The sequence below is a fragment of the Mesoplodon mirus genome (genome assembly GCF_964341445.2).
Source record: "Mesoplodon mirus genome assembly, chromosome: 3".
In the NCBI taxonomy this organism is placed as follows: Eukaryota; Metazoa; Chordata; class Mammalia; order Artiodactyla; family Ziphiidae; genus Mesoplodon; species Mesoplodon mirus.
The window spans coordinates 117682501-117754589 of NC_138978.1; the positions used below are offsets into that span (position 1 = coordinate 117682501).

The 72089-nt window shown below is 40.4% G+C and overlaps 1 pseudogene across 1 annotated transcript; it reads left to right on the forward strand.

Annotated features, from left to right (window-relative positions):
* The first annotated feature begins 34960 nt into the window (after positions 1–34960).
* Positions 34961–42619, forward strand: LOC309801123 (annotated as a pseudogene). The gene is made up of 2 exons: positions 34961–35268; positions 42470–42619. The product of its transcript is annotated as an uncharacterized misc_RNA (transcript).
* Positions 42620–72089: the final 29470 nt, after the last annotated feature.

Sequence of the window (72089 nt, forward strand, 5' to 3'; positions counted from 1 at the left end):
TATTACTAAATGCATGGGCGATATGTCAAAGTACCATATTGGACGGTTAGGGCGTAGATATTGGCACTGAAGATAATATGGCAGGTTGAGGGTTTTGGAACATGAAGAAGAAGACAGAAAATAAACAGTGGAACTTTTTTTCAAATTACTCTCTTCAAAGACCTAAAACATTGTTGGAATGAGTGGAACAAAGCAAATATGTCAGATGTGCCCTAAGTTCACATTTCATCCCGATTTCAGACCTTTAGTGCTTTGATTATCTCTCCCTTCCCAACGTCACTCTGAATCATTTGTATGTGATGCTGTGTGTCTTAACTGGTATCTTATATCTAGTTTTGATTTCACACAATTGAAACCTGGTGTTTACTTATGGAATACAAGAGATTCTTTTCCCGATTAAGGAATTTTGAGCACACGACAGCGGTCTAGGGAAGAGTTCGTCTCGGGTGAGATGGGATATCCTGTTTCCATTACACACGTTTTCCCACATTAAACCGTATCATGAAGCGAGATTTGCAAATCTATTCCTAAACCAGACAGGGGACTTCATCAACCATGACCCATCACAGGACTCTTCAGTCCCCAAGGGGACAGCACAGAAAAATGTAGTGTTCGTGTCCAGGATAGAAGGGAGGAACTGTAGAAAAACTGTTGACAGCTAAAAAATGAAAAGGCAAAAATGAAATCTTTGGAAGACGTGCTAAGGCATTGGTTCCTGAACTTCAGTTCTTTGCAAAAAGCTCATTATATTTGTCATAATTCCACACCCCATGTGTCATATTACATTAATTTGTTTGTCTTTAACTTCACATGCTAATAACTTTTAAAATGTTTATTTTAAATGGCCATAGTTAATGATGCACATGAGCTGACAGATGGAACATTCAAATTATGTATTACAACATGTATGTAAATATATACATACAGAAATATGTTACAGAAACAGGGACCAGGACAGACACAGAGAAGTTAAAATGTCTGGAACACGCAAAGTCTGCAGAGCAGAACTTCTGCTGGAAGTCCATCTAACAGGGGAATATCCTTTACCTGAGGGAGCGTAGGAATTGTTCTATTCAGGCCGTCAGTGGATTGGATGAGAACTTCGCACTTTATAGAGGGCAATCGACTTAACTCAGGCTACTGATTAAATTAATACTCTCATCCAAAATCATCCTTACAGAAACACAAAGAATAATGTTTTACCAGATAACTGGGGACCTGGACCAGTGAATCTGACCCATAAATTAACCATCAAAGCTTCCCTCCAGCACATTGACAAATTGTGTGAAGAAAGTAGAGCAGGAAATAGGTTTGTTTGACACATGCTCCACCATGACCAAAATGGAAAATGCAAAAAATAGGTTTGAAATATAACAAAATTTTTATTAATGATTAGGAAATTGTATATGAATGGCAATGAACTTCAGTGACTGCATTTTGAATAAAGTGATTTCAACTTTCTCTTGAATTTACCCCTAGATTGGATGTGAAACAACCTGTGTTTAAATAATTCATAAGTATTAAATGCATACAAAATCTGTTGCGTGAATACCATTGCATAATAGACTGGGTTTCCGAATAATTTCAAAGTGACAAGAAGCCAGAAAATTTGAACAATCCTCTGTGATTTCTTCAAAAATTGAAGACATCCAAGGAGGTCAGTTGGGAGAAATTCGATTGGAGCATGTGTTATGTCCCTTTGGGAGGTATGAGCAAAAAGCTTCATTTCTGTTGTAAGACTTGGGTCTGAGATGCCCGCTCATCTGACTAACGTCAGGGGATGCTACATGCCTGGTGAATTCCTTGTGACAGGAAGTAAAACAGATTTATAAAGTTCACAGGAATCTGACTGCTGGATGTTGTTTATTTGAAGGAGCAAACAGTGAAAGGAGGACCATACTGGTCAGCACTTTACTAAACGTTTCCACGTGTCACGATAGGAAATCATAAGAGATGATCTGCAAATTTCCCTCAATCCACTTTTGAAGACGAAAGGAGACTTTGTTTAGCAAACGATGAATCAAGGGGAAATGAATTGTAAGAAAGACTTGAGGTGAGGAGACATGTGTCACCAGGTAGCCAGACTCTTCTCAAACCATTATGTACAACAAAATTGCCACCAGATCAAGTGTAATTAGGCAGGCTGTTTCACAAGTCAAGGATGGTGAAAGATAGAAAATGGTCATGCTCCCCAGTCAAGAAAGGGACCTTCTGACTACAAGTTAGAGAATGCTCCAAGTGCTTCCCCTGCCTTAATCCACTGAAACTGAGAGCTACGGCAGGGACTCTGTGAGTCATGAGAACCTAATCCAGTGAGGAGATCCTGGAACAGGATGTTTCTTTTCTTCAGAGTCACTGCCAAGCCAGTTATGGGTGGTTTTGCATTTGGGTTGGGAAATGATTGGACCAGGCCAATTTTGGTAGTTCCACTTCCCCCTGGGTGGGGCAGTAAGCGCCAATAAATAGCTCCTCTGCTCCACGGCGGCTATCCTCCTGCTACACGAGTTCCGATTGACTTTGGAGAAACTGGTGAGTCTGATTCTTCAGTTCAACTTTGTTCTTGGACACCCGAATGTTGAGATTATGCTGGAGACAGCAAGTTTGATGGGTCCAAAGTTATGATCAGAGGGTATAATGCTACTTAGTGGATGGGACCGTGGAATCTGGGTACAATGTTGTATTGTATTTACTAGATTTCTGATACCTAGTTTGAATTCCTCTATTGAAAAAGAAATTATCAGGAAATTTTTCCATGAAGGGAGAAAGAAAATTGTATTCACCTTTTTCTATGTCTTTCTCTTGGACCTCTGCTGTGATTTCAGAGGCATTTATCTTAGAAGGTGTGCGACCCTTGCATTCATCCTGATTGTCCTTTGTTCTGTCCATGAGTCACACTGTCGGGACCCCATGAGAGAAAATGGTGATAGAAATTTCTTGTTTGCTTGCCCAGGGTTTTGTAACTTGCGGTGACCTTTTCTAAAGATGTCATTTTCATAAGAAAGAACAAAAGAAAGAAAGAATGAAAGAAATAAACCAAAAGAGAAAACATCTCATGTTTCTTTAAAACAAAGATATTTTCTTTAGAAAAGTTGTATGAGAAAAGAAAAGCTTTTCCCTAAGTTGATATAACGATTTTGTGAAGAGCGAGAGAGAAGTCAGAAATTCATTGAAAGGTATAAAAGAGATTAAAGCACATACTTAGAGATTGGTGAGATACTATCTGTTGTTATTCCACAAGATTCTGCTCTCTTCTCTATAGGAATTCCTGGTTGTGAACACAGTCTCATATTTTCTTTCAGATATTAAGACTCCAGAAAGATGTCTTCTCAACATCAGCAGTGCAAGCAGCCCTGCCAGCCACCACCAGTGTGCCCACCTAAGTGTTGTGACCCTTGCCCACCTTGCAAGTGTCCATGCCCTTGCCCACCTTGCAAGTGTCCAGACCCTTGCCCACCTATAAAGTGCCCTGACCCATGCCTGCCTCAGCAGTGCAAGCAGAAATGCCCTCCTGGGGCACCTGCTCATCATTGTTAGCAGAAGTGCCCACCCAAGAGTAGGTAAGAGCTTGACCTTTTATCTGCATCTGGAAAGGATAAGGACAATAGGCTCAACTAGTTCCAGAGCTCCACCTTCATCTTGTCTTCAAAGCCTATCATGGATACTGGAAGAAGCTTCTCCACCCTTCAGCCTCAGTATGCGTGTGGTGCTTCCTGACAGACAGAGCTTTCTTATCTGAGGGTGCTGTACTGCTTCCATCTGGGAGGTGCCCAAGAAAGCATCACAGAGCGTCAGAAGGAAGAGCAGCAGCCTTCCTCCTGGGCGCCCTCTGAGGATTCTCTCTCTGTCTTCTGTGTTGGTCGGTCCCCTGGGCATGGGTATCTACCAGCTGAGCAATTGTTACTTCTCCTCCACTTCCTGAATAAAATACAATCCTTTTGTGTGATGGGAAAACTTCTTCTTTCTTTTAAAACCTGCTTTTAGCAATATCATATCATAATTTTGCCTGATTTCTATCCTTCTTTGATCCTGAGTTTCAGGCCCTCAGAGTCACTGTTATCTGAATTTTGAGTCGTATCAAAAATTATTTCTATACAGTTTCAAATCGAGGTTATTTTCCTAATTATTGCTTGATTGGTTTGAGGAACAAATTGTTTACCTTCTTGGGATTTCGAAACCTTTAATAAACTGTGGGGAAAATCGCATTAATGGCGCCAACTTGCTTAGGCATAAAATTACATGAATGTGTGTCATTCAGGTGGCACAATGCCGAGCACATAATTGGCATTTGAGAGGTGTCCGATCTCCATTGTCCCTGTCACCATCACCGTCACCACAACCACCACCGTCACCACCACTCCCAGGTGCTCCAGCAGGGGTGTGGCTGAGATATAACTAGTAGAGCAAGCAAGGAGTTTCTTAAACTCTATTACCCGTTCATATTCTGTGTTCTCTTTCTTTTCCAATTTAACCGAATTTTTAATCGGACACCACAAAATAACCAGTTTGGGAAATTATTGGGATACTCTGTAGAAAATTATAATAGTTCTGAAAACATGGGTAGTACAAAAGAAAGGGAATTTTAAGGGACCTTACCAGACAAAGCGCTACCTGCTCTCCATGGGTACAACGTGCTCTTCTTACTGCAAAACTCAACAGCCTCAGGGTCTTTTTATATGTTTTTTCACCTCGGAAATAATATTCTTGATTATTTGGACCCCACCTTTGAGATACACTGGGGATTCCAATGTTTATCTTGATTTACTAAATGACTGTTGCTATGCAGCTTGTTTTCCAAGTGCTCAGCTTACTTGCCCAGTAAGCTGTGAAAAGGGATGTGTTCATTAAGCACATCTCTTCTTGTGGTTAAAAGTAAAGGAGTCAAAGATGCTGGAACTGCAGAAGCAAACAGATGCCCATGTGACTGTTCAACGCGCATCAGACTATGACCTGAGTGAAAAATCAACACTGAGATTTGGGAGTTGTCTCTACTGTAGCTACTGTTATTTGACCTGACATAGAAATTAATTCTTTGAGGTGGGATGCTCCCGTAGCAAATCTTAAAATTGTGGCATTGGCTTATGTGTCTGGAGGTGGTTGGAAAGGAATCTGATGTTGGAAGCCGTAACTGAGATTCTGCATGTTATTCAATGGCAAAATGTTTGCAGTAATGGTTGTCCATGGTATCTTTAGAGGCAGACCAACGGTTGGTCATTTGTTGATTTGCCCAGGGTATTTCAGTAGACGTATGTTCAGGAACACTTTCTGGTTGACAGGCCAGAAATGTAAAGATTGAAAAGGAAAATAATACAGCCCAGAAACTCAAAACCTTATTGAATTAGAAAACTCACTGCTTGTAAGGCCTAAAGAGTAAGAAATGAGATAAGAAGTGGTTTTCAACTAGAAGTCCAATTTCATTTGACTGTTACAACAGAGAAAAGAGACAGAAGTTGTCATCTTTCCCCCTGTGTGCCAGGGAGCCTCATGGTAGCTGTATTATGTTAGGGGGAAAGGCAGTCATTTAATCAGGCCAGAAAATTACTTCTACAGAAGACCTTACTGAGATCCGTAGGACATAGAAAGGATTGGAGGGCTGAAATTATATCAGGTGCCTAATAAGTTTTTGAGAGAATTAAGAACAAATAAACTACGTACCAAAACGAAAAAGAATGATTTTCAAGATTACTAATGACTTTCCGCCCACATTTCCCTAGTTTCCACACTACGAAATCAGATATGGTCAGTACAGGTGACTAAATGGTAGTATCCACTCTGAGACGGGTCCAAGGACCCCACAGAATAATCGATAAGGAAGCTCTCTCAGAGAATACTATCAGATCCTTAGAGAGCCAGGGAGGAGAAGGAACACAGAGATGCTCATATATTGTTACTCTGTTGTATGATGGTTATTCCTTCATGCTGTCCCTCCGTGTTTATTGAGGTATAATTGACAAAAGAAATTATACATATATACGGTGTGTAATGTGATGATTTGACATATGTGTACTTTATGCAGTGATTACCAACATCGGTCACTTAGCACATTAATCACTTCATCAGTAACAATGCAATGTGTGTATGTCTCTGTGTGTGTGTGAGTGTGACTATGTGTGTGTGTGTGTGTGATTAGAATGCTTATGGTCTAATTTCTCAGCAAGATTCAAGTACACAACTGAGTGTTATTAGCTAGATCACCATGCTGTACTGTAGACTCTGAGAACTCATTCATTGTGTGATTGTAGGTTTGTACCCTTAGCCCGACATCTCCTCTTTTGCCCGATGCCTCAGATCCTGCTGACCGCCATTCTATTCTCTGTTACTGTGACATCTGTTAGTTTGGCAACACATTCCTAAATAAACAATGGTGCGAAGAAGAAATAAAAAATAAATAGAAAATAACTTTAGATGAACGGAAATGAAAAGGAAACGTACAAGAACTTTCGGGATAAATGTAATGCAGCACAAAGAGTGCAACGTTTGCCTGGAGATATCTATATTAAAATAGATGATCACAGATCAGTAGCCTGATAGACATGTATGCAAGTGTGTGGGTTTATGAAACTTGAAAACTCGTAACGCTAAATACAGCAAAGTATAAGCAGTGATTATTTCTGGCCATTTACTAGACATGCTTATTTTTTAACAGCTTTATGTTTTCCCCATTATACATGAAATGATATACCTTCATTTTTATAACAATGTATCACATTATTTAAAAAATATATAGTAGCCAGTGAAGATGTGGCTGAGCTGCAAAGAAAGTTTACGTCTGGGCCTTCTGGCACATGCTTAGCTGATGACTCTTTCACAGGTTTCAAGTGTCTCCTCTTTCTTTTCCTCTCCTCTTTGTTCTCATCTTCTTCCTGCTGTCCCGTTATAAAACCCCATTCCTAAGAAGCTTCCTGATTATTTGGCCAAGGCATATTACTAGGCCAGTTCTTCCTTCTGACTGCAGGAAGAATTATGAAATATATGAAATGACTATTACTAAATGCATGGGCGATATGTCAAAGTACCATATTGGACGGTTAAGGGGTAGATATTGGCACTGAAGATAATATGGCAGGTTGAGGGTTTTGGAACGTGAAGAAGAGGACAGAAAATAAACAGTGGAACTTTTTTTCAAATTACTCTCTTCAAAGACCTAAAACATTGTTGGAATGAGTGGAACAAAGCAAATATGTCAGATGTGCCCTAAGTTCACATTTCATCCCGATTTCAGACCTTTAGTGCTTTGATTATCTCTCCCTTCCCAACGTCACTCTGAATCATTTGTATGTGATGCTGTGTGTCTTAACTGGTATCTTATATCTAGTTTTGATTTCACACAATTGAAACCTGGTGTTTACTTATGGAATACAAGAGATTCTTTTCCCGATTAAGGAATTTTGAGCACACGACAGCGGTCTAGGGAAGAGTTCGTCTCGGGTGAGATGGGATATCCTGTTTCCATTACACACGTTTTCCCACATTAAACCGTATCATGAAGCGAGATTTGCAAATCTATTCCTAAACCAGACAGGGGACTTCATCAACCATGACCCATCACAGGACTCTTCAGTCCCCAAGGGGACAGCACAGAAAAATGTAGTGTTCGTGTCCAGGATAGAAGGGAGGAACTGTAGAAAAACTGTTGACAGCTAAAAAATGAAAAGGCAAAAATGAAATCTTTGGAAGACGTGCTAAGGCATTGGTTCCTGAACTTCAGTTCTTTGCAAAAAGCTCATTATATTTGTCATAATTCCACACCCCATGTGTCATATTACATTAATTTGTTTGTCTTTAACTTCACATGCTAATAACTTTTAAAATGTTTATTTTAAATGGCCATAGTTAATGATGCACATGAACTGACAGATGGAACATTCAAATTATGTATTACAACATGTATGTAAATATATACATACAGAAATATGTTACAGAAACAGGGACCAGGACAGACACAGAGAAGTTAAAATGTCTGGAACACGCAAAGTCTGCAGAGCAGAACTTCTGCTGGAAGTCCATCTAACAGGGGAATATCCTTTACCTGAGGGAGCGTAGGAATTGTTCTATTCAGGCCGTCAGTGGATTGGATGAGAACTTCCCACTTTATAGAGGGCAATCGACTTAACTCAGGCTACTGATTAAATTAACACTCTCGTCCAAAATCATCCTTACAGAAACACAAAGAATAATGTTTTACCAGATAACTGGGGACCTGGACCAGTGAATCTGACCCATAAATTAACCATCAAAGCTTCCCTCCAGCACATTGACAAATTGTGTGAAGAAAGTAGAGCAGGAAATAGGTTTATTTGACACATGCTCCACCATGACCAAAATGGAAAATGCAAAAAATAGGTTTGAAATATAACAAAATTTTTATTAATGATTAGGAAATTGTATATGAATGGCAATGAACTTCAGTGACTGCATTTTGAATAAAGTGATTTCAACTTTCTCTTGAATTTACCCCTAGATTGGATGTGAAACAACCTGTGTTTAAATAATTCATAAGTATTAAATGCATACAAAATCTGTTGCGTGAATACCATTGCATAATAGACTGGGTTTCCGAATAATTTCAAAGTGACAAGAAGCCAGAAAATTTGAACAATCCTCTGTGATTTCTTCAAAAATTGAAGACATCCAAGGAGGTCAGTTGGGAGAAATTAGATTGGAGCATGTGTTATGTCCCTTTGGGAGGTATGAGCAAAAAGCTTCATTTCTGTTGTAAGACTTGGGTCTGAGATGCCCGCTCATCTGACTAACGTCAGGGGATGCTACATGCCTGGTGAATTCCTTGTGACAGGAAGTAAAACAGATTTATAAAGTTCACAGGAATCTGACTGCTGGATGTTGTTTATTTGAAGGAGCAAACAGTGAAAGGAGGACCATACTGGTCAGCACTTTACTAAACGTTTCCACGTGTCACGATAGGAAATCATAAGAGATGATCTGCAAATTTCCCTCAATCCACTTTTGAAGACGAAAGGAGACTTTGTTTAGCAAACGATGAATCAAGGGGAAATGAATTGTAAGAAAGACTTGAGGTGAGGAGACATGTGTCACCAGGTAGCCAGACTCTTCTCAAACCATTATGTACAACAAAATTGCCACCAGATCAAGTGTAATTAGGCAGGCTGTTTCACAAGTCAAGGATGGTGAAAGATAGAAAATGGTCATGCTCCCCAGTCAAGAAAGGGACCTTCTGACTACAAGTTAGAGAATGCTCCAAGTGCTTCCCCTGCCTTAATCCACTGAAACTGAGAGCTACGGCAGGGACTCTGTGAGTCATGAGAACCTAATCCAGTGAGGAGATCCTGGAACAGGATGTTTCTTTTCTTCAGAGTCACTGCCAAGCCAGTTATGGGTGGTTTTGCATTTGGGTTGGGAAATGATTGGACCAGGCCAATTTTGGTAGTTCCACTTCCCCCTGGGTGGGGCAGTAAGCGCCAATAAATAGCTCCTCTGCTCCACGGCGGCTATCCTCCTGCTACACGAGTTCCGATTGACTTTGGAGAAACTGGTGAGTCTGATTCTTCAGTTCAACTTTGTTCTTGGACACCCGAATGTTGAGATTATGCTGGAGACAGCAAGTTTGATGGGTCCAAAGTTATGATCAGAGGGTATAATGCTACTTAGTGGATGGGACCGTGGAATCTGGGTACAATGTTGTATTGTATTTACTAGATTTCTGATACCTAGTTTGAATTCCTCTATTGAAAAAGAAATTATCAGGAAATTTTTCCATGAAGGGAGAAAGAAAATTGTATTCACCTTTTTCTATGTCTTTCTCTTGGACCTCTGCTGTGATTTCAGAGGCATTTATCTTAGAAGGTGTGCGACCCTTGCATTCATCCTGATTGTCCTTTGTTCTGTCCATGAGTCACACTGTCGGGACCCCATGAGAGAAAATGGTGATAGAAATTTCTTGTTTGCTTGCCCAGGGTTTTGTAACTTGCGGTGACCTTTTCTAAAGATGTCATTTTCATAAGAAAGAACAAAAGAAAGAAAGAATGAAAGAAATAAACCAAAAGAGAAAACATCTCATGTTTCTTTAAAACAAAGATATTTTCTTTAGAAAAGTTGTATGAGAAAAGAAAAGCTTTTCCCTAAGTTGATATAACGATTTTGTGAAGAGCGAGAGAGAAGTCAGAAATTCATTGAAAGGTATAAAAGAGATTAAAGCACATACTTAGAGATTGGTGAGATACTATCTGTTGTTATTCCACAAGATTCTGCTCTCTTCTCTATAGGAATTCCTGGTTGTGAACACAGTCTCATATTTTCTTTCAGATATTAAGACTCCAGAAAGATGTCTTCTCAACATCAGCAGTGCAAGCAGCCCTGCCAGCCACCACCAGTGTGCCCACCTAAGTGTTGTGACCCTTGCCCACCTTGCAAGTGTCCATGCCCTTGCCCACCTTGCAAGTGTCCAGACCCTTGCCCACCTATAAAGTGCCCTGACCCATGCCTGCCTCAGCAGTGCAAGCAGAAATGCCCTCCTGGGGCACCTGCTCATCATTGTTAGCAGAAGTGCCCACCCAAGAGTAGGTAAGAGCTTGACCTTTTATCTGCATCTGGAAAGGATAAGGACAATAGGCTCAACTAGTTCCAGAGCTCCACCTTCATCTTGTCTTCAAAGCCTATCATGGATACTGGAAGAAGCTTCTCCACCCTTCAGCCTCAGTATGCGTGTGGTGCTTCCTGACAGACAGAGCTTTCTTATCTGAGGGTGCTGTACTGCTTCCATCTGGGAGGTGCCCAAGAAAGCATCACAGAGCGTCAGAAGGAAGAGCAGCAGCCTTCCTCCTGGGCGCCCTCTGAGGATTCTCTCTCTGTCTTCTGTGTTGGTCGGTCCCCTGGGCATGGGTATCTACCAGCTGAGCAATTGTTACTTCTCCTCCACTTCCTGAATAAAATACAATCCTTTTGTGTGATGGGAAAACTTCTTCTTTCTTTTAAAACCTGCTTTTAGCAATATCATATCATAATTTTGCCTGATTTCTATCCTTCTTTGATCCTGAGTTTCAGGCCCTCAGAGTCACTGTTATCTGAATTTTGAGTCGTATCAAAAATTATTTCTATACAGTTTCAAATCGAGGTTATTTTCCTAATTATTGCTTGATTGGTTTGAGGAACAAATTGTTTACCTTCTTGGGATTTCGAAACCTTTAATAAACTGTGGGGAAAATCGCATTAATGGCGCCAACTTGCTTAGGCATAAAATTACATGAATGTGTGTCATTCAGGTGGCACAATGCCGAGCACATAATTGGCATTTGAGAGGTGTCCGATCTCCATTGTCCCTGTCACCATCACCGTCACCACAACCACCACCGTCACCACCACTCCCAGGTGCTCCAGCAGGGGTGTGGCTGAGATATAACTAGTAGAGCAAGCAAGGAGTTTCTTAAACTCTATTACCCGTTCATATTCTGTGTTCTCTTTCTTTTCCAATTTAACCGAATTTTTAATCGGACACCACAAAATAACCAGTTTGGGAAATTATTGGGATACTCTGTAGAAAATTATAATAGTTCTGAAAACATGGGTAGTACAAAAGAAAGGGAATTTTAAGGGACCTTACCAGACAAAGCGCTACCTGCTCTCCATGGGTACAACGTGCTCTTCTTACTGCAAAACTCAACAGCCTCAGGGTCTTTTTATATGTTTTTTCACCTCGGAAATAATATTCTTGAATATTTTGACCCCACCTTTGAGATACACTGGGGATTCCAATGTTTATCTTGATTTACTAAATGACTGTTGCTATGCAGCTTGTTTTCCAAGTGCTCAGCTTACTTGCCCAGTAAGCTGTGAAAAGGGATGTGTTCATTAAGCACATCTCTTCTTGTGGTTAAAAGTAAAGGAGTCAAAGATGCTGGAACTGCAGAAGCAAACAGATGCCCATGTGACTGTTCAACGCGCATCAGACTATGACCTGAGTGAAAAATCAACACTGATATTTGGGAGTTGTCTCTACTGTAGCTACTGTTATTTGACCTGACATAGAAATTAATTCTTTGAGGTGGGATGCTCCCGTAGCAAATCTTAAAATTGTGGCATTGGCTTATGTGTCTGGAGGTGGTTGGAAAGGAATCTGATGTTGGAAGCCGTAACTGAGATTCTGCATGTTATTCAATGGCAAAATGTTTGCAGTAATGGTTGTCCATGGTATCTTTAGAGGCAGACCAACGGTTGGTCATTTGTTGATTTGCCCAGGGTATTTCAGTAGACGTATGTTCAGGAACACTTTCTGGTTGACAGGCCAGAAATGTAAAGATTGAAAAGGAAAATAATACAGCCCAGAAACTCAAAACCTTATTGAATTAGAAAACTCACTGCTTGTAAGGCCTAAAGAGTAAGAAATGAGATAAGAAGTGGTTTTCAACTAGAAGTCCAATTTCATTTGACTGTTACAACAGAGAAAAGAGACAGAAGTTGTCATCTTTCCCCCTGTGTGCCAGGGAGCCTCATGGTAGCTGTATTATGTTAGGGGGAAAGGCAGTCATTTAATCAGGCCAGAAAATTACTTCTACAGAAGACCTTACTGAGATCCGTAGGGCATAGAAAGGATTGGAGGGCTGAAATTATATCAGGTGCCTAATAAGTTTTTGAGAGAATTAAGAACAAATAAACTACGTACCAAAACGAAAAAGAATGATTTTCAAGATTACTAATGACTTTCCGCCCACATTTCCCTAGTTTCCACACTACGAAATCAGATATGGTCAGTACAGGTGACTAAATGGTAGTATCCACTCTGAGACGGGTCCAAGGACCCCACAGAATAATCGATAAGGAAGCTCTCTCAGAGAATACTATCAGATCCTTAGAGAGCCAGGGAGGAGAAGGAACACAGAGATGCTCATATATTGTTACTCTGTTGTATGATGGTTATTCCTTCATGCTGTCCCTCCGTGTTTATTGAGGTATAATTGACAAAAGAAATTATACATATATACGGTGTGTAATGTGATGATTTGACATATGTGTACTTTATGCAGTGATTACCAACATCGGTCACTTAGCACATTAATCACTTCATCAGTAACAATGCAATGTGTTTATGTCTCTGTGTGTGTGTGAGTGTGTGTATGTGTGTGTGTGTGTGTGATTAGAATGCTTATGGTCTAATTTCTCAGCAAGATTCAAGTACACAACTGAGTGTTATTAGCTAGATCACCATGCTGTACTGTAGACTCTGAGAACTCATTCATTGTGTGATTGTAGGTTTGTACCCTTCGCCCGACATCTCCTCTTTTGCCCGATGCCTCAGATCCTGCTGACCGCCATTCTATTCTCTGTTACTGTGACATCTGTTAGTTTGGCAACACATTCCTAAATAAACAATGGTGCGAAGAAGAAATAAAAAATAAATAGAAATTAACTTTAGATGAACGGAAATGAAAAGGAAACGTACAAGAACTTTCGGGATAAATGTAATGCAGCACAACGAGTGCAACGTTTGCCTGGAGATATCTATATTAAAATAGATGATCACAGATCAGTAGCCTGATAGACATGTATGCATGTGTGTGGGTTTATGAAACTTGAAAACTCGTAACGCTAAATACAGCAAAGTATAAGCAGTGATTATTTCTGGCCATTTACTAGACATGCTTATTTTTTAACAGCTTTATGTTTTCCCCATTATACATGAAATGATATACCTTCATTTTTATAACAATGTATCACATTATTTAAAAAATATATAGTAGCCAGTGAAGATGTGGCTGAGCTGCAAAGAAAGTTTACGTCTGGGCCTTCTGGCACATGCCTAGCTGATGACTCTTTCACAGGTTTCAAGTGTCTCCTCTTTCTGTTCCTCTCCTCCTCATTCCCTTCTCCTTCCTGCTGTCCCATTATGAAACCCCATTCCTAAGAAGCTTCCTGATCATTTGGCCAAGGCATATTACTAGGCCAGTTCTTCCTTCTGACTGCAGGAAGAATTATGAAATATATGAAATGACTATTACTAAATGCATGGGCGATATGTCAAAGTACCATATTGGACGGTTAAGGGGTAGATATTGGCACTGAAGATAATATGGCAGGTTGAGGGTTTTGGAACGTGAAGAAGAAGACAGAAAATAAACAGTGGAACTTTTTTTCAAATTACTCTCTTCAAAGACCTAAAACATTGTTGGAATGAGTGGAACAAAGCAAATATGTCAGATGTGCCCTAAGTTCACATTTCATCCCGATTTCAGACCTTTAGTGCTTTGATTATCTCTCCCTTCCCAACGTCACTCTGAATCATTTGTATGTGATGCTGTGTGTCTTAACTGGTATCTTATATCTAGTTTTGATTTCACACAATTGAAACCTGGTGTTTACTTATGGAATACAAGAGATTCTTTTCCCGATTAAGGAATTTTGAGCACACGACAGCGGTCTAGGGAAGAGTTCGTCTCGGGTGAGATGGGATATCCTGTTTCCATTACACACGTTTTCCCACATTAAACCGTATCATGAAGCGAGATTTGCAAATCTATTCCTAAACCAGACAGGGGACTTCATCAACCATGACCCATCACAGGACTCTTCAGTCCCCAAGGGGACAGCACAGAAAAATGTAGTGTTCGTGTCCAGGATAGAAGGGAGGAACTGTAGAAAAACTGTTGACAGCTAAAAAATGAAAAGGCAAAAATGAAATCTTTGGAAGACGTGCTAAGGCATTGGTTCCTGAACTTCAGTTCTTTGCAAAAAGCTCATTATATTTGTCATAATTCCACACCCCATGTGTCATATTACATTAATTTGTTTGTCTTTAACTTCACATGCTAATAACTTTTAAAATGTTTATTTTAAATGGCCATAGTTAATGATGCACATGAACTGACAGATGGAACATTCAAATTATGTATTACAACATGTATGTAAATATATACATACAGAAATATGTTACAGAAACAGGGACCAGGACAGACACAGAGAAGTTAAAATGTCTGGAACACGCAAAGTCTGCAGAGCAGAACTTCTGCTGGAAGTCCATCTAACAGGGGAATATCCTTTACCTGAGGGAGCGTAGGAATTGTTCTATTCAGGCCGTCAGTGGATTGGATGAGAACTTCCCACTTTATAGAGGGCAATCGACTTAACTCAGGCTACTGATTAAATTAACACTCTCGTCCAAAATCATCCTTACAGAAACACAAAGAATAATGTTTTACCAGATAACTGGGGACCTGGACCAGTGAATCTGACCCATAAATTAACCATCAAAGCTTCCCTCCAGCACATTGACAAATTGTGTGAAGAAAGTAGAGCAGGAAATAGGTTTATTTGACACATGCTCCACCATGACCAAAATGGAAAATGCAAAAAATAGGTTTGAAATATAACAAAATTTTTATTAATGATTAGGAAATTGTATATGAATGGCAATGAACTTCAGTGACTGCATTTTGAATAAAGTGATTTCAACTTTCTCTTGAATTTACCCCTAGATTGGATGTGAAACAACCTGTGTTTAAATAATTCATAAGTATTAAATGCATACAAAATCTGTTGCGTGAATACCATTGCATAATAGACTGGGTTTCCGAATAATTTCAAAGTGACAAGAAGCCAGAAAATTTGAACAATCCTCTGTGATTTCTTCAAAAATTGAAGACATCCAAGGAGGTCAGTTGGGAGAAATTCGATTGGAGCATGTGTTATGTCCCTTTGGGAGGTATGAGCAAAAAGCTTCATTTCTGTTGTAAGACTTGGGTCTGAGATGCCCGCTCATCTGACTAACGTCAGGGGATGCTACATGCCTGGTGAATTCCTTGTGACAGGAAGTAAAACAGATTTATAAAGTTCACAGGAATCTGACTGCTGGATGTTGTTTATTTGAAGGAGCAAACAGTGAAAGGAGGACCATACTGGTCAGCACTTTACTAAACGTTTCCACGTGTCACGATAGGAAATCATAAGAGATGATCTGCAAATTTCCCTCAATCCACTTTTGAAGACGAAAGGAGACTTTGTTTAGCAAACGATGAATCAAGGGGAAATGAATTGTAAGAAAGACTTGAGGTGAGGAGACATGTGTCACCAGGTAGCCAGACTCTTCTCAAACCATTATGTACAACAAAATTGCCACCAGATCAAGTGTAATTAGGCAGGCTGTTTCACAAGTCAAGGATGGTGAAAGATAGAAAATGGTCATGCTCCCCAGTCAAGAAAGGGACCTTCTGACTACAAGTTAGAGAATGCTCCAAGTGCTTCCCCTGCCTTAATCCACTGAAACTGAGAGCTACGGCAGGGACTCTGTGAGTCATGAGAACCTAATCCAGTGAGGAGATCCTGGAACAGGATGTTTCTTTTCTTCAGAGTCACTGCCAAGCCAGTTATGGGTGGTTTTGCATTTGGGTTGGGAAATGATTGGACCAGGCCAATTTTGGTAGTTCCACTTCCCCCTGGGTGGGGCAGTAAGCGCCAATAAATAGCTCCTCTGCTCCACGGCGGCTATCCTCCTGCTACACGAGTTCCGATTGACTTTGGAGAAACTGGTGAGTCTGATTCTTCAGTTCAACTTTGTTCTTGGACACCCGAATGTTGAGATTATGCTGGAGACAGCAAGTTTGATGGGTCCAAAGTTATGATCAGAGGGTATAATGCTACTTAGTGGATGGGACCGTGGAATCTGGGTACAATGTTGTATTGTATTTACTAGATTTCTGATACCTAGTTTGAATTCCTCTATTGAAAAAGAAATTATCAGGAAATTTTTCCATGAAGGGAGAAAGAAAATTGTATTCACCTTTTTCTATGTCTTTCTCTTGGACCTCTGCTGTGATTTCAGAGGCATTTATCTTAGAAGGTGTGCGACCCTTGCATTCATCCTGATTGTCCTTTGTTCTGTCCATGAGTCACACTGTCGGGACCCCATGAGAGAAAATGGTGATAGAAATTTCTTGTTTGCTTGCCCAGGGTTTTGTAACTTGCGGTGACCTTTTCTAAAGATGTCATTTTCATAAGAAAGAACAAAAGAAAGAAAGAATGAAAGAAATAAACCAAAAGAGAAAACATCTCATGTTTCTTTAAAACAAAGATATTTTCTTTAGAAAAGTTGTATGAGAAAAGAAAAGCTTTTCCCTAAGTTGATATAACGATTTTGTGAAGAGCGAGAGAGAAGTCAGAAATTCATTGAAAGGTATAAAAGAGATTAAAGCACATACTTAGAGATTGGTGAGATACTATCTGTTGTTATTCCACAAGATTCTGCTCTCTTCTCTATAGGAATTCCTGGTTGTGAACACAGTCTCATATTTTCTTTCAGATATTAAGACTCCAGAAAGATGTCTTCTCAACATCAGCAGTGCAAGCAGCCCTGCCAGCCACCACCAGTGTGCCCACCTAAGTGTTGTGACCCTTGCCCACCTTGCAAGTGTCCATGCCCTTGCCCACCTTGCAAGTGTCCAGACCCTTGCCCACCTATAAAGTGCCCTGACCCATGCCTGCCTCAGCAGTGCAAGCAGAAATGCCCTCCTGGGGCACCTGCTCATCATTGTTAGCAGAAGTGCCCACCCAAGAGTAGGTAAGAGCTTGACCTTTTATCTGCATCTGGAAAGGATAAGGACAATAGGCTCAACTAGTTCCAGAGCTCCACCTTCATCTTGTCTTCAAAGCCTATCATGGATAAGGAAGAAGCTTCTCCACCCTTCAGCCTCAGTATGCGTGTGGTGCTTCCTGACAGACAGAGCTTTCTTATCTGAGGGTGCTGTACTGCTTCCCTCTGAGAGGTGCCCAAGAAAGCATCACAGAGCGTCAGAAGGAAGAGCAGCAGCCTTCCTCCTGGGCGCCCTCTGAGGATTCTCTCTCTGTCTTCTGTGTTGGTCGGTCCCCTGGGCATGGGTATCTACCAGCTGAGCAATTGTTACTTCTCCTCCACTTCCTGAATAAAATACAATCCTTTTGTGTGATGGGAAAACTTCTTCTTTCTTTTAAAACCTGCTTTTAGCAATATCATATCATAATTTTGCCTGATTTCTATCCTTCTTTGATCCTGAGTTTCAGGCCCTCAGAGTCACTGTTATCTGAATTTTGAGTCGTATCAAAAATTATTTCTATACAGTTTCAAATCGAGGTTATTTTCCTAATTATTGCTTGATTGGTTTGAGGAACAAATTGTTTACCTTCTTGGGATTTCGAAACCTTTAATAAACTGTGGGGAAAATCGCATTAATGGCGCCAACTTGCTTAGGCATAAAATTACATGAATGTGTGTCATTCAGGTGGCACAATGCCGAGCACATAATTGGCATTTGAGAGGTGTCCGATCTCCATTGTCCCTGTCACCATCACCGTCACCACAACCACCACCGTCACCACCACTCCCAGGTGCTCCAGCAGGGGTGTGGCTGAGATATAACTAGTAGAGCAAGCAAGGAGTTTCTTAAACTCTATTACCCGTTCATATTCTGTGTTCTCTTTCTTTTCCAATTTAACCGAATTTTTAATCGGACACCACAAAATAACCAGTTTGGGAAATTATTGGGATACTCTGTAGAAAATTATAATAGTTCTGAAAACATGGGTAGTACAAAAGAAAGGGAATTTTAAGGGACCTTACCAGACAAAGCGCTACCTGCTCTCCATGGGTACAACGTGCTCTTCTTACTGCAAAACTCAACAGCCTCAGGGTCTTTTTATATGTTTTTTCACCTCGGAAATAATATTCTTGAATATTTTGACCCCACCTTTGAGATACACTGGGGATTCCAATGTTTATCTTGATTTACTAAATGACTGTTGCTATGCAGCTTGTTTTCCAAGTGCTCAGCTTACTTGCCCAGTAAGCTGTGAAAAGGGATGTGTTCATTAAGCACATCTCTTCTTGTGGTTAAAAGTAAAGGAGTCAAAGATGCTGGAACTGCAGAAGCAAACAGATGCCCATGTTACTGTTCAACGCGCATCAGACTATGACCTGAGTGAAAAATCAACACTGATATTTGGGAGTTGTCTCTACTGTAGCTACTGTTATTTGACCTGACATAGAAATTAATTCTTTGAGGTGGGATGCTCCCGTAGCAAATCTTAAAATTGTGGCATTGGCTTATGTGTCTGGAGGTGGTTGGAAAGGAATCTGATGTTGGAAGCCGTAACTGAGATTCTGCATGTTATTCAATGGCAAAATGTTTGCAGTAATGGTTGTCCATGGTATCTTTAGAGGCAGACCAACGGTTGGTCATTTGTTGATTTGCCCAGGGTATTTCAGTAGACGTATGTTCAGGAACACTTTCTGGTTGACAGGCCAGAAATGTAAAGATTGAAAAGGAAAATAATACAGCCCAGAAACTCAAAACCTTATTGAATTAGAAAACTCACTGCTTGTAAGGCCTAAAGAGTAAGAAATGAGATAAGAAGTGGTTTTCAACTAGAAGTCCAATTTCATTTGACTGTTACAACAGAGAAAAGAGACAGAAGTTGTCATCTTTCCCCCTGTGTGCCAGGGAGCCTCATGGTAGCTGTATTATGTTAGGGGGAAAGGCAGTCATTTAATCAGGCCAGAAAATTACTTCTACAGAAGACCTTACTGAGATCCGTAGGACATAGAAAGGATTGGAGGGCTGAAATTATATCAGGTGCCTAATAAGTTTTTGAGAGAATTAAGAACAAATAAACTACGTACCAAAACGAAAAAGAATGATTTTCAAGATTACTAATGACTTTCCGCCCACATTTCCCTAGTTTCCACACTACGAAATCAGATATGGTCAGTACAGGTGACTAAATGGTAGTATCCACTCTGAGACGGGTCCAAGGACCCCACAGAATAATCGATAAGGAAGCTCTCTCAGAGAATACTATCAGATCCTTAGAGAGCCAGGGAGGAGAAGGAACACAGAGATGCTCATATATTGTTACTCTGTTGTATGATGGTTATTCCTTCATGCTGTCCCTCCGTGTTTATTGAGGTATAATTGACAAAAGAAATTATACATATATACGGTGTGTAATGTGATGATTTGACATATGTGTACTTTATGCAGTGATTACCAACATCGGTCACTTAGCACATTAATCACTTCATCAGTAACAATGCAATGTGTGTATGTCTCTGTGTGTGTGTGAGTGTGTGTATGTGTGTGTGTGTGTGATTAGAATGCTTATGGTCTAATTTCTCAGCAAGATTCAAGTACACAACTGAGTGTTATTAGCTAGATCACCATGCTGTACTGTAGACTCTGAGAACTCATTCATTGTGTGATTGTAGGTTTGTACCCTTTGCCCGACATCTCCTCTTTTGCCCGATGCCTCAGATCCTGCTGACCGCCATTCTATTCTCTGTTACTGTGACATCTGTTAGTTTGGCAACACATTCCTAAATAAACAATGGTGCGAAGAAGAAATAAAAAATAAATAGAAAATAACTTTAGATGAACGGAAATGAAAAGGAAACGTACAAGAACTTTCGGGATAAATGTAATGCAGCACAAAGAGTGCAACGTTTGCCTGGAGATATCTATATTAAAATAGATGATCACAGATCAGTAGCCTGATAGACATGTATGCATGTGTGTGGGTTTATGAAACTTGAAAACTCGTAACGCTAAATACAGCAAAGTATAAGCAGTGATTATTTCTGGCCATTTACTAGACATGCTTATTTTTTAACAGCTTTATGTTTTCCCCATTATACATGAAATGATATACCTTCATTTTTATAACAATGTATCACATTATTTAAAAAATATATAGTAGCCAGTGAAGATGTGGCTGAGCTGCAAAGAAAGTTTACGTCTGGGCCTTCTGGCACATGCTTAGCTGATGACTCTTTCACAGGTTTCAAGTGTCTCCTCTTTCTGTTCCTCTCCTCCTCATTCCCTTCTCCTTCCTGCTGTCCCATTATAAAACCCCATTCCTAAGAAACTTCCTTCTTATTTGGCTAAGAGAAATTACTAGGCCAGTTCTTCCTTCTGACTGCAGGAAGAATTATGAAATATATGAAATGACTATTACTAAATGCATGGGCGATATGTCAAAGTACCATATTGGACGGTTAAGGGGTAGATATTGGCACTGAAGATAATATGGCAGGTTGAGGGTTTTGGAACGTGAAGAAGAAGACAGAAAATAAACAGTGGAACTTTTTTTCAAATTACTCTCTTCAAAGACCTAAAACATTGTTGGAATGAGTGGACCAAAGCAAATATGTCAGATGTGCCCTAACTTCACATTTCATCCCGATTTCAGACCTTTAGTGCTTTGATTATCTCTCCCTTCCCAACGTCACTCTGAGTCATTTGTATGTGATGCTGTGTGTCTTAACTGGTATCTTATATCTAGTTTTGATTTCACACAATTGAAACCTGGTGTTTACTTATGGAATACAAGAGATTCTTTTCCCGATTAAGGAATTTTGAGCACACGACAGCGGTCTAGGGAAGAGTTCGTCTCGGGTGAGATGGGATATCCTGTTTCCATTACACACGTTTTCCCACATTAAACCGTATCATGAAGCGAGATTTGCAAATCTATTCCTAAACCAGACAGGGGACTTCATCAACCATGACCCATCACAGGACTCTTCAGTCCCCAAGGGGACAGCACAGAAAAATGTAGTGTTCGTGTCCAGGATAGAAGGGAGGAACTGTAGAAAAACTGTTGACAGCTAAAAAATGAAAAGGCAAAAATGAAATCTTTGGAAGACGTGCTAAGGCATTGGTTCCTGAACTTCAGTTCTTTGCAAAAAGCTCATTATATTTGTCATAATTCCACACCCCATGTGTCATATTACATTAATTTGTTTGTCTTTAACTTCACATGCTAATAACTTTTAAAATGTTTATTTTAAATGGCCATAGTTAATGATGCACATGAACTGACAGATGGAACATTCAAATTATGTATTACAACATGTATGTAAATATATACATACAGAAATATGTTACAGAAACAGGGACCAGGACAGACACAGAGAAGTTAAAATGTCTGGAACACGCAAAGTCTGCAGAGCAGAACTTCTGCTGGAAGTCCATCTAACAGGGGAATATCCTTTACCTGAGGGAGCGTAGGAATTGTTCTATTCAGGCCGTCAGTGGATTGGATGAGAACTTCCCACTTTATAGAGGGCAATCGACTTAACTCAGGCTACTGATTAAATTAACACTCTCGTCCAAAATCATCCTTACAGAAACACAAAGAATAATGTTTTACCAGATAACTGGGGACCTGGACCAGTGAATCTGACCCATAAATTAACCATCAAAGCTTCCCTCCAGCACATTGACAAATTGTGTGAAGAAAGTAGAGCAGGAAATAGGTTTATTTGACACATGCTCCACCATGACCAAAATGGAAAATGCAAAAAATAGGTTTGAAATATAACAAAATTTTTATTAATGATTAGGAAATTGTATATGAATGGCAATGAACTTCAGTGACTGCATTTTGAATAAAGTGATTTCAACTTTCTCTTGAATTTACCCCTAGATTGGATGTGAAACAACCTGTGTTTAAATAATTCATAAGTATTAAATACATACAAAATCGGTTGCGTGAATACCATTGCATAATAGACTGGGTTTCCGAATAATTTCAAAGTGACAAGAAGCCAGAAAATTTGAACAATCCTCTGTGATTTCTTCAAAAATTGAAGACATCCAAGGAGGTCAGTTGGGAGAAATTAGATTGGAGCATGTGTTATGTCCCTTTGGGAGGTATGAGCAAAAAGCTTCATTTCTGTTGTAAGACTTGGGTCTGAGATGCCCGCTCATCTGACTAACGTCAGGGGATGCTACATGCCTAGTGAATTCCTTGTGACAGGAAGTAAAACAGATTTATAAAGTTCACAGGAATCTGACTGCTGGATGTTGTTTATTTGAAGGAGCAAACAGTGAAAGGAGGACCGTAGTGGTCAGCACTTTACTACACGTTTCCAAGTGTCACGATAGGAAATCATAAGAGATGATGTGCAAATTTCCCTCAATCCACATTTGAAGACGAAAGGAGACTTTGTTTAGCAAGCGATGAATCAAGGGGAAATGAATTGTAAGAAAGACTTGAGGTATGGAGACCTGTGTCACCAGGTAGCCAGACTCTTCTCAAACCATTATGTACAAAAACATGGCCACCAGATCAAGTGTAACTAGGCAGGCAGTTTTAGAAGTCAAGGATGGTGAAAGATAGAAAAGGGTCATCCTCCCCAGTCAAGAAAGGGACCTTCTGACTACAAGTTAGAGAATGCTCCAAGTGCTTCCCCTGCCTTAATCCACTGAAACTGAGAGCTACGGCAGGGACTCTGTGAGTCATGAGAACCTAATCCAGTGAGGAGATCCTGGAACAGGATGTTTCATTTTTTCACAGTCACTGCCAAGCCAGTGATGGGTGGATTTGCATTTGGATTGGGAAATGATTGGACCAGGCCAATTTTGGTAGTTCCACTTCCCCCTGGGTGGGGCAGTAAGCGCCAATAAATAGGTCCTCTGCTCCACGACGGCTATCCTCCTGCTACACGAGTTCCGATTGACTTTGGAGAAACTGGTGAGTCTGATTCTTCAGTTCAACTTTGTTCTTGGACACCCGAATGTTGAGATTATGCTGGAGACAGCAAGTTTGATGGGTCCAAAGTTATGATCAGAGGGTATAATGCTACTTAGTGGATGGGACCGTGGAATCTGGGTACAATGTTGTATTGTATTTACTAGATTTCTGATACCTAGTTTGAATTCCTCTATTGAAAAAGAAATTATCAGGAAATTTTTCCATGAAGGGAGAAAGAAAATTGTATTCACCTTTTTCTATGTCTTTCTCTTGGACCTCTGCTGTGATTTCAGAGGCATTTATCTTAGAAGGTGTGCGACCCTTGCATTCATCCTGATTGTCCTTTGTTCTGTCCATGAGTCACACTGTCGGGACCCCATGAGAGAAAATGGTGATAGAAATTTCTTGTTTGCTTGCCCAGGGTTTTGTAACTTGCGGTGACCTTTTCTAAAGATGTCATTTTCATAAGAAAGAACAAAAGAAAGAAAGAATGAAAGAAATAAACCAAAAGAGAAAACATCTCATGTTTCTTTAAAACAAAGATATTTTCTTTAGAAAAGTTGTATGAGAAAAGAAAAGCTTTTCTCTGAGTTGATATAACGATTTTGTGAAGAGAGAGAGAGAAGTCAGAAATTCATTAAAAGGTATAAAAGAGATTAAAGCACATACTTAGAGATTGGTGAGATACTATCTGTTGTTATTCCACAAGATTCTGCTCTCTTCTCTATAGGAATTCCTGGTTGTGAACACAGTCTCATATTTTCTTTCAGATATTAAGACTCCAGAAAGATGTCTTCTCAACATCAGCAGTGCAAGCAGCCCTGCCAGCCACCACCAGTGTGCCCACCTAAGTGTTGTGACCCTTGCCCACCTTGCAAGTGTCCATGCCCTTGCCCACCTTGCAAGTGTCCAGACCCTTGCCCACCTATAAAGTGCCCTGACCCATGCCTGCCTCAGCAGTGCAAGCAGAAATGCCCTCCTGGGGCACCTGCTCATCATTGTTAGCAGAAGTGCCCACCCAAGAGTAGGTAAGAGCTTGACCTTTTATCTGCATCTGGAAAGGATAAGGACAATAGGCTCAACTAGTTCCAGAGCTCCACCTTCATCTTGTCTTCAAAGCCTATCATGGATAAGGAAGAAGCTTCTCCACCCTTCAGCCTCAGTATGCGTGTGGTGCTTCCTGACAGACAGAGCTTTCTTATCTGAGGGTGCTGTACTGCTTCCCTCTGAGAGGTGCCCAAGAAAGCATCACAGAGCGTCAGAAGGAAGAGCAGCAGCCTTCCTCCTGGGCGCCCTCTGAGGATTCTCTCTCTGTCTTCTGTGTTGGTCGGTCCCCTGGGCATGGGTATCTACCAGCTGAGCAATTGTTACTTCTCCTCCACTTCCTGAATAAAATACAATCCTTTTGTGTGATGGGAAAACTTCTTCTTTCTTTTAAAACCTGCTTTTAGCAATATCATATCATAATTTTGCCTGATTTCTATCCTTCTTTGATCCTGAGTTTCAGGCCCTCAGAGTCCCTGTTATCTGAATTTTGAGTCGTATCAAAAATTATTTCTATACAGTTTCAAATCGAGGTTATTTTCCTAATTATTGCTTGATTGGTTTGAGGAACAAATTGTTTACCTTCTTGGGATTTCGAAACCTTTAATAAACTGTGGGGAAAATCACATTAATGGCGCCAACTTGCTTAGGCATAAAAATTACATGAATGTGTGTCATTCAGGTGGCACAATGCCGAGCACATAATTGGCATTTGAGAGGTGTCCGATCTCCATTGTCCCTGTCACCATCACCGTCACCACAACCACCACCGTCACCACCACTCCCAGGTGCTCCAGCAGGGGTGTGGCTGAGATATAACTAGTAGAGCAAGCAAGGAGTTTCTTAAACTCTATTACCCGTTCATATTCTGTGTTCTCTTTCTTTTCCAATTTAACCGAATTTTTAATCGGACACCACAAAATAACCAGTTTGGGAAATTATTGGGATACTCTGTAGAAAATTATAATAGTTCTGAAAACATGGGTAGTACAAAAGAAAGGGAATTTTAAGGGACCTTACCAGACAAAGCGCTACCTGCTCTCCATGGGTACAACGTGCTCTTCTTACTGCAAAACTCAACAGCCTCAGGGTCTTTTTATATGTTTTTTCACCTCAGAAATTATATTCTTGATTATTTGGACCCCACCTTTGAGATACACTGGGGATTCCAATGTTTATCTTGATTTACTAAATGACTGTTGCTATGCAGCTTGTTTTCCAAGTGCTCAGCTTACTTGCCCAGTAAGCTGTGAAAAGGGATGTGTTCATTAAGCACATCTCTTCTTGTGGTTAAAAGTAAAGGAGTCAAAGATGCTGGAACTGCAGAAGCAAACAGATGCCCATGTGACTGTTCAACGCGCATCAGACTATGACCTGAGTGAAAAATCAACACTGAGATTTGGGAGTTGTCTCTACTGTAGCTACTGTTATTTGACCTGACATAGAAATTAATTCTTTGAGGTGGGATGCTCCCGTAGCAAATCTTAAAATTGTGGCATTGGCTTATGTGTCTGGAGGTGGTTGGAAAGGAATCTGATGTTGGAAGCCGTAACTGAGATTCTGCATGTTATTCAATGGCAAAATGTTTGCAGTAATGGTTGTCCATGGTATCTTTAGAGGCAGACCAACGGTTGGTCATTTGTTGATTTGCCCAGGGTATTTCAGTAGACGTATGTTCAGGAACACTTTCTGGTTGACAGGCCAGAAATGTAAAGATTGAAAAGGAAAATAATACAGCCCAGAAACTCAAAACCTTATTGAATTAGAAAACTCACTGCTTGTAAGGCCTAAAGAGTAAGAAATGAGATAAGAAGTGGTTTTCAACTAGAAGTCCAATTTCATTTGACTGTTACAACAGAGAAAAGAGACAGAAGTTGTCATCTTTCCCCCTGTGTGCCAGGGAGCCTCATGGTAGCTGTATTATGTTAGGGGGAAAGGCAGTCATTTAATCAGGCCAGAAAATTACTTCTACAGAAGACCTTACTGAGATCCGTAGGACATAGAAAGGATTGGAGGGCTGAAATTATATCAGGTGCCTAATAAGTTTTTGAGAGAATTAAGAACAAATAAACTACGTACCAAAACGAAAAAGAATGATTTTCAAGATTACTAATGACTTTCCGCCCACATTTCCCTAGTTTCCACACTACGAAATCAGATATGGTCAGTACAGGTGACTAAATGGTAGTATCCACTCTGAGACGGGTCCAAGGACCCCACAGAATAATCGATAAGGAAGCTCTCTCAGAGAATACTATCAGATCCTTAGAGAGCCAGGGAGGAGAAGGAACACAGAGATGCTCATATATTGTTACTCTGTTGTATGATGGTTATTCCTTCATGCTGTCCCTCCGTGTTTATTGAGGTATAATTGACAAAAGAAATTATACATATATACGGTGTGTAATGTGATGATTTGACATATGTGTACTTTATGCAGTGGTTACCAACATCGGTCACTTAGCACATTAATCACTTCATCAGTAACAATGCAATGTGTTTATGTCTCTGTGTGTGTGTGAGTGTGACTATGTGTGTGTGTGTGTGTGTGATTAGAATGCTTATGGTCTAATTTCTCAGCAAAATTCAAGTACACAACTGAGTGTTATTAGCTAGATCACCATGCTGTACTGTAGACTCTGAGAACTCATTCATTGTGTGATTGTAGGTTTGTACCCTTCGCCCGACATCTCCTCTTTTGCCCGATGCCTCAGATCCTGCTGACCACCATTCTATTCTCTGTTACTGTGACATCTGTTAGTTTGGCAACACATTCCTAAATAAACAATGGTGCGAAGAAGAAATAAAAAATAAATAGAAAATAACTTTAGATGAACGGAAATGAAAAGGAAACGTACAAGAACTTTCGGGATAAATGTAATGCAGCACAAAGAGTGCAACGTTTGCCTGGAGATATCTATATTAAAATAGATGATCACAAATCAGTAGCCTGATAGACATGTATGCATGTGTGTGGGTTTATGAAACTTGAAAACTCGTAACACTAAATACAGCAAAGTATAAGCAGTGATTATTTCTGGCCATTTACTAGACATGCTTATTTTTTAACAGCTTTATGTTTTCCCCATTATACATGAAATGATATACCTTCATTTTTATAGCAATGTATCACATTATTTAAAAAATATATAGTAGCCAGTGAAGATGTGGCTGAGCTGCAAAGAAAGTTTACGTCTGGGCCTTCTGGCACATGCCTAGCTGATGACTCTTTCACAGGTTTCAAGTGTCTCCTCTTTCTGTTCCTCTCCTCCTCATTCCCTTCTCCTTCCTGCTGTCCCATTATGAAACCCCATTCCTAAGAAGCTTCCTGATTATTTGGCCAAGGCATATTACTAGGCCAGTTCTTCCTTCTGACTGCAGGAAGAATTATGAAATATATGAAATGACTATTACTAAATGCATGGGCGATATGTCAAAGTACCATATTGGACGGTTAAGGGGTAGATATTGGCACTGAAGATAATATGGCAGGTTGAGGGTTTTGGAACGTGAAGAAGAAGACAGAAAATAAACAGTGGAACTTTTATTCAATTTACTCTCTTCAAAGACCTAAAACATTGTTGGAATGAGTGGAACAAAGCAAATATGTCAGATGTGCCCTAAGTTCACATTTCATCCCGATTTCAGACCTTTAGTGCTTTGATTATCTCTCCCTTCCCAACGTCACTCTGAATCATTTGTATGTGATGCTGTGTGTCTTAACTGGTATCTTATATCTAGTTTTGATTTCACACAATTGAAACCTGGTGTTTACTTATGGAATACAAGAGATTCTTTTCCCGATTAAGGAATTTTGAGCACACGACAGCGGTCTAGGGAAGAGTTCGTCTCGGGTGAGATGGGATATCCTGTTTCCATTACCCACGTTTTCCCACATTAAACCGTATCATGAAGCGAGATTTGCAAATCTATTCCTAAACCAGACAGGGGACTTCATCAACCATGACCCATCAGAGGACTCTTCAGTCCCCAAGGGGACAGCACAGAAAAATGTAGTGTTCGTGTCCAGGATAGAAGGGAGGAACTGTAGAAAAACTGTTGACAGCTAAAAAATGAAAAGGCAAAAATGAAATCTTTGGAAGACGTGCTAAGGCATTGGTTCCTGAACTTCAGTTCTTTGCAAAAAGCTCATTATATTTGTCATAATTCCACACCCCATGTGTCATATTACATTAATTTGTTTGTCTTTAACTTCACATGCTAATAACTTTTAAAATGTTTATTTTAAATGGCCATAGTTAATGATGCACATGAACTGACAGATGGAACATTCAAATTATGTATTACAACATGTATGTAAATATATACATACAGAAATATGTTACAGAAACAGGGACCAGGACAGACACAGAGAAGTTAAAATGTCTGGAACACGCAAAGTCTGCAGAGCAGAACTTCTGCTGGAAGTCCATCTAACAGGGGAATATCCTTTACCTGAGGGAGCGTAGGAATTGTTCTATTCAGGCCGTCAGTGGATTGGATGAGAACTTCCCACTTTATAGAGGGCAATCGACTTAAATCAGGCTACTGATTAAATTAATACTCTCATCCAAAATCATCCTTACAGAAACACAAAGAATAATGTTTTACCAGATAACTGGGGACCTGGACCAGTGAATCTGACCCATAAATTAACCATCAAAGCTTCGCTCCAGCACATTGACAAATTGTGTGAAGAAAGTAGAGCAGGAAATAGGTTTATTTGACACATGCTCCACCGTGACCAAAAGCAGAAAAGCAGTTCTAAGGGGGAAGTTTATAGCAATACAATCCCACCTTAAGAAACAGGAGACATTTCGAGTAAACAACCTGACCCTGCACCTAAAGCAATTAGAGAAAGAAGAACAAAAAACCCCCAAAGCTAGCAGAAGGAAAGAAATCATAAAGATCAGATCAGAAATAAATGAAAAAGAAATGAAGGAAACGATAGCAAAGATCAACCAAACTAAAAGCTGGTTCTTTGAGAAGATAAACAAAATTGACAAACCATTAGCCAGACTCATCAAGAAAAAAAGGGAGAAGACTCAAATCAATAGAATTAGAAATGAAAAAGGAGAAGTAACAACTGACACTGCAGAAATACAAAAGATCATGAGAGATTACTATAAGCAACTCTATGCCAATAAAATGGACAACCTGGAAGAAATGGACAAATTCTTAGAAATGCACAACCTGCCAAGACTGACTCAGGAAGAAATAGAAAATATGAACAGACCAATCACAAGCACTGAAATTGAAACTGTGATAAAAAATCTTCCAACAAACAAAAGCCCAGGACCAGATGGCTTCACAGGCGAATTCTATTAAGCATTTAGAGAAGAGCTAACACCTATCCTTCTGAAACTCTTCCAAAATATAGCAGAGGGAGGAACACTCCCAAACTCATTCTACGAGGCCACCATCACCTTGATACCAAAACCAGGCAAGGATGTCACAAAGAAAGAAAACTACAGGCCAATATCACTGATGAACATAGATGCAAAAATCCTCAACAAAATACTAGCAAACAGAATCCAACAGCACATTAAAAGGATCATACACCATGATCAAGTGGGGTTTATTCCAGGAATGCAAGGATTCTTCAATATACGCAAATCAATCAACGTGATACACCATATTAACAAACTGAAGGAGAAAAACCATATGATCATCTCAATAGATGCAGAGAAAGCTTTCGACAAAATTCAACACCCATTTATGATAAAAACCCTGCAGAAAGTAGGCATAGAGGGAACTTTCCTCAACATAATAAAGGCCATATATGACAAACCCACAGCCAGCATCGTCCTCAATGGTGAAAAACTGAAACCATTTCCACTAAGATCAGGAACTAGACAAGGTTGCCCACTTTCACCACTCTTATTCAACCTAGTTTTGGAAGTTTTAGCCACAGCAATCAGAGAAGAAAAGGAAATAAAAGGAATCCAAATTGGAAAAGAAGAAGTAAAGCTGTCACTGTTTGCAGATGACATGATACTATACATAGAGAATCCTAAAGATGCTACCAGAAAACTACTAGAGTTAATCAATGAATTTGGTAAAGTTGCAGGATACAAAATTAATGCACAGAAATCTCTGGCATTCCTATATACTGATGATGAAAAATCTGAAAGTGAAATCAAGGAAACACTCCCATTTACCATTGCAACAAAAAGAATAAAATATCTTGGAATAAACCTACCTAAGGAGACAAAAGACCTGTATGCAGAAAATTATAAGACACTGATGAAAGAAATTAAAGATGATACAAATAGATGGAGAGATGTACCATGTTCTTGGATTGGAAGAATCAACATTGTGAAAATGACTCTACTACCCAAAGCAATCTACAGATTCAATGCAATCCCTATCAAACTACCACTGGCATTTTTCACAGAACTAGAACAAAAAATTTCACAATTTGTATGGAAACACAAAAGACCCCGAATAGCCAAAACAATCTTGAGAACGAAAAATGGAGCTGGAGGAATCAGGCTCCCTGACTTCAGACTATACTACAAAGCTACAGTAATCAAGACAGTATGGTACTGGCACAAAAACAGAAAGATAGATCAATGGAACAGGATAGAAAGCCCAGAGTTAAACCCACGGACATATGGTCAGCTTATCTTTGATAAAGGAGGCAGGAATGTACAGTGGAGAAAGGACAGTCTCTTCAATAAGTGGTGCTGGGAAAACTGGATAGGGACATGTAAAAGTATGAGATTAGATCATTCCCTAACACCATACACAAAAATAAGCTCAAAATGGATTAAAGACCTAAATGTAAGGCCAGACACTATCAAACTCTTAGAGGAAAACATAGGCAGAACACTCTATGACATAAATCACAGCAAGATCCTTTTTGACCCACCTCCTAGAGAAATGGAAATAAAGACAAAAATAAACACATGGGACCTAATGAAACTTAAAAGCTTTTGCACAGCAAAGGAAACCATAAACAAGACCAAAAGACAACCCTCAGAATGGGAGAAAATATTTGCAAATGAAGCAACTGACAAAGGATTAATCTCCAAAATTTATAAGCAGCTCATGCAGCTCAGTAACAAAAAAACAAACAACCCAATCCAAAAATGGGCAGAAGACCTAAATAGACATTTATCCAAAGAAGATATACAGACTGCCAACAAACACATGAAAGGATGCTCAACATCTTTACTCATTAGAGAAATGCAAATCAAAACTACAATGAGATATCATCTCACACCAGTCAGAATGGCCATCATCAAAAAATCTAGAAACAATAAATGCTGGAGAGGGTGTGGAAAAAAGGGAACACTCTTGCACTGCTGGTGGGAATGTGAATTGGTACAGCCGCTATGGAGAACGGTATGGAGGTTCCTTAAAAAACTACAAATAGAACTACCATATGACCCAGCAATCCCACTACTGGGCATATACCCTGAGAAAACCATAATTCAAAAAGAGACATGTACCAAAATGTTCATAGCAGCCCTATTTACAATAGCCCGGAGATGGAAACAACCTAAGTGTCCATCATCGGATGAATGGATAAAGAAGATGTGGCACATATATACAATGGAATATTACTCAGCCATAAAAAGAAATGAAATTGAGCTATTTGTAATGAGGTGGATAGACCTAGAGTCTGTCATACAGAGTGAAGTAAGTCAGAAAGAGAAAGACAAATACTGTATGCTAACACATATATATGGAATTTAAGAAAAAAATATGTCATGAAGAACCTAGGGGTAAGACAGGAATAAAGACACAGACCTACTAGAGAATGGACTTGAGGATATGGGGAGGGGGAAGGGTAAGCTGTGACAAAGTGAAAGAGCGGCATGGACATATATACACTACCAAACGTGAGGTAGATAGCTAGTGGGAAGCAGCCGTATAGCACAGGGAGATCAGCTCGGTACTTTGTGACCGCCTGGAGGGGTGGGATAGGGAGGGTGGGAGGGAGACGCAAAAGGGAGGGGATATGGAAACATATGTATATGTATAACTGATTAAATTTGTTATAAAGCAAAAAAATAAAAAAAAAAAAAAAGCTCATTATATTTGTCATAATTCCACACCCCATGTGTCATATTACATTAATTTGTTTGTCTTTAACTTCACATGCTAATAACTTTTAAAATGTTTATTTTAAATGGCCATAGTTAATGATGCACATGAACTGACAGATGGAACATTCAAATTATGTATTACAACATGTATGTAAATATATACATACAGAAATATGTTACAGAAACAGGGACCAGGACAGACACAGAGAAGTTAAAATGTCTGGAACACGCAAAGTCTGCAGAGCAGAACTTCTGCTGGAAGTCCATCTAACAGGGGAATATCCTTTACCTGAGGGAGCGTAGGAATTGTTCTATTCAGGCCGTCAGTGGATTGGATGAGAACTTCCCACTTTATAGAGGGCAATCGACTTAACTCAGGCTACTGATTAAATTAACACTCTCGTCCAAAATCATCCTTACAGAAACACAAAGAATAATGTTTTACCAGATAACTGGGGACCTGGACCAGTGAATCTGACCCATAAATTAACCATCAAAGCTTCCCTCCAGCACATTGACAAATTGTGTGAAGAAAGTAGAGCAGGAAATAGGTTTATTTGACACATGCTCCACCATGACCAAAATGGAAAATGCAAAAAAATAGGTTTGAAATAAAACAAAATTTTTATTAATGATTAGGAAATTGTATATGAATGGCAATGAACTTCAGTGACTGCATTTTGAATAAAGTGATTTCAACTTTCTCTTGAACTTACCCCTAGATTGGATGTGAAACAACCTGTGTTTAAATAATTCATAAGTATTAAATACATACAAAATCGGTTGCGTGAATACCATTGCATAATAGACTGGGTTTCCGAATAATTTCAAAGTGACAAGAAGCCAGAAAATTTGAACAATCCTCTGTGATTTCTTCAAAACTTGAAGACATCCAAGGAGGTCAGTTGGGAGAAATTAGATAGGAGCATGTGTTATGTCCCTTTGGGAGGTATGAGCAAAAAGCTTCATTTCTGTTGTAAGACTTGGGTCTGAGATGCCCGCTCATCTGACTAACGTCAGGGGATGCTACATGCCTGGTGAATTCCTTGTGACAGGAAGTAAAACAGATTTATAAAGTTCACAGGATTCTGACTGCTGGATGTTGTTTATTTGAAGGAGCAAACAGTGAAAGGAGGACCATACTGGTCAGCACTTTACTAAACGTTTCCAAGTGTCACGATAGGAAATCATAAGAGATGATCTGCAAATTTCCCTCAATCCACTTTTGAAGACGAAAGGCGACTTTGTTTAGCAAACGATGAATCAAGGGGAAATGAATTGTAAGAAAGACTTGAGGTGAGGAGACATGTGTCACCAGGTAGCCAGACTCTTCTCAAACCATTATGTACAACAAAATTGCCACCAGATCAAGTGTAATTAGGCAGGCTGTTTCACAAGTCAAGGATGGTGAAAGATAGAAAATGGTCATGCTCCCCAGTCAAGAAAGGGACCTTCTGACTACAAGTTAGAGAATGCTCCAAGTGCTTCCCCTGCCTTAATCCACTGAAACTGAGAGCTACAGCAGGGACTCTGTGAGTCATGAGAACCTAATCCAGTGAGGAGATCCTGGAACAGGATATTTCTTTTCTTCAGAGTCACTGCCAAGCCAGTTATGGGTGGTTTTGCATTTGGGTTGGGAAATGATTGGACCAGGCCAATTTTGGTAGTTCCACTTCCCCCTGGGTGGGGCAGTAAGCGCCAATAAATAGGTCCTCTGCTCCACGACGGCTATCCTCCTGCTACACGAGTTCCGATTGACTTTGGAGAAACTGGTGAGTCTGATTCTTCAGTTCAACTTTGTTCTTGGACACCCGAATGTTGAGATTATGCTGGAGACAGCAAGTTTGATGGGTCCAAAGTTATGATCAGAGGGTATAATGCTACTTAGTGGATGGGACCGTGGAATCTGGGTACAATGTTGTATTGTATTTACTAGATTTCTGATACCTAGTTTGAATTCCTCTATTGAAAAAGAAATTATCAGGAAATTTTTCCATGAAGGGAGAAAGAAAATTGTATTCACCTTTTTCTATGTCTTTCTCTTGGACCTCTGCTGTGATTTCAGAGGCATTTATCTTAGAAGGTGTGCGACCCTTGCATTCATCCTGATTGTCCTTTGTTCTGTCCATGAGTCACACTGTCGGGGCCTCATGAGAAAAAATGGTGATAGAAATTTCTTGTGAGCCTGCCCAGGGTTTTGTAACTTGCGGTGACCTTTTCTAAAGATGTCATTTTCATAAGAAAGAACAAAAGAAAGAAAGAATGAAAGAAATAAACCAAAAGAAAAAACATCTCATGTTTCTTTAAAACAAAGATATTTTCTTTAGAAAAGTTGTATGAGAAAAGAAAAGCTTTTCTCTGAGTTGATATAACGATTTTGTGAAGAGCGAGAGAGAAGTCAGAAATTCATTGAAAGGTATAAAAGAGATTAAAGCACATACTTAGAGATTGGTGAGATACTATCTGTTGTTATTCCACAAGATTCTGCTCTCTTCTCTATAGGAATTCCTGGTTGTGAACACAGTCTCATATTTTCTTTCAGATATTAAGACTCCAGAAAGATGTCTTCTCAACATCAGCAGTGCAAGCAGCCCTGCCAGCCACCACCAGTGTGCCCACCTAAGTGTTGTGACCCTTGCCCACCTTGCAAGTGTCCATGCCCTTGCCCACCTTGCAAGTGTCCAGACCCTTGCCCACCTATAAAGTGCCCTGACCCATGCCTGCCTCAGCAGTGCAAGCAGAAATGCCCTCCTGGGGCACCTGCTCATCATTGTTAGCAGAAGTGCCCACCCAAGAGTAGGTAAGAGCTTGACCTTTTATCTGCATCTGGAAAGGATAAGGACAATAGGCTCAACTAGTTCCAGAGCTCCACCTTCATCTTGTCTTCAAAGCCTATCATGGATACTGGAAGAAGCTTCTCCACCCTTCAGCCTCAGTATGCGTGTGGTGCTTCCTGACAGACAGAGCTTTCTTATCTGAGGGTGCTGTACTGCTTCCATCTGGGAGGTGCCCAAGAAAGCATCACAGAGCGTCAGAAGGAAGAGCAGCAGCCTTCCTCCTGGGCGCCCTCTGAGGATTCTCTCTCTGTCTTCTGTGTTGGTCGGTCCCCTGGGCATGGGTATCTACCAGCTGAGCAATTGTTACTTCTCCTCCACTTCCTGAATAAAATACAATCCTTTTGTGTGATGGGAAAACTTCTTCTTTCTTTTAAAACCTGCTTTTAGCAATATCATATCATAATTTTGCCTGATTTCTATCCTTCTTTGATCCTGAGTTTCAGGCCCTCAGAGTCACTGTTATCTGAATTTTGAGTCGTATCAAAAATTATTTCTATACAGTTTCAAATCGAGGTTATTTTCCTAATTATTGCTTGATTGGTTTGAGGAACAAATTGTTTACCTTCTTGGGATTTCGAAACCTTTAATAAACTGTGGGGAAAATCACATTAATGGCGCCAACTTGCTTAGGCATAAAAATTACATGAATGTGTGTCATTCAGGTGGCACAATGCCGAGCATATAATTGGCATTTGAGAGGTGTCCGATCTCCATTGTCCCTGTCACCATCACCGTCACCACAACCACCACCGTCACCACCACCCCCAGGTGCTCCAGCAGGGGTGTGGCTGAGATATAACTAGTAGAGCAAGCAAGGAGTTTCTTAAACTCTATTACCCGTTCATATTCTGTGTTCTTTTTCTTTTCCAATTTAACCAAATTTTTAATCGGGCACCACAAAATAACCAGTTTGGGAAATTTTTGGGATACTCTGTATAAAATTATAATAGTTCTGAAAACATGGGTAGTACAAAAGAAAGGGAATTTTAAGGGACCTTACCAGACAAAGCGCTACCTGCTCTCCATGGGTACAAAGTGCTCTTCTTACTGCAAAACTCAACAGCCTCAGGGTCTTATTATATATTTTTTCACCTCAGAAATTATATTCTTGATTATTTTAACCCCACCTTTGAGATACACTTGGGATTCTAATGTTTATCTTGATTTACTAAGTGACTGTTGCTATGCAGCTTGTTTTCCATGTGCTCAGCTTACTGGTCCAGTAAGCTGTGAAAGGGATGTGTTCATTAAGCATATCTCTTCTTGTGGTTAGAAGTAAAGGAGTCAACGATGCCAGAAATGCAGAAGCAAACGTTTCCCATGATACTGCTCAACGCTCATCAGATTATGACCTGAGTGAAAAATCAACACTGATGTTTGGGTGTTGTCTCTACTGTAGCTATTGTTATTTGACCTGACATGGAAATTAGTTCTTTGAGGTGGGATTCTCCTGTAACTAATCTTAAAATTGTCGCTTTGGCTTATATGTCTGGAGTTGGTTGTAAAGGAATCTGATACTGGAGGCAAAATGTGGTGCTGCATGTTATTCAAAGGCAAAATATTTGTAGTAATGGTTGTCCATGTAATCTTTAGAGGCACACAAAGTTTGGTCATTTGTTGATTTGCCCAGGGTATATCAGGAGAAGTATGTCCAGGAAAAACTTTCTGGATGACAGGCCAAAAATGAAAATAATGAAAAGTAATATAATACAGCTCAGAAATTCAAAACTCTGTTGAATTAGAAACCTCACTACTTGTAAGTGCTAAAGAATGAGAGGTGAGATTAGAAGTGGTTTTCAACTAGAAGTGAAATTTCAGTTGACTGTTACAACAGTGAAAAGATACAGAAGTTGTCATCTTTCCACCTGTGTGTCAAAGAGCCTCATGGTAGCTCTATTATGTTAGGGGGAAGGCAGTAACTTTTTCAGGCCAGAAAATTACTACTACAAAGGACCTTACTGAGATCCGTAGGACGTAGAAATGATAGGAGGACTAATTATATCATGTGCCTAATATGTTTTTGAGGGAATAGAGAACTAAATAAACTATGTGCCAAGACGAAAAAGAATGATTTTCAAGTTTACTAACGACTTTGCAGCCCAACTTTCCCCACTTTCCACCCTACCCAAATCAGATATGATCAGTACAGGTGACTAAACGGGAATATCCACCCTCAGACAGGTACAAGGCCCCCAGAGAATAATGGATAAAGAAAGCTCTCTCAGAGAATAGTATCAGATCCTAAGAGATCCAAAGGGGAGAATGAACACAGAGATGCTCAAACATTGTTACTCTGTTGTATGATGGTTATTCCTTCATGTTTTCCCTCCGGGTTTATTGAGGTATAATTGATGAATTAAATTGTACATATTTACGGTGTATAATGTGATGATTTGACATATGTGTACTTTATGCAGTGATTACCGCCATCGGTCACTTAGTACATTAATCACTTCATCAGTAACAATGTAATGTGTGTATGTCTCTCTGTTTGTGTGTGTGTGTCTGTGTGTGTGTGTGGATATGTGATGTGAATGCTTACGGTCTAATTTCTCAACAAGATTCAAGTATACAACTGAGTGTTATTAGCTAGATCACCATGCTGTACAGTAGACTCTGAGAACTCATTCATTGTATGATTGCAGACTTGTACCCTTGACCCAACATCTTCAGCTTTGCCTGCCCTGTCAGACCCTGGTGACCACCATTCTACTCTCTGTTTTTGTGACATCTGTGAGTTTGGAAACACATTCCTAAAAAAACAATGGTGTGAGGAAGAAATAACAAATAAATAGAAAATGTCTTGAGATGAATTAAAATTAAAATTAAATTACGAAAACTTTCAGGACAAATGTAATTCAGCACAAAGAGAGCCACCTATGCCTAGACATATCTATATTACAAAAGATGACCTCAAATCAGTAACCTGATAGACATGTATGCATGTGTGTGGGTTTATGAAAATTGAAAACTCGTAACACTAAATACAGCAAAATATAAACAATGATTTTTTTTGGTCGTTTAATAGACATGCTCATTTTTTAACAGATTTATGTCTTCCCTGTAATATATTAAATGATATAACTTCAGTTTTATAACAATGTATCATATTATTTTAAAAATATATAGTAGTCACTGAAGATGTGGCTGATCTGCAAGGGAAGTTACATCTTCGCCTTCTGGCACATGCCTAGCTGATGAATCTTTCACAGGTTTCAAGTGTCTCCTATTTCTTTCCCTCTCCTCCTCATTCTCCTCTTCTTCCTGCTGTCCCATTATAATACCCCATTCCTAAGAAGCTTCCTGATTTTTTTGGTAGACAAGTTACTAGGCCTGTTCTTCCTTCTGACTGCAGGAAAAATTATGAAAGATGTGAAAGGACTATTACTATATGCATGGGCAATATGTCAAAGTACCAAATTGGATGGTTAAAGGGTAGATATTGGCTGTGAAGATAATATGGCAGGTTGAGGGTTCTGGAACTTTGAAGCAGAAGACAGAGAATAAACAGTGAATTTTTTTTCAAATTACTGTCTTCAAAGACCTAAAATATTTTTGGAATGAGTAGAACAAAGCAAATATATCAGACATGCCCTAAGTTCACATTTCATCCAGATGTCAAACCTTTTGTGCTTTGCTTCTCTCTTCACTCCCAACGTCACTCTGAATCATTTATATGTAATGCTGTGAGTCTTAAGTGGTATCTTATATGTAGTCTTGGTTTCACACAATTGAAACCTGGTATTCACCTATGGAATACAAGAGTTTTATTTCCTGATAAATGAATTTTAAGTGCACGACATCGGTCTAGGGAAGAGTTCGCATCAGGTGAGATGGGACATCCTGATTCCATTAAACCTGTGTTCCCACATTCTACAGTATCATAAAGTGAGATTTGCAAGTCTATTCCTAAACCAGACCGGGGCCTTCACCAATCATGACCCATCACAAGACTCCAGTGCCCAAGGGGACAGCATATAAAAATGTAGTGTTCATGTGCAGGACAGAAGGGAGGAAGTGTAGAAAAACTGTTGACAGCTAAAAACTGAAAATGCAGAAATGAAATCTTTGGAGGACATGCTAAGGCTCTGGTTCCTGAACTTCAGTTATTTGTTAAAAGCTCATTATATTTGTCATAATTCCACACCCCATGTGTCATGTTACATTAATATGTTTGGCTTTAACTTCACTTCCTAATAACTTTGAAAATTTTTATTTTTATTGGCCATAGGTAATCATGTACATGAAATGACAGATGAAATATTCAAATTTTGTATTACCATATGTATGTACATATATACATACAGAAATATGTTACAGAAAGTGGAACAAGAACAGAGAGAGAGAGAGAGTGAGAGATTAAAATGTTGGGAACACGCAAAGTCTGCAGAGTTGAAACTCTGATGGAAGTCCATCTGACAGGGGAATACTCTTTTACCTGCGGGAGCATCAGTCTTGTTCTATTCCAGCTGTCAGTGGATTGGATGAGAACGTCCCATCTTATAGAGGGCAACAGCCTTAACTCAGGCCACTGATTTAAACAATACTCTCATCCAAAATCATCCTTACAGGAACACACAGATAATGTTTGAACAGAAACCTGGGGACCTGTCCCAGTGAATCTGACCCATAAATTATCCATCAAAGCTTTCTTCTAGCACATTGACAAATTTCATGAAGAAAGTAGAGGAGAAAATAAGTCTATTTGACATATGTTCCACTGTGACCAATATTGAAAATATAAAACGTAGTTTAAAATTTTAATAAAATTATTACTAATGATTAAGAAGTTGTATATGAATGGCAATGAACTTCAGTGACTCCTTTTTTTTAAACTAAGCAATTTTATTTATTTATTTTTTAGCATCTTTATTGGAGTATAATTGCTTTAAAATGGTGTGTTAATTTCTGCTTTATAACAACATTAATCAGCTTACATATACATGTATATCCATATCTCCTCCGTCTTGGGTTTCCCTCTCACCCTCCATATCCCACCCCTTTACCTGGTCACAAAGCACCGAGCTGATCTCCCTGTGCTATGCGGCTACTTCCCACTAGCTATCTATTTTACATTTGGTATTGTGTATATGTCCATGCCACTCTCTCACTTCTTCTCAGTGTACCCTTCCCCCTCAGGGAGTGCATTTTTAATAAAGTGATTTCAACTTTTTATTGAATTTACCTATAGATTTGATTCAAAACATCATGTTTTTAAATAATTTATAAATATTAAATACATATAAAATTAGTTGTTTGAATGACATTGCATATTACATTGTGTTTTCCCATAATTTCAAATGTCAAGAAGCCAGAAAATTTGAACACTCCTCTGAGCTTTCCTCAAAAGTTGAAGAAATCCAAACAGGTCAGTTGGGAGAAATTAGGTAGGAGCAGGTCGGATGTCACTTTTGGGAAGTATGAGCAAAAAGCTTCATTTCTGTTATTAGTCTAGTGTCTGAGCTGCCAGCTCATCTGAGTTATGGTAGGTGATGCTACGCTCCTACTGAATTCCTTGTGGCCGGAAGTGAAACCAATTTATAAAGCTTACATGGACCTGACTGCTGGATGTTCTTTATTTGAAGGAGCAAAGCAGTGAAAGGAGGATCATAGAGGTCACCACTTTATTAAACATGTCTAACTATCATGATGGTAAATCATCTGAGATGATATGCAACCTTCCCTCTGTCCATTTTTGAAGAAGAAAGGCGACTTTCTTTAGAAACCAATGGATCAAAGAGAAATGTGTTAAAGAAGGACTTCAGGTGAAGAGAAAGGTTTCACCAGGTTGCCTGGCTCTTTTAAAACCAGTATGTACAACAAAATTGCCACCAGTTCAAGTGCAGCTAGGCAGGCAGTTTTAGAAGTCAAGGAAGGTGAAAGATAAAAATTGGTCAAATTCCCCAATCAAGAAAGGCAACTTTTGACTACAAGTTAGAGAAACTCCCAAATCCTCCCACTACCATAAACCATGGAAACGGAGAGCGACAGCAGGGTCTCTCTGAATGATGAGAACATAATCCAGAGAGGAAGTCCTGGAGCACGACATTTCCTGTTTTCAGAGTCCCTGCCAAGCCAGTTATGGATGGATTTGCATTTTGGATGGGAAGTGTTTGGACCAGGCCAGTTTGTCATCTCCACTTTCCCCTGGGTGGGGCAGCAAGCCCCAATAATAGGTCCTCTGCTGCATGATGGCCATCCTCCTGCTACTCGAGTTCCGACTGAGTTGGCAGACACTGGTGAGCCTGATTCTTTAGTTCAGCTTTTTCTTGAGCTTTCAAATGTAGAGTTTATCCTGGAGACAGCAAATTTGATGGGTCCAAAGTTATCAACATGGGTTTAATGCTACTTAGTGGATGGGAACTTTGAATTTGGGCACAATGGTATGCTGCATTTATTAGATTTCTGATACATATTTTGAATTCCTTATTGAGAAACAAATTAATAGGAAATTCTGACATGAAGAGATAAGGAACTATGTATATTTTTCCTTTTTCTATACCTTTTTCGTGTCCCTCTGCTGTGATGTCAGAGGCATTTATCTTAGAACGTGTGAGACACTTACATTCTTCCTAATTGCCCTTTGCTCTGCACATGAGTCATCCTGTCGGGACCTCATGAGAGAAAATGTTGATAGGAATTGCTTGTCAGCTTGCTCAGGATTTTAGAACTTGTGATGGCCTTTTTTGAAGATGTTGTTTTCATTAAAAAAAAAAGAAACTAAACAAAAACAGAAAACATTGTTTTTCTTTCAAACAACGATATTTTCTTTGGAAAAGTTGCATGAGAAAAGAGGTTTTCTCTGGGCTGATGAAACAATTTGCTAAAAAGTGAGAGAGAAGTCAGAAATTCATTAAAATATGTTAAAGAGTTTAAAGCACATACTTAGCGATTGGAGAGATACTACCTGTTGTTATTACACAAGCTTTTGCTCTTCTCTCTGTAGGAAGTCCTTCTTGTGAACAGTGTCATATGCTTTCTTTAAGATTCTAAGACTCCAGAAAAATGTCTTCTCAACAGCAGCAGTGCAAGCAGCCCTGCTAACCCCCACTAGTGTGCCCACCTAAGTGCCCTGAGCCTTGCCCACCTAAGTGCTCAGAGCTTTGCCCACCTATAAAGTGCCCTGAGCCATGCCTGCCTCAGAATTGCCAGCAGAAATGTCCTCCTGTACCACTTCCCCAACAATGCCAGCAGAAGTGCCCACCCAATAGCAAGTAACAGCTTGAGCTTTTATCTGCCTCAGAAAAGGATAAGGACAATTGGCTCACCTAGTTCCACAGCACCACCTTCATCTTCTTTTCAAAGCGTCTCGTGGATATAGAAGAAACTTCTCCACCCTTCAGCCTGCAATATTCCTCTGGTGATTCCTGACAGCCAGAGGTTTCCTTCCTGAGGCTGGTATATCGCTTCCCTCTGGGAGGTAGCTGAGAAAGCATCACAGAACTTCATAAGGAAGAGCAGAAGCTTTCCTCCTGCTTGCCGGTTGAGGATTCTCTCACTCTCTTCTGTGTCTGTTTGTCACTCAGGCGGGGTTTTCTACCAGCTGGACCATTGTTACTTATCCTCCACTTCCTCAATAAAATACAATTTTTGTGTGTGATGGTAAAAATATTTTCTTTCTTTTAAAACCTGCATTTAGCAATATCACATTATAATTTTAGTTGATTTCTCTCCTTCTTTGATCCCAAATTTCAGGCTCTTCCAATCCGTGTTACTTTAGTTTTGAGTCATATCGATGATTATTTCTATATAATTTCAAATCCATGTTATTTTTTTAAATTATTGCTTGATTGATTTGAGGAAAAATTATTTAACTCCTCACAATATCAGTCTCTTTACTAAAATTGGGGAAAATCATTTTCATTGCAAACTTGACTGGGACATAAAGATTCCACAAATGTGTGTGATTCAGTTGGCACAATGTTGGACACATAATTTTTTTAGGCCGCAGGTCATCACTATCTCCGTCATCATCACTGTCACCACCACCACCACCATCACCACAACAATATTTGCTTCAGCTGGAAAGTTGCCCAGACATAACTAGTATAGCACACAGAAGATTCTTAAACTCTATTACACTTTCATAATCTGTTGCTCTTTTTCTCTTGAAATTAACCTTATTTTAAAACAATTTTTAATAAATTTTTGTCTGTGTCAGGCCTTCATTGCAGCACGCAGGATCTTTGTTGTGGCATGTGGGATATTTCTTTTCAGTGTGTGCGCTGTTCACTGCAGACTGTGGGCTTCTCTCTAATCGTGGGCTCAGTAGTTGTGGTCCTCAGGCTCAGTTGCCCCGCGTCATGTGGAATCTCAGTTCTCTGACCAGGGTTTGAACCTGAGTCTCCTGCATTGGAATACAGATTCTTTACCACTGGACCACCATGGGAGTCCTTAATTAACCTTATTTGTAATGTGATATTGCAGATGAAGAACTTTTGGAATTAGTGGTGTATTCTGCAAAAAATTACACTAGTTCTTAAATCCTGGGTAGTACAGAAGAAAGGGAAATAAGAAAGGTCCTTAGCAGGTAAAAGGTTGCCTTCTCTCCACGGGTACAACCTGTCCTTCTTTTTCCAAAAACTCATCAAAATCCAGGGTCCTACTATATTTTTTCACCTCTGAGATTACTCTTTTGATTGTTTTGAAGAACACGTTGGGGTTTACAATGTTTATTTAGATTTGTAAATTTACTGTTGCTATTCACGTTTTTTCTAAGTTCTTAACCTACTCTGAAGTAAGCTGGGAAATGACGGATATGTTCTTTAAGTATATCTTTTCTTGTGGTCCTAAGGTTCCACAAAAAGAATAGTTAATTCAGGCCACACATACACAAGTGCACACACACACTGATAAATATTGTATTATATTTTTTTATTAGTTTATGCTTTATAACAAAGTGAATCAGTCATACACATACATCTGTTCCCACATCCCTTCCCTCATGCATCTCCCTCCCTCCCACCCTCCCCATCCCACCCCTCTAGGCGGTCACAAAGCACCGAGCTGATCTCCCTGTGCCATGCGGCCACTTCCCACCATCTATCTACCCCACGTTTGGTAGTGTATATATGTCCATGCCTCTCTTTCGCTTTGTCACAGCTTACACTTCCCCCTCCCCATATCCTCAAATCCATTCTCAAGTAGGTCTGTGTCTTTATTCCCGTTTTACCCCTAGGTTCTTCATGCCATTTTTTTTTAAATTCCGTATATGTGTGTCAGCATACGGTATTTGTCTTTCTCTTTCTGACTTACTTCACTCTGTATGACAGACTCTAGATCTATCCACCTCATTACAAATAGCTCAGTTTCGTTTCTTTTTATGGCTGAGTAATATTCCATTGTATATATGTGCCACATCTTCTTTATCCATTCATCCGATGATGGACACTTAGGTTGTTTCCAGCTCTGGGCTATTGTGAATAGAGCTGCAATGAACATTTTGGTACATGTCGCTTTTTGAATTATGGTTTTCTCAGGGTATATGCCTAGTAGTGGGATTGCTGGGTCATATAGTAGTTCTATTTTTAGTTTTTTAAGGAACCTCCATACTGTTCTCCATAGTGGCTGTACCAATTCACATTCCCACCAGCAGTGCAAGAGTGTTCCCTTTTCTCCACACCCTCTCCAGAATTTATTGTTTCTAGATTTCTTGATGATGGCCATTCTGACTGGTGTGAGATGATATCTCATTGTAGTTTTGATTTGCATTTCTCTAATGATTAATGATGTTGAGCATTCTTTCATGTGTTTGTTGGCAGTCTGTACATCTTCTTTGGAGAAATGCCTATTTAAGTCTTCTGCCCATTTTTGGATTGGGTTGTTTGTTTTTTTGCTATTGAGCTGCATGAGCTGTTTATAAATTTTGGAGATTAATCCTTTGTCAGTTGCTTCATTTGAAAATATTTTCTCCCATTCAGAGGGTTCTCTTTTGGTCTTGTTTATGGTTTCCTTTGCTGTGCAAAAGCTTTGAAGTTTCATTAGGTCCCATTTGTTTATCTTTGTTTTTATTTCCATTTCTCTAGGAGGTGGGTCCAAAAGGATCTTGCTGTGATTTATGTCATAGAGTGTTCTACCTATGTTTTCCTCTAAGAGTTTGATAGTTTCTGGCCTTACATTTAAGTCTTTAATCCATTTTGAGCTTATTTTTCTGTATGGTGTTAGGGAATGATCTAATCTCAAACTTTTACATGTCCTTGTCCAGTTTTCCCAGCACCACTTATTGAAGAGGCTGTCCTTTCTCCACTGTACATTCCTGCCTCCTTTATCAAAGATAAGTTGGCCATATGGGAGTGGGTTTATCTCTGGGCTTTCTATCCTGATCCACTGATCTATCTTTCTGTTTTTATGCCAGTACCACACTGTCTTAATTACTGTAGCTTTGTAGTATAGTCTGAAGTCAGGGAGCCTGATTCCTCCAGCTCCATTTTTCGTTCTCAAGATTGCTTTGGCTATTCGGGGTCTTTTGTTTTTCCAAACAAATTTTGAAATTTTTTGTTCTAGTTCTGTGAAAAATGCCAGTGGTAGTCTGATAGGGATTGCATTGAATCTGTAGATTGCTTTGGGTAGTACAGTCATTTTCACAATATTCATTCTTCCAATCCAGGAGCATGGTATATCTCTCCATCTATTTGTATCTTCTTTAATTTCTTTCATCAGTGTCTTATAATTTTCTGCATACAGGTCTTTTGTCTCCTTAGGTAGGTTTATTCCTAGATATTTTATTCTTTTTGTTGCAATGGTAAATGGGAGTGTTTTCTTGATTTCATTTTCAGATTTTTCATCATTAGTGTACAGGAATGCCAGAGATTTCTGTACATTAATTTTGTATCCTGCTACTTTACCAAATTCATTGATTAGCTCTAGTAGTTTTTCGGTAGCATCTTTAGGATTCTCTATGTACAGTATCATGTCATCTGCAAACAGTGACAGCTTTACTTCTTCTTTTCCGATTTGGATTCCTTTTATTTCCTTTTCTTCTCTGATTGCTGTGGCTAAAACTTCCAAAACTATGTTGAATAAGAGTGGTGAGAGTGGGCAACCTTGTCTAGTTCCTGATCTTAGTGGAAATGGTTTCAGTTTTTCACCATTGAGGACAATGTTGGCTGTGGGTTTGTCATATATGGCCTTTATTATGTTGAGGAAAGATCCCTCTATGCCTACTTTCTGCAGGGTTTTTATCATAAATGGGTGTTGAATTTTGTCGAAAGCTTTCTCTGCATCTATTGAGATGATCATATGGTTTTTCTCCTTCAACTTGTTAATATGGTGTATCACATTGATTGATTTGCGTATATTGAAGAATCCTTGCATTCCTGGAATAAACCCCACTTGATCATGGTGTATGATCCTTTTAATATGCTGTTGGATTCTGTTTGCTAGTATTTTATTGAGGATTTTTGCATCTATGTTCATCAGTGATATTGGCCTGTAGTTTTCTTTCTTTGTGACATCCTTGCCTGGTTTCGGTATCAAGGTGATGGTGGCCTCGTAGAATGAGTTTGGGAGTGTTCCTTCCTCTGATATTGTTTGGAAGAGTTTGAGAAGGATAGGTGTTAGCTCTTCTCTAAATGTTTGATAGAATTCACCTGTGAAGCCATCTGGTCCTGGGCTTTTGTTTGATGGAAGATTTTTAATCACAGTTTCAATTTCAGTGCTTGTGATTGGTCTATTCATATTTTCTATTTCTTCCTGAGTCAGTCTTGGCAGGTTGTGCATTTCTAAGAATTTGTCCATTTCTTCCAGGTTGTCCATTTTATTGGCATAGAGTTGCTTATAGTAATCTCTCATGATCTTTTGTATTTCTGCAGTGTCAGTTGTTACTTCTCCTTTTGCATTTCTAATTCTATTGATTTGAGTCTTCTCCCTTTTTTTCTTGATGAGTCTGGCTAATGGTTTGTCAATTTTGTTTATCTTCTCAAAGAACCAGCTTTTAGTTTGGTTGATCTTTGCTATCGTTTCCTTCATTTCTTTTTCATTTATTTCTGATCTGATCTTTATGATTTCTTTCCTTCTGCTAGCTTTGGGGGTTTTTTGTTCTTCTTTCTCTAATTGCTTTAGGTGCAGGGTCAGGTTGTTTACTCGAAATGTCTCCTGTTTCTTAAGGTGGGATTGTATTGCTATAAACTTCCCCCTTAGAACTGCTTTTCTGCGTCCCATAGGTTTTGGGTCGTCGTGTCTCCATTGTCATTTGTTTCTAGGTATTTTTTAATTTCCTCTATGATTTCTTCAGTGATCACTTCGTTATTGAGTAGTGTATTGTTTAGCCTCCATGTGTTGGTATTTTTTACAGATCTTTTCCTGTAATTGATGTCTAGTCTCATAGCATTGTGGTCGGAAAAGATACTTGATACAATTTCAATTTTCTTAAATTTACCAAGGCTTGATTTGTGACCCAAAATATGATCTATCCTGGAGAATGTTCCATGAGCACTTGAGAAAAATGTGTATTCTGTTGTTTTTGGATGGAATGTCCTATAAATATCAACTAAGTCCATCTTGTTTAATGTATCATTTAAAGCTTGTGTTTCCTTATTTATTTTCATTTTGGATGATCTGTCCATTGGTGAAAGTGGGGTGTTAAAGTCCCCTACTATGATTGTGTTACTGTCGATTTCCCCTTTTATGGCTGTTAGTATTTGCCGTATGTATTGAGGTGCTCCTATGTTGGGTGCATAAATATTTACAATTGTTATATCTTCTTCTGGGATCGATCCCTTTATCGTTATGTAGTGTCCTTCTTTGTCTCTTCTAATAGTCTTTATTTTAAAGTCGATTTTGTCTGATATAAGAATCGCTACTCCAGCTTTCTTTTGATTTCCATTTGCATGGAATATCTTTTTCCATCCCCTTACTTTCAATCTGTATGTGTCTCGAGGTCTGAAGTGGGTCTCTTGTAGACAGCATATATATGGGTCTTGTTTTTGTATCCATTCAGCCACTCTGTGTCTTTTGGTGGGAGCATTTAGTCCATTTACATTTAAGGTAATTATTGATATGTATGTTCCTATTCCCATTTCCTTAATTGCTTTGGTTTGTTTTTGTAGGTATATTCCTTCTGTTGTGCTTCTTGCCTAGAGAAGTTCCTTTAGCATTTGTTGTAGAGCTGGTTTGGTGGTGCTGAACTCTCTCAGCTTTTGCTTGTCTGTAAAGATTTTAATTTCTCCATCAAATCTGAATGAGATCCTTGCTGGGTAGAGTAATCTTGGTTGCAGGTTTCTCTCCTTCATCACTTTAATTATGTCCTGCCACTCCCTTCTGGCTTGTAGAGTTTCTGCTGAGAGATCAGCTGTTAACCTGATGGGGATTCCCTTGTGTGTTATTTGTTGTTTTTCCCTTGCTGCTTTTAATATGATTTCTTTGTGTTTAATTTTTGACAGTTTGATTAATATGTGTCTTGGCGTATTTCTCCTTGGATTTATTCTGTATGGGACTCTCTGTGCCTCCTGGTCTTGATTAACTATTTCCTTTCCCATATTAGGGAAGTTTTCAACTATAATCTCTTCAAATATTTTCTCAGTCCCTTTCTTTTTCTCTTCTTCTTCTGGAACCCCTATAATTCGAATGTTGGTGCGTTTACTGTTGTCCCAGAGGTCTCTGAGACTGTCCCCTGTTCTTTTCATTCTTCTTTCTTTATTTTGCTCTGCATCAGTTATTTCCACTATTTTATCTTCCACCTCACTTATCCGTTCTTCTGCCTCAGTTATTCTGCTATTGATCCCATCTAGAGTATTTTTCATTTCATTTATTGTGTTTTTAATCGATGCTTGATTCATCTTTAGTTCTTCTAGGTCCTTGTTAACTGTTTCTTGCATTTTGTCTATTCTATTTCCAAGATTATGGATCTTGGAAATAGAATCTTGGATCAGCTTTACTATCATTATTCTTGAATTCTTTTTCAGGTAGACTGCCTATTACCTCTTCATTTGTTAGGTCTGGTAGGTTTTTATCTTGCTCCTTCACCTGCTGTGTGTTTTTCTGTCTTCTTATTTTTCTTATGTTACTGTGTTTGGGGTCTCCTTTTTGCAGGCTGTAGATTCGTAGTTCCCGTTGTTTTTGGTGTCTGACCCCAGTGGCTAAGGTTGTTTCAGTAGGTTGTGTAGGCTTCCTGGTGGGGGGGACTAATGCCTGTGTTCTGGTGGTTGAGGCTGGATCTTGTCTTTCTGGTGGACAGGTCCACGTCTGGTGGTGTGTTTTGGGGTGCCTATTGCCTTATTATGTTTTTAGGTAGCCTCTCTGCTAGTGGGTGGGGTTGTGTTCCTGCCTTGCTAGTTGCTTTGCATAGGGTGACCAGCACTGTAGCTTGCTGGTCGTTGACTGAAGCTGGGTGCTGGTGTTAAGATGGAGATCTCTGGGAGATTTTCGCTGCTTGATATTATGTGGAGCTGGGAGGTCTCTTGTGGACCCGTGTCCTGAAGTTGGCTCTCCCACTTCAGAGGCACAGCACTGGCTACTGGCTGCAGCACCTAGAGCCTTTCATCCACCCGGCTCAGAATAACAGGGAGAAAATGTAGAGAGAAAGAATTAGTAGAAGAAAGAAAGAGAGAGGGAAAGAAAAGAAGAAGGGAAGAAAGTAAGGAAGGAAGAAAGAAAGGAGGGAGGGAGGAAGGATGGAAAGAAAGGAGGAAGGGAGGGAGGAATGAAAGCAAAAGGAAGAGTGAATGGAAGAAGGGAGGGAGGGAGGGAGGAAGGAAAGAAAGAAAGAAAGACAGGAGGGAGGGAGGGAGGAAGGAAAGAAAAAGAAAGTGGAAAGAAGAAGGGTGGGAGGGAGGGAGGGAGGAAAGAAGAAAGACGGAAAGGAGGAGCGGAGGGAGGGAGGGAGGAAGGGAAGGTAGGAAAAAAAGAAAGAGCAGGTAAAGTAAATTAGAATAAAGTATGAAATATAGTAGCGTTATTAAAATTAGAAAGTAATTATTGAAAAAAAAAAACGGACCGATAGAACCCTGGGACATATGGTGGAAGCAAAGCTATACAGAGAGAATCTTACACAGAAGATTACACATACACATTCACAAAAAGAGAGCAGGGGGAAAAATCAAAAATCTTGCTCTCCAAGTCCACCTCCTCAATTTGGAATAATTCGTTGTAAAAAGAGGAAAAGGGGAGAAAGTCTTAAATCTTGTCCTCAAAGTCCACTTCCTCAATTTGGGATGATTCGCTGTCCATTCATGCACTCCACAGACGCAGGGCACATCAAATGGACCATGGAGCTTTAATCCGCTGCCTCCGAGACTGCACAGAGAGATTTCCCTGTCTCTGCTCTCACAGTTCCCGGGTCTCAGCCTTGGACCTGGCCCCGCCTCTGTGCGTAGGTCGCTGGAGGGCATCCGTTCTTCGCTCAGACAGGACGGGTTTAAAGGAGCCGCTGATTCGGGGTCTCTGGCTCACTCAGGCAGAGGGGAGGTAGGGGCGCGCAGTGTGGTGCGGGCCTGTGGCGGCAGAGGCCAGCGTGACGTTGCAGCAGTCCGTGGCGCTCCGTGCGCTTTACCGGGAAAGCCGTCCCCGGGTCTCGGGACCCCGGCAGTGGCGGGGTGCACAGGCCCCCCGGAAGGCGGGGTGGACAGCGACCCGCGCCCGCACACAGGCCCCACGGCGGCGGGCGGCGGCGGCGGTGGCGGGCGGCGGCGGGCGGCGGCGGCGGCGGCGGGCCGCGTCGGCAGCGGCGTCGGCGGCGGGCGGCGGCGGCGTTGGCGGCGTCGGCGGCGGGCCGCAGTGGCGGCGGCGGTGGGCCGCGGCGGCGGGTGGCGGCGGCAGCTGCGGCGGCGGCGGCGGCGGCGGGCCGCAGCGGCGGCGGCGGCGGGCCGCGTCGGCAGCGGCGTCGGTGGCGGGCCGCGGCGTCGGGCCGCGTCAGTGGCGGCGGCGGCGGCGGGCCGTGGCGGCGTGCCGCGGCGACGGCGGCAGCGGGCTGCCGGCGGCGTCGGCGGCGGCGGCCGCCCACGCCCGTCTCCGAGGTCCGCGCCTTACCCGTGGCTCGCGCCTGTCTCAGGCGCTTCCCTAAGCAGCCCTCTTAATGCCCTCTCCTCGCGCACCAGGAAACAAAAGGGAAAAAAGTCTCTTGCCTCTTCGGCAGCTCCAGACCCTTTCCCCGGACTCCCTCCGGGCTAGCCTTGGTGCACTAACCCCTTCAGGCTCTCTTCCTGCCGCCAGCCCCAGTCCTGTCCCTGCGCTGTGACTGAAAGCCGATACCCGAGCCTCAGCTCCCAGCCCCCCCTGCCATGGCGGCCGAGCAGACAAGCCTCTCGGGCTGGTGAGTGCCTGAGGGCACCGATCCTCTGTGCCGGAAGCTTTCCGCTTTGCCCTCCACACCCCTGTTGCTGTGCTCTCCTCCGCTACTCCGAAGCTTTCCCCCTCCGCCACCTGCAGTCTCCGCCCGCGAAGGGGCTTGTAGTGTGTAGAAACCTTCCCTCCTTCACGGCTCCCTCCCACTGGTGCAGGTCCCGTCCCTATCCTATTGTCTCTGTTTATTCTTTTTTTCTTTTGCCCTACCCAGGTATGTGGGGAGTTTCTTGCCTTTTGGGGGGTCTGACGTCTTCTGTCAGCGTTCAATAGGTGTTCTGTAGGAGTTGTTCCACGTGTAGATGAATTTCTGATGTATCTGTGGGGAGGAAGGTGATCTCCGCGTCTTACTCTTCCGCCATCTTCCTCCGGGGTCTGTATTATTTTTAAAGTGACAAAGTCTTCATATTAAATCATACTATACTTAAATATAATTAAGATTAAGAAGACCTTTCTCTTCCTACATTGTTCACTAACATACCTAGAAGTAAAGGACTCCAAGATGATAGAACAAAAGATGGAAAAAGATTCTGAGATTACTGCTCAACCCTCATCAGGTTGAGGGAAAAATCAACACTGATATTTAGGAGTTGTCTCTACTGTAGCTAGTGTTATTTGATCTGATACAGAAATTAGTTCTTTGAGGTGGGATTCTCCTATAACAAATATTAAAATTGTGGCATTGTCTTATGTGTCTGGAGGTGGTTGGCAAGGAAGCTGTATTGGAAACCATAAATATGTTGATGCATGTTATTCAATGATGAAAACTTTGCTATACTGATAACTTGGGAGGCAGACCAAATGCTGGTTATTTGTTGTGTTCACCAGGGTATTTCAGTGGACATATGTTCAGAAATTATTATCTAGTTTGCAGGCCAGAAACTAAAAGGAAAAAATGTAACCCAAAAATTCAAAACCTTGTTGAAGTAGAAAACCTCAACACTCGTAAGCCCTAAAGAGTAAGAGATGAGATTAAAAGTGGTTTTGAACTTTGTCTGTTCACTGTAACAACAGAGAAAGATAGAAGTTGTAGCCTTTACACATGTGTGCCATGGAGCCTCATGGTAGCTCTATTATGTTCAGAAAGAAAGAGAGCAAAATAAATCAGGCCAGAAAATTACTTCCACAAAAGGACCTGAGTGTTGTTTCTAGGATATAGAAATGATTGAAAGAATGAAATATATCAGGTGCCTAATACGTTTTTGAGGTAATCAATAACTAAATAAACTATGTGCCAAAACTAAAAAGACTGATTTTTCAAGAATAGAAACAACTTTCCAGCTCTTCTTTTCCCACTTTCCACACTACACACTTCAGATGTGGTCAGTACAGGTGACTTAAAAGGGAATTACCACTGTGAGATGGATACAAGGCCCACAGAATAATGGATAAGGGACGTTCTCTCAGAGAATAGTATCAGAGCCTAATAGAGGCAAGGAGGAGAAGGAACACAGAGATTCTCAAACTTTGTTACTCTTTTGTATTATGGTTATTCTTTCATCTTTTTACCTCCAGCTTTATTGAGGTCTAATTGACAAATTAATATGTATATATTTATGGTGTATAATGAGATGATTTGACATATGTGTACTTTGTGCAATGATTACCACCATGGTGTACTTAACACATTAATCTCCTCATTAGTAATCATTAGTGTCTGTGTCTCTGTGTGTAGTGAGAATGCTTACTTTCTTAGCAGTTTCAAGTACATGACATAGTGTTATTAACCAGTGCCACCATGCTCTATATTAGATTTCCAGAGCTTATTCATCTTATAACTGAAGGCTTTTATCCTTTGCCCAACAGCTCCAGTTTTGCCTCTCCCCTTAGCCCCTGCTAACCACCATTCTACTCTCTGTTACTTTGAATTCTATGAGTTCCACAACACATTCCTAAATAATCAATGGCTCAAAGAAGAAATAACAAGTTAAATTAGAAAATACAATATTAAAAATGATGGGGGGGTCTTCCCTGGTGGCACAGTAGTTGAGAGTCTGCCTGCCAATGCAGGGGATGCGGGTTCCTGACCCGGACTGGGAGGATCCCACATGCTGTGGAGAGGCTAGGCCCGTGAGCCATGGCCACTGAGCCTGTGCATCCAGAGCCTGTGCTCCACAACAGGAGAGGCCACAACAGCGAGAGGCCCACGTACCAAAAAAAAAAAAAAATTATAGGGGGTTCCAAGAAGATGGTAGAAGAGTAAGACGTGGAGATCACCTTCCGACCCACAAATACATCAGAAATACATCTACACGTGGAACTGCTCCTATAGAACACCCACTGAATGCTGGCAGAAGACCTCAGACTTCCCAAAAGGCAAGAAACTCCCCACGTACCAGGGTAGGGCAAAAGAAAAAAGAAAAAAACAGAGTTAAAGAATAGGGATGGGACCTGCACCAGTGGGAGGGAGCTGTGAAGAAGGAAAGGTTTCCACACACTAGGAAGCCCCTTCACAAGCAGAGACTACAGGTGGGGGAGGGGGGAAGCTTCAGAGCCACAGAGGAGAGCGCAGCAACAGGGGTACAGAGGGCAAAGCGGAGAGGTTCCCACACAGAGGATCGGTGCCAACCAGCATTCACCAGTCCGGGAGATTTGTCTGCTCACCCACTAGGGCGGCCAAGGGCTGGGAGCCAAGGCTCGGGCTTCAGTCGGATCACAGGGAGAAGAATGGGGTTGGCAGCGTGAACACAACCTGAAGGGACTAGTGCACCACAGCTAGTGGAGAGGGAGTCCGGAAAAAAGTCTGGACCTGCTGAAGAGGCAAGAGACTTTTTCTTGCCTCTTTGTTTCCTGGTGTGTGAGGAGAGGGGATTCAGAGCGCCACTTAAAGAAGCTCCAGAGAAGGGTGCAAGTCGCAGCTATCAGTGTGGACCACAGAGAAGGGCATGAGATGCTAAGGCTGCTGCTGCTGCCACCAAGAAGCCTCTATGCGAGCACAGGTCACTCTCCACACCTCCCTTCCAGGGAGCATGTGCAGCCCGCCACAGCCAGGGTCCCGCTATCCAGGAACAACTTCCACAGGAGAACTCATGGTTCACATCAGGCTGGTGCAAAGTCACGCCAGCCTCTGCCACTGCAGGCTTGCCCCACATCCGTAGCCTTCCCTCCCCCGAGCCTGAGTGAGCCAGAGCCCCCAAACCAGATGATCCTTTAACCCCATCCTGTCTGAGTGAAGAACAGATGACCTCAGGCGACCTACATGCAGAGGCAGGACCAATCCAAACCTGAACACCGGGAGCTGTGTGAACAAAGAAGAGAAAGGAAAATTTCTCCCGGCAGCCTCAGAAGAAGAGGATTAAAGCTCCACAATCAACTTGATGTACCCTGCATCTGTGGAATACCTGAATAGACAATGAATGATCCCAAATTGAGGCCATGGTCTTTGGGAGCAAGATATATTATTTTTTCCCTTTTCCTCTTTTTGTGAGTGTGTATATGTATGTTTCTGTGTGAGATTTTGTCTGTATAGCTTTGCTTTCACCATTTTTCCTAGGGTTCTGTCCGTCTCTTTTTTTTTATCTTTTTTATTTTCTTTTTTTGTTTGTTTGTTTTTACTTTTTAAAATTTTTTTCATAAAAATTATTTTTTATTTTAATAACTTTATAACTTTATTTTATCTTATTCTATTTTAATTTATCCTCTTTCTTTCTTGCTTTCTATTTTTTCTCCCTTGTATTCTGAGCTGTGTGGATAAAAGGATCTCCTCTGAGGGAGAGCCAACTTCAGGACACTGGCCCACAAGTGATGTCCTAGCTCCACATAATAACAAATGGCAAAAGTCTCCCAGAGATCTCCATCTCAACACCAAGACCCACCATCATTCAATGACCAGCAAGCTACAGTGCTGCACACACTATGCCAAACAACTAGCAAGAGAGGAACACAGCCACATCCATTAGCAGAGAGGGACACCCTATGACAAACAACTAGCAAGACAGGAACACAACACCACCCATTAGCAGAGAGGCTTCCTAAAATCATAATAAGGCCACAGACACACCAAAACACACCACCAGACATGGACCTGCCCACCAGAAAGACAAGATCCAGCCTCAACCACAAGAAAACAGGCACTAGTCCCCTCCAAAAGGAAACCTACACAACCCACTGAACAAACCTTAGCCACTGGGGACAGACACCTAAAACAAGGGGAACTATGAACCTTAAGCCTGTGAAAAGGAGACCCCAAACACAGTAAGTTAAGCAAAATGAGAAGACAGAGAAACACACAGCAGATGAAGGAGCAAGGTACAAACCCACCAGACCTAACAAATGAAGAGGAAATAGACACTCTACCTGAAAAAGAATTCAGAATAATGATAGTAAAGATGATCCAAAATCTTGGAAGTAGAATAGTGAAAATGCAATAAACATTTAACAAGGACATGGAAGAACAAAAGAGGAAACAAGCAATGAGGAACAACAGAATAAATGAAATTTAAGATACTCTAGAAGGGATCAAGAGCAGAATAACTGAGGCAGAAGAACGGATAAGTGATCTGGAAGATAAAATAGTGGAGATAACTACTGCACAGTAGAATAAAAAGAAAAGAAATCAAAGAACTGAGGACAGGCTCAGAAACTTCTGGGACAACATTAAATGCACCAACATTCGAATCATAGAGGTCCCAGAAGAAGAAGAGAGAAAGAAAGGGACTGAGAAAATATTTGAAGAGATTATAGTTGAAAACTTCCCTAATATGGGAAAGGAAATAGTTAATCAAGTCCATGAAGCACAGAGAGTCCCATACAGGATAAATCCAAGGAGAAACAAGGCAAGACACATATTAATCAAACTATCACAAATTAAATACAAAGAAAACATATTAAAAGCAGCAAGTGAAAAGCAACAAATAACACACAGGGAATCCCCATAAGGTTAACAGCTGATCTTTCAGCAGAAACACTGCAAGCCAGAAGGGAGGGGCAGAACATAATTACAGCGATGAAGGAGATAAACCTACAATCAAGATAACTCTACCAAGCAAGGATCTCATTCAGTTTTCATGGAGAAATTAAAATCTTTACAGACAAGCAAAAGCTGAGAGAGTTCAACACCACCAAACCAGCTTTACAACAAACGCTAAAGGAACTTCTCTAGGAAAGAAACACAAGAGAAGGAAAAGGCCTACAATAACAAACCAAAAAAATTAAGAAAATGAGAATAGGAACATACTTATCAATAATTAACTTAAATATAAATGGATTAAATGCTCCTACCAACAGAAACAGACTGGCTGAATGGATACAAAAACAAGACCCATACATATGCTGTCCACAAGAGACACACTTCAGGCCTAGGGACACATACAGACTGAAAGTGAGGGGATGGAAAAAGATATTCAATGCAAATGGAAATCACAAGAAAGCTAGAATAGCAATTCTCATATCAGACAAAATAGACTTTAAAGACTATTATTAGAGACAAACAAGGACACTACATAATGATCAAGGGATCAATCCAAGAAGAAGATATAACAATTGTAAATATTTATGCATCCAACATAAGAGCACCTCAATACATAAGGCAAATACTAACATCCAGAAAATGGGATATCGACAGTAACATAATCATAGTACGGGACTTTAACAGCACACTTTCAACAATGGACAGATCAAACAAAATGAAGATAAAGAAGGAAACACAAGCTTTAAATGATACATTAAACAAGATGGACTTAATTGATATTTATAGGACATTCCATCCAAAAACAACACAATACACATTTTTCTCAAGTGCTCATGGAACATTCTCCAGGATAGATCATATCTTGGGTCACAAATCAAGCCTTTGTAAATTTAAGAAAATTGAAATCGTATCAAGTATCTCTTCTGAAAACAACGCTATGAGATTAGATATCAATTACAGGAAAAGAACTGTGAAAAATATAAACACATGGAGGCTAGACAATACACTATTTAATAACGAAGTGATCACTGAAAAAATCAAAGAGTAAATCAAAAAATACCTAGAAACAAATGACAATAGGGACAGGATGACCCAAATCCTATGGGATGTAGCAAATCAGTTCTAAGACAGAAGTTTATAGCAATACATCCTACCTTAAGTAATAAGAACCATCTCAAACATACAACCAAACTTTGCACCTGAAGCAATTAGAGAAAAAAGAACAAAAAAAAATCCCCAGAGTTAACAGAAGGAAAGAAATTGTAATGATGAGAGCAGAAATAAATGAAAAGGAAATGAAGGAAATGATAGCAAAAATCAATAAAACTAAAAGCTGGTTCTTTGAAAAGATAAACAAAATTGATAAACCATGAGGAGACTCATCAAGAAAAAAAGGGAGAAGACTAAAATCAATAGAATTAGAAATGAAAAAGGAGAAGTAACAACTGACACTGCAGAAATACAAAGGATCATGAGAGATTACTAGAAGCAACCCTATGCCAATAACATGGACATCCTGGAAGAAATGGCCAAATTCTTAGAAATGCACAATGTGCTGAGGCTGAACCAGGAAGAAATGGAAAATATGAACAGACCAATCAAAAACACTGAAATTGAAACTGTGATTAAAAATCTTCCAACAACAACAACAAAAAAAAACCCAGGACCAGAAGGCTTCACAGGTGAATACTATCAAATATTTAGAGAAGAGCTAACAACACCTATACTTCTGAAACTCTTCCAAAATATACCAGAGGGAGGAGCACTCCCGAACTCTTTCTACGAGGCCACCATCATCCTGGTACCAAAACAAGACAAAGATGTCACAAAGAAAGAAAATTACAGGCCAATATCACTGATGAACATAGATGCAAAAATCCTCAACAAAATACTAGCAAACAGAATCCAAGAGCACATTAAAAGCGTCATACACCATGAGCAAGTGGGGTTTATTCCAGGAATGCAAGAATTCTTCAATATATGGAACTCAATTAACGTGATACTCCACATTAAAAAATTAAAGGAAAAAAACCATATGATCATCTCAATAGATTCAGAAGAAGCTTTCAACAAAATTCAATACGCATTTATGATAAAAACCCTGCAGAAAGCAGGCATAGAGGGAACTTTCCTCAACATAATAAAGTCCATATATAACAAACCCATATCCAACATCATCCTCAATCCTGAAAAACTGAAACCATTTCCACTAAGATCAGGAACAAGACAAGTTTGCCCCCTCTCACCACTATTATTCAACATAGTTTTGGAGTTTTAGCAACAGCAATCAGAGAATAAAAAGAAATAAAAGGAATCCAAATCGGAAAAGAAAAAGTAAAGCGGTCACTGTTTGCAGATGACATGATACTCTACTTAGAGAATCCTAAAGATTCTACCAGAAAACTACTAGAGCTAATCAATGAACTTGGTAAAGTAGCAGGATACAAAATTAATGCACAGAAATTTCTTGCATTCCTATATACTAATGATGAAAAATCTGAAAGTGAAATTAAGAAAACACTCGCATTTACCATTGCAACAAAAAGAATAAAATACCTAGGAATAAACCTACCTAACGAGACAAAAGACCTATATGCAGAAAATTATAAGACACTGATGAAAGAAATTAAAGATGATACAAATAGATGGAGAGATATACCATGTTCTTCGATTGGAAGAAACAACACTATGAAAATGACTCTACCACCCAAAGAAATCTACAGATTCAATGCAACCTCTTTCAAACTACCGCTGGCATTTTTTACAGAACTAGAACAAAAAAATTCACAATTTGTATGGAAACTCAAAAGACCCTGACTAGCCAAAGCAATCTTGAGAAAGAAAAATGGAGCTGGAGGAATCAGGCTCCCTGACTTCAGACTATACTACAAAGCTACAGTAATCAAGACAGTATGGTACTGGCACAAAAACAGAAACAGAGATCAACGGAACAGGATACAAAGCCCAGAGATAAACCCATGCACATATGGTCACCTTTATCTTTGATAAAGGAGGCAGGAATGTACTGTGTAGAAAGGGCAGCCTCTTCAATAAGTGGTGCTGAGAAAAGTGGACAGGTACATGTAAAATTATGAAATTAGAACACACCCTAACACCATACACAAAAATAAGCTCAAAATGGATTAAAGACCTAAATGTAAGGACCGACACTATCAAACTCTTAGACGAAAACATAGACAGAACACTATGACCTAAATCACAGCATGATCCGTTTTGTCCCACCTCCTAGAGAAATTGAAATAAAAGCAAAAATAAACAAATGGGACTTAATTAAACTTAAAAACTTTTGCATAGCAAAGGAAACCATAAAGAAGACCAAAAGACAACCCTCAGAATGGGAGAAAATATTTGCAAATGAAGCAACTGACAAAGGATTAATCTCCAAAATTTATAAACAGCTCATGCAGCTCAATAGCAAAAAAACAAACAACCCAATCCAAAAATGGGCAGAAGACTTAAATAGGCATTTCTCCAAAGAAGATATACAGACTGCCAACAAACACATGAAAGAATGCTCAACATCATTAATCATTAGAGAAATGCAAATCAAAACTACAATGAGATATCATCTCACACCAGTCAGAATGGCCATCATCAAGAAATCTAGAAACAATAAATGCTGGAGAGGGTGTGGAGAAAAGAGAACACTCTTGCATTGCTGGTGGGAATGTGAATTGGTACGGCCACTATGGAGAACAGTATGGAGGTTCCTTAAAAAACTAAAAATAGAACTACCATATGACCCAGCAATCCCACTACTAGGCATATACCCTGAGAAAACCATAATTCAAAAAGAGACATGTAGCAAAATGTTCATTGCAGCTCTATTCACAATAGCCTGGAGCTGGAAACAACCTAAGTGTCCATCAACGGATGAATGGATAAAGAAGGTGTGGCACATATATACAATGGAATATTACTCAGCCATAAAACGAAACGAAACTGAGCTATTTGTAATGAGGTGGATAGACCTAGAGTCTGTCATACAGAGTGAAGTAAGTCAGGAAGAGAAATACAAATACCGTATGCTAACACATATATATGGAATTTAAAATAAATGTCATGAAGAACCTAGGGGTAAAACGGGAATAAAGACACAGACCTACTTGAGAATGGACTTGAGGATATGGGGAGGGGGAAGGGTAAGCTGTGACAAAGCGAAAGACAGGCATGGACATATATACAGTACCAAACGTAAGGTAGATAGATAGTGGGGAGCAGCTGCAGAGTACAGGGAGATCAGCTCGGTGCTTTGTGACTGCCTGGAGGGGTGGGATGGGGAGAGTGGGAGGGAGGGAGATGCATGAGGGAAGGGATGTGGGGACAGATGTATATGTATGACTGATTCACTTTGTTATAAAGCAGAAACTAATAAATAATAATAATAATAATAATAATAATAATAAATAATAATAATAAGTTTTAAAAAACTTAAAAACTTTTTCACAACAAAGGAAACCATAAACAAGACCAAAAGACAACCCTCAGAATGGAAGAAAATATTTGCAACTGAAGCAACTGACAAAGGATTAATCTCCAAAATTTACAAGCAGCTCATGCAGCTCAATAACAAAAAAGCAAACAACCCAATTCAAAAATGGGGAGAAAATCTAAACAGACATTTCTCCAAAGAAGATATACAGATTGCCAACAAACACATGAAAGAATGCTCAACATCATTAATCATTAGAGAAATGCAAATCAAAACTACAATGAGATATCATCTCACACCGGTCAGAATGGCCATCATCAAAAAATCTAGAAACAATAAATGCTGGAGAGGGTGTGGAGAAAAGGGAACACTCTTGCACTGCTGGTGGGAATGTGAATTGGTACAGCCACTATGGAGAACAGTATGGAGGTTCCTTAAAATACTACAAATAGAACTACCATATGACCTAGCAATGCCACTACTGGGCATATACCCTGAGAAAACCATAATTCAAAAAGAGTCATGTACCAAAATGTTCATTGCACTTCTATTTACAATAGCGAGGACATGGAAACAACCTAAGTGTCCATCAACAGATTAATGGATAAAGTAGATATGGCACATATATACAATGGAATATTTCTCAGCCATAAAAAGAAATGAAATTGAGTTATTTGTAGTGAGGTGGATGGGCCTAGAGTCTGTCATACAGAGTGAAGTAAGTCAGAAAGAGGAAGACAAATACTGTATGCTAACACATATATATGGAATCTAAGGGGGGAAAATGTCATGAAGAACCTAGGTGTAAGACAGTAGTAAAGACACAGACGTAGTAGAGACTGGACTTGAGGATATGGGGAGGGGGAAGTGTAAGCTGTGACAAAGTGAGAGTGGCATGGACATATATACACTACCAAACATATTATAGATAGCTAGTGGGAAGCAGCCACATAGCACAGGGAGATCAGCTAGGTGGTTTGTGACCACCTAGAGGGGTGGGATATGGAGAGTGGTAGGGACGGAGACACAAGCGGGAAGAGATATGCAAACATATGTCTATGGATAACTGATTAACTTTATTATAATACAGAAACTAATACACCATTGTAAAGCCATTATACTCCAATAAAGATATTAAGAAAAAAATTCAAGGTTTTTTTTAAAAGAAAAAAAAAAGAGTGCCAAGGGCAACATGGAGAGTTTCCCGCAGAGAGGATCAGTGCTGACCAGCACTCACAAACTTGAGACATTTGTCTGCTCACCTGCCAGGGTGGTTGGGGTCTGAAAGCTGAAGCTCAGGCTTCAGAGCTCAGACCCCAGGGAGAGGACTGGGGTTGGCTGTGTAAACACACGCTGAAGGGGGCTATTTCACCACAGCTAGCCAGGAGGGGAACTGGCAAAAACTCTGGACCTGCCTAAGAGGCAAGAGACAACTGTTTTGGGGTGTGCGAGGAGAGGAGATTCAGTTAACTTCCTAAAGGAGCTTCAGAGATGGGCCCAAGCCACAGCTATCAGTGCAGACACCAGAGACGGGCATGAAACAATAACACTGCTGCTGCAACCACCAGGAATCCTGGGTGCAAGCACATGTCACTATCCACACCTCCCCTCCCGGGAACCTGTGCACCCACCACTGCCAGGGTCCCGTGATCCAGGGACAACTTCCCTGGGAGAACACATGGCATGCCTTAGGCTGTTGCAATGTCACGCTGACCTCTGCCACTGCAGGCTCACCCCGCATTCCGTACCCCTCCCTCCCCCCGGACTGAGTGAGCCAGAGCCACCTAATCTGCTGCTCCTTTAACCCCCTCATGTCTGGGCGAAGAACAAACACCGGAGGGCGACCTACATGCAGACGTGGGGCCAAATCCAAAGCTGAACCCCAGGAGCTATGTGAACAAAGAAAAGAAAGGGAAATTTCTCTGTGCAGACTCAGGAACAGCAGATTAAATATCCACAATCAACTTGATGTACCCTGCATCTGTGGGATACCCAAACAGGCAATGCATAATCTGCAAATTGAGGTGGTGAACTTTGGTAGTACATATAGACGTGGGGTTTGCTGTAGGTGTCTGACTAGTTTCTGATTTTTAAGTTTATCTTAGTTTAGTTTTGGCACTTGTTTTCATTGGTGTATTGGTTTTTTGATTTGGTTGCTCTCTTCTGTTTTTTTATTACATTTATTAGTTTAATAATACTTTTTTTAATTTTTATTTTATTATTTTACTTTATTTATCTTTCTCATTTTTCTTCCTTTTCTTCTGAGCGAGGTGGCTGACAGGGTCTTGGTGCTCCAGGCAGATGTCAGGCCTGAGCCTCAAAGGTGGGAGATATGAGTTCAGGACATTGGACAAGACACTTCACTGAGCCACGTGATATCAATTGATGACAGCTCTCCCAGAGATCTCCATAATAATGCTACCACCCACATCCACCCAACAGCCTCCAAGCACCAGTGCTGGACACCGCATGCCAAACAACAAGCAAAACAAGAGCACAACCCCACCCATTAACAGAGAGGTGGCCTAAAATCATAATAAGTTACAGATAGCCCAAAAACACAACACCAGACGTTGTCCAGCCCAACAGAAAGAAAATATCCAACCTCATCCACCAGAACAAAGGCACCAGACCTCTCCACCAGGAAGCCTACACAACCCACTGAACAAAACTTACCAACAAGGGGCAGACATCAAAAACAATGGGAACAATGAACCTGCAACCTGCCAAAAGGGGACTACAAACACAGTAAGTTAAGTAAAATAAGAAGACAGAGAAATACAAAACAGATGAAGGAGACAGGTAGAAACTCACCAAACCAAACAAATGAAGAGGAAATAGACAGTCTACCTGTAAAGGAATTCAGAGTAATGATAGTAAAGATGATCTAAAATCTTGGAAAAAGAATGGAGAAAAAACAAGAAAAGTTTAAAAAGGACCTAGAGGAACTAAAGGGCAAACAAACGATAAAACAACACAATAAATGACATTTAAAATTCTCTACAAGGAATCAATAGCAGAATAACTGAGGCAGAAGACAGATAAGTGACCTGGAAGATAAAATCGTGGAAATAACCACCACAGAGCAGAACAAAGAAAAATGAATGAAAACAATTGAGGACAGGGCTTCCCTGGTGGAACAGTGGTTGAGAGTCTGCCTACCAATGCAGGGGACACGGGTTCATGTCCTGGTCTGGAAAGATCCCACATGCCATGGAGCGGCTGGGCCTGTGAGCCATGGGCACTGATCCTGCGCATCTGGAGCCTGTGCTCTGCAATGGGAGAGGTCACAACAGTGAGAGGCCCACGTACCACAAAAAAAAAAAAAAAAGAATTAAGGACAGTCTCAGAGACTTCTGAAGCAACATTAAATGCACCAACATTCAAATTATATGGGTCCCAGAAGAAGAAGAGAAAAAGAACTGGACTGAGAAAATATTTAAAGAGATTAGAGTTGAAAACATCGCTAATATGGGAAAGGAAATAGTCAATCAAGTGCAGGAAATGGAGAGAGTGCCACACAGGATAAATCCAAAGAGAAACACACAATAACTCATATTAATCAAACTATCAAAAATTAAATACAAACACAAAATATTAAAAGCAGCAAAGGAAAAACAACAAATAACAAACAAGGGAATTCCCATAAGGTTAACAGCTAATCATTCATCAGAAATTCTGCAAGCCAGAAGGGAGTGACAGGACATAATTAAAGTGATGAAAAGGAAAAGCCTACAACAACAATTACTTTACCCAGCAAGGATCAAATTCTGATTTGACAGAGAAATTAAAACCTTTACAGAAAAGCAAAAGCTAAGAGAATTCAGCACCACCAAACAAGCTTTACAACAAATTCTAAAGGAACTTCTCTAGGCAGGAAACACAAGAGAAGGAAAAGACCTACAATAACAAACCCAAAACAATTAAGAAAATGGTAATAGGAACATACATATCGATAATTACCTTAAAGGTAAACAGATTAAATGCACCAACCAAAAGACATAGACTGGCCAAATTGATACAAAACAAGATCTGTATATATACTGTCTACAAGAGACTAACGTCAGACCTGGGGATATATACAGACTAGAAGTGAGGAGATGGAAAAAGATATTCCATGCAAATGGAAATCAAAAGAAAACTGGAGTAGCAATATTCATATCAGACAAAATAGACTTTAAAATAAAGACTATTACAAGAGACAAAGAAGGACACTACATAATGATCAAGGGATCAATTCAACAAGAAGATATTACAATTGGAAATATTTATGTACCTAACATAGGAACACCTCAATAAATAAAGCAAATGCTAACAGCCATAAAAGGGGAAATCAACAGTAACATAATCGTAGTAGGGGACTTCAGCACCTCACTTTTACCAAAGGAAAGATCATCCAAAATGAAAATAAAAAAGGAAACACAACCTTTAAATGATACATTAAATATTATGGACTTAATTGACATTTATAGAACATTACATCAAAACACAATGGAATACACTTTCTTCTTAAGTGCTAATGGAACATTCTCCAGGACAGATCATGTCTTGGGTCACAAATCAAGACCTGGCAAATTTAAGAAAATTGAAATTGTATCAATTATATTTTCTAAACAGAGTGCTAAGAGCCTAGATATCAATTACAGGAAACAAGCTGTAAAAAATAAAAACACATGGAAACTAAACCATACACTACTTATAACCAAGAGACCACTGAAAAAATCACAGAGGAAATCAAAAAATACATGGAAAAAAAGACAATGAAAACAGGATGACCCAAAACCTATAGGATGGAACAAAAGCAGTTCTAAGAGGGAAATATATAGCAATACAATCCTACTTTAAGAAACAAGAAACATCTCAAACAAACAACCTAACCTTACAGCTAAAGCAATTAGAGAAAGAAGAACAAAAAACCCAAAGTTAGGAGAAGGAAAGAAATCTTAAAGATCAGATAAGGAATAAAAGAAAAAGAAGTGAAGGAAATGATAGACAAGATCAATAAAACCAAAAGCTGGTTCTTTGAGAAGTTAAACAAAATTGATAAAACATTAGGCAGACTCATCAAGAAAAGAAGGGAGAAGACTCAAATCAATAGAATTAGAAATGAAAAGCAAGAAGTAACAACAGACACTGGAGAAATATAAAGCACGATGAGAGATTACTACAAACAACTATAGGCCAATAAAATGGACAACTTGGAAGAAATGGACAAATTCTTAGAAAAGCACAGGTTCCGAGATTGAACCAGGAAGCAATAGAAAATATAAACAAATGACACACAAGCACTGAAATTAAAGCTGTGATTTAAAATCTTCAAATATACAAAAGCCCAGGGCCAGGTGGGTTGACAGGTGAATTCTATCAAACATTTAGAGAAGAGCTAACACCTATCCTTCTCAAACTCTTCCAAAATACAGCAGAGGGAGGAACACTCCAGAAATCATTCTATGAGGCCACCATCACACTGATACCAAAACCAGACAAAGATGTCACAAAGGAAACTACAGACCAATATCACCGATGAAATAGATGTAAAAATCCTCAACAAAATGCTAGCACACAGAATCCGACAGCACATTAAAAGGATCATACACCTTGATCAAGTGGGGTTTATCCCAGGAATGCAAGGATACTTCAATATACACAAATCAGGTCAAAGTCGGGGGAGCCTGTCATGCAGACGCACTTCCAGATGCACGCACCTCCCCCTCCTTCCTGGATCCAAGACGCACAAGGTCGGCAACACTGAGACTTGGCTTCCTGGTTCATATACTCACGACTTGGGAGACGGCGGGGAAGATGGCAGAAGAGTAAGACGTGGAGATTGCCTTCCTCCCCACAGATATATCAGAAATATATCTACACGTGGAACAACTCTTACAGAACACCTACTGAACGCTGGCAGAAGACCTCAGACCGCCCCAAAGGCAAGAAACTCCCCCACATACCTGGGTAGGGCAAAAGAAAAAAGAATAAACAGAGACAAGAGAATAGGGGCGGGACCTGCACCAGTGGGAGGGAGCTGTGAAAGAGGAAAGGTTTCCACACACTAGGAAGCCCCTTCATGGGCAGAGACTGCGGGTCGTGGAGGGGGGAAGCTTCGGATCCGTGGAGGACAGCGCAGCCACAGGGGTGCAGAGGGCAAAGCGGACAGATTTTCTCACAGAGGATCAGTGCCGACCAGCACTCACCAGCCCGAGAGGCTTGCCTGCTTGGCTGCTGGGGCAGGCGGGGGCTGGGAGTTGAGGCTCGGGCTTTGGTAGGAATGCAGGGAGAGGACTGGCAGCGTGAACACAGCCTGAGGGGGCTGGTGCACCATGGCTGGCCGGTAGGGAGTCCGGGGAAAAATCTGGACCTGCCGAAGATGCAGACTTTTCCTTCCCTCTTTGTTTCCTGGTGCACGTGGAGAGGGGAATAAGAGCGCTGCTTGGAGAAGCTCTGGAGACAGAAGCAAGCCGCGGCTAACAGCGCAGACCACAGAGACGGGGATGACACACTAAGGCTGCTGCCACCACCACCAAGAAGCCTGTATGCGAGCACAGGTCACTATCCACACTTCCCTTCCGGGTAGCCTGTGCAGACTGCCACTGCCAGGGTCCCGGGATCCAGGGACAACTACCCCGGGAGAACGCACGGTGCACCTCAGGCTGGTGCAACGTAATGCCGGCCTCTGCCACCGCAGGGTCACCTCGCATCATGCCCCTCCCTCCCCCCGGCCTCAGTGAGCCAGAGCCACTGAATCACTGACTCCTTTAACCCCGTCCTGTCTGAGCGAAGAACAGACGGCCTCAGGTGACCTACATGCAGAGGCAGGGCCAAATCCAAAGCTGAGCCCAGGGAGCTATACAAAAAAAGAAGAGAAAGGGACATCTCTCCCAGCAGAAACAGGAACAGCGGATTAAATCTTCACAATCAACTTGATGTACCCTGCATCTGTGGAATACCTAAATAGACAAAGAATTAACCCAAATTGAGGAGGTGGACTTTGAGTGCAAGATTTATTATTTTTTCCTTTTTTCTTCTTTTTGTGAGTGTGTATGTGTATGCTTCTCTGTGAGATTTTGTCTGTATAGCTTTGCTTTCACCATATATCCTAGGGTTCTATCTGTCCTTTTTTTTGTTTGTTTTTGACTTAAAATTTTTTTTCTTAATAATTATTTTTTATTTTAATAATTTTATTTTATCTTACTTTATCTTGTTTTCTTTTATCCTCTTTCTTTCTCCCTTTCTACTTTTTCTCCCTTTTATTCTGAGCCATGTGGATGAAAGGCTCTTAGTGTAGCAGCCAGGAGTCAGTGCTGTGACTCTGAGGTGGGAGAGACAACTTCAGGACACTGGTCCACAAGGGACCTCCCAACTCCACGTAATATCAAATGGCGAAAATCTCCCAGGGATCTCCATCTCAACATCAAAACCCAGCTTCACTCAACGACCAACAAGTTACAGTGCTGGACACCCAATGCAAAACAACTAGCAAGAAAGGAACACAACCCCACCCATTAGCAGAGAGGCTGCCTAAAATCATAATGAGGCCACAGACACCCCAAAACACACCACCAGACATGGACATGCCCACCAGAAAGATAAGAACCAGCCTCATCCACCAGAACACAGGCACTAGTCCCCTCCACCAGGAAGCCTACACAACACACTGAACTGATTTTAGCCACTGGGCACAGACACCAAAAACAACGGGAACTTCGAACCTGCAGCCTGCAAAAAAGAGAACCTAAACACAGTAAGATAAGCAAAATTAGAAGACAGGAAAACACACAGCAGATGAAGGAGCAAGATAAAAACCCACCAGACCTAACAAATGAAGAGGAAATAGGCAGTCTACCTGAAAAAGAATTCAGAATAATGATAGTAAAGATGATCCAAAATCTTGGAAATAGAATACAGAAAATGCAAGAAACATTTAACAAGGATCTAGAATAAATAAAGAGGAAGAAACCAATGATGAACAACACAATAAATGAAATTTAAAATACTCTACAAGGGATCAATAGCACAATAACTGAGGCGGAGGAACGGATAACTGACGTGGAAGATAAAATAGTGGAAATAACTACTGCAAATCACAATAAAGAAAAAAGAATGAAAAGAACTGAGGACAGTCTCAGAGACCTCTGGGACAACATTAAATGCACCAACATTCGAATCATAGAGGTCCCAGAAGAAAAAGGGAAAAAGAAAGGGACTGAGAAAGTATTTGAAGAGATTATAGTTGAAAACTTCCCTAATATGGGAAAGGAAATATTTCACCAAGTCCATGAAGCGCAGAGAGTCCCATATAGGGTAAATCGAAGGAGAAACACGCCAAGACACATATTAATCAAACTGTCAAAAGTTAAAAACAAAGAAAACATATTAAAAGCAGCAAGGGGGGCTTCCCTGGTGGCGCAGTGGTTGGGAATTTTTCCTGCTGATACAGGGGACATGGGTTCGTGCCCCAGTCCGGGAAGATACCACATGCCACAGAGCGGCATGGCCCATGAGCCATGGCCTCTGAGACTGTGCATCCAGAGCCTGTGCTGCATAGTGAGAGAGGCCACAATAGTGAGAGGGCCACATACTGAAAAAAAAAAGCAGCAAGGGAAAAACAACAAATAAAATACAAGGGAATCCCCATAAGGTTAACAGCTGATCTTTCAGCAGAAACTCTGCAAGCCAGATGAAATGGCAGGACATATTTAAAGTGATGCAGGAGAAAAATCTACAACCAAGATTACTCTACACAGCAAGGATCTCATTCAGATCTGATGGAGAAATTAAAATATTTACAGACAAGCAAAAGCTGAGAGAGTTCAGCACCACCAATCCAACTTTACAACAAAAGCTAAAGGACCTTCTCTAGGCAAGAAACACGAGAGAAGGGAAAGACCTACAATAAAAAACACAAAAGAATTGAGAAAATGGGAATAGGAACATACATATCAATAATTACCATAAATATAAATGGATGAAATGCTCCCACCAAAAGAAACAGACTGACTGAATGGATACAAAAACAAGACCCATATATATGCTGTCTACAAGAGACCCACTTCAGACCTAGAGACACATACATATTGAAAGTGAGGGGATGGAGAAAGATGTTCCATGCAAATGGAAATCAAAAGAAAGCTGCAGTAACAATTCTCATATCAGACAAAATAGACTTTAAAATAAAGACTATTAGAGGAGACAAAGAAGTTCACTACATAATGATCAAGGGATCGATCCAAGAAGAAGATATAACAATTGTAAATATTTATGCACACAACATAGGAGCACATCGATACATAAGGCAAATACTAACAGCAATAAAAGGGGAAATCAACAATAACACATTCATAGTAGGGGACTTTAACACCCCACTTTCACTACTGGACAGATCATGCAAAATGAAAATAAATAAGGAAACACAAGCTTTAAATGATACATAAAACATGATGGACTTAATTGATATTTATAGGACATTCCATCCAAAAAAAAAAGAGAATACACATTTTTCTCAAGTGCTCATGGAACATTCTCCAGGATAGATCATATTTTGGTCACAAATCAAGCCTCGGTAAATTTCAGAAAATTGAAAGTGTAGCAAGTATCTTTCAGATCACAATGCTATGAGACTAGATATCAATTACAGGAAAAGATCTGTAAAAAATACAAACACATGGAGGCTAAACAATACACTACTTAATGAAGAAGTGGTCACTGAAGAAGTCAAAGAGGAAATCATAAAATACCTAGAAACAAATGACAATGGAAACACGATGACCCAAAACCTATGGGATGCAGAAAAAGCAGTTCTAAGAGGGAAGTTTATAGCAATACAATCATTCCTTAAGAAACAAGATACATCTCGAATAAACAACCTAACCTTGCACATAAAACAATTAGAGAAAGAAGAACAAAAAAACCCAAAAGTTACCAGAAGGAAAGAAAGCAAAGATCAATAAAACTAAAAGATGATTGTTTGAGAACATAAACCAAATTGATAAACCATTAGCCAGATTCATGAAAAAAAAAAAGGAGAAGACACAAATCAATAGAATTAGAAATGAAAAAGGAGAAATAAAAACTGATACTGAGAAATACAAAACATCATGAGAGATTACAACAAGCAACTCTATGCCAATAAAATGGACAACCTGGAAGAAATGGAAAAATTCTTAGAAATTCACAACGTGCCAAGACTGAATTAGGAAGAAATATAAAATATGAACAGAACAATCACAAACACTGAAATTGAAACTGTGATTAAAAATCTTCCAACAACAAAAAGCAGAGGGGCTCCCTCGAATGGAGGTGCGAAAGCAGAGTGGCTTGAGTCAGCTCCCTGGCAGGGGGACCCTGGGAAGATGGCGGAAGAGTAAGACGTGTAGATCACCTTCCTCCCCACAGATACATCAGAAATTCATCTACACGTGGAACAACTCCTACAGAACACCTACTGAACGCTGACAGAAGACCTCAGACCCCCCAAAAGGCAAGGGACTCTGCACATACCTGGGTAGGGCAAAAGAAAAAAGAATAAACAGAGACAATAGGATAGGGACGGGACCTGCACCAGTGGGAGGGAGCCGTGAAGGAGGAAAGGTTTCCACACACTACAAGCCCCTTCACGGGCAGAGACTGCAGGTGGCGGAGGGGGTAAGCTTCAGAGTAGCGGAGGAGAGCACAGCAACAGGGGTGTGGAGGGCAAAGCAGAGAGATTCCGGCATAGAGGATCAATGCCCTCAGCCACACACCAGCCCGAGAGGCTTGTCTGCTCGGCCGCCGGGGCGGGCGGGGCTGGGAGCTGACACTCGGGTATCCGGTTTCAGTCGGAGCTCAGGGAGAGGACTGGGGCTGGCGGCAGGAAGAGAGCCTGAAGGGGTTAGTGCACCATGGCTAGCCCGGAGGGAGTCCGGGGAAAGGGTCTGGAGCTGCCGAAGAGGCAAGAGGCTTTTTCTTCCCTTTTGTTTCCTGGTGCGCGAGGAGAGGGCATTAAGAGGGATGATTTGGGAAGTGCCGGAGACGGGCGCGAGCCGCGGCTAAAGGCGCGGACCCCGGAGACGGGA